This window comes from Oryctolagus cuniculus, chromosome 5, assembly GCF_051225735.1.
Source record: "Oryctolagus cuniculus isolate XC-2025 breed Fujian yellow rabbit chromosome 5, ASM5122573v1, whole genome shotgun sequence".
NCBI lineage: Eukaryota > Metazoa > Chordata > Mammalia > Lagomorpha > Leporidae > Oryctolagus > Oryctolagus cuniculus.
Genome location: NC_142871.1, coordinates 158,468,936 through 158,540,546, shown reverse-complemented (window position 1 = coordinate 158,540,546; position 71,611 = coordinate 158,468,936). Strand labels below are relative to the sequence as shown.

Genomic DNA, 71,611 nt, shown 5'->3' with positions numbered 1-71,611 from the left:
TTTTGCTACCAGTGCGTTGATGAAGAGTACAGTGATTGTTGGCTTGATTAGTACTAAGACTCTATCCATTTTATTTATTTAATTATTTTTTAAATATTTATTTTATTTATTTGAAAGACAGAGTTAGAGAGTGAGTTAGAGACAGAGAGAGAGGTCTTCCATCCACTGGTTCACTCCCCAGATGGCTGCAACAACCGGAGCTGCGCTGATCTGAAGCCAGGAGCCAGGAGCTTCCTCCAGTTCTCCCACATGGGTGCAGGGTCCCAAGGACTTGGGCCATCTTATACTGCTTTCCCAGGCCACAGCAGAGAGCTGGATCGGAAGTGGAGCAGCCAGGACTAGAACCAGCACTCATATGGGATGCCTGCGCTTCAGGCCAGGGCTTTAACCCGCTGCACCTCAGCACTGGCCCCCACTTTATTTATTTATTAAAGAGGCAGGAAGAGCTCCTATTCAGCCACTCATCCCCTACTCAAATGTTCACAAAGACTGAGACTCGGCTGGACCAAAGTCAGGAGACAGGAAGTCAATCCAGGTGGTAGGAACCCAAACACTTGAGATATCACCACTTCCTCCCAGTCTATACTGGTAGGAAGCTGGAAACAGGAGCTGCAGCTGAGACTTGCACCCAGGCACTGTGGGATGCAGGCGTTTTACCCAATTATGGCAAATATCAACATTGTGGAAAAGGCAATTAACATCTTAGTATTATTTAAAAATAATTTGAATTGCATGGACCCATCAAAGAATCTCAGAGATGCCTGGGAGTCCACAGACCCCACTTGGAGATTCACTGCTGCAGAGCACTGTAATTTTAAACTAAAAAACTCCTTGGCCTAACATTGACAACAGTTATAAGAGGGTCTTTTAATAAGTGTCTTATTCTGGGGCCAGCACTGTAGCATAGTGGGTAAAGCTGTGGCCTGCAGTGCCGACGTCCCATACAGGCACCAGTTCGAGTCCCGCCTGCTCCACTTCCCATCCTCTGCTGTGGCCTAGGAAAGCAGTAGAAGATGGTCCAAGTCCTTGGGTCCCTGCACCCATGTGGCAGACCCAGAAAAAAGCTCCTGGCTCCTGGCTTGGATCTTGGCACAGCTCTGGCCATTGTGGCCAATTGGGGAGTAAACCAGCAGATAGAAGACCTCTATCTCTCTCTCTCTGCCTCTCCCCCTCTCTCTGTGTAACTCGGACTTCCAAATAAATAAACAAATCTTTAAAAAAAAAAACAGTCTTTTTCTACATTCCCTATCCCAACAGGAGCAAGTAAGTCAAGAGCAAAATATTAAATATTACAAGAATTTGTGAGATCTGTGAGTTTTAGATCAACATACAAGACATATCTTACCACAACTATTAAAGTAAGAAAGAAGTCTCAAATGGTTTTTTAAAAGTTCTACCATTCTAAACATTTCAGAATTTATGAAGCAGCAATAATTGTTATGAAACATTACAAAGCCTATTTTTGAGTACACTTTGAGCAGCTTTTTTCCTAAAGTTTTATCCCGTGTTTCTTTATTTGACCATAATACATCTCTGGGTTACACTTGCACAGGCCTTGATATCATCCCATTTCACAGACGGTAAAACAGGAAAATGGCTTCACCCATAATCACCTAGGACAGTGTCAGTTGCTTAAGATATGGGAGATGGAACCGGGGAAGCCCTCCTGATTAACTTTCCAACGTCTGCTCTTTTTCACCCAGCTGAATCCCTACCTTGCTTGGCTGGCCAGCCCCAGAGAACATGTCCCATTGTAACAATAACAGAAGACTTCAAAGAACGCAGTGACTTTGAAAATTCCTTAGGTGGAGTTTTCCAAATAACTGGAGGCTGACAGAGAAAGTGTGACTTCCATGAACTTTTCATTTCTGCTGATAGGTGGAAGGAAGTTGAGGCAAAGGAAGAAACTCGCTCAGCATGGATCATATCACTTGCTAAATTTAGAATTCCAGATTACAGAATCACCCTTGCGTGGCAGAGCCTTCTACCCCGATTTCCTGGAGGTACTCATTCTGAAAGTACGAATACACTGTTCCTTCCCCTTTTGGGACCAGAGGAGAGGCTTGGGAGAGAAGCCCATGGCTGTTGGCCCAGTGTAAGTTAGGGTATTATTTGGAGATTTGGGCAGCATGTCTTGGAGGGGAAGAAGATGTAGATGGGGATGGTGGATGAGCTGAAGGGAAGGGACATAGGAGCCTCTCTTCCTGTTACGGTGGAAGCAGGTTTTTTTTTTTTTTTTTTTTTTACAGGCAGAGTGGACAGTGAGAGAGAGAGAAACAGAGAGAAAGGTCTTCCTTTGGCCGTTGGTTCACCCTCCAATGGCGGCCATGGCCGGCGTGCTGCGGCCGGCGCACCGCCCTGATCCGAAGGCAGGAGCTAGGTGCTTATCCTGGTCTCCCATGGGGTGCAGGGCCCAAGCACTTGGGCCATCCTCCACTGCACTCCCTGGTGACAGCAGAGAGCTGGCCTGGAAGAGGGGCAACTGGGACAGAATCTGGTGCCCCATCCGAGGCTAGAACCCAGTGTGCCGGCGCCGCTAGGTGGAGGATTAGCCTAGTGAGCCGTGGCGCCGGCCAGAAGCAGTTTTAAAGCTTGAGTCTGTATGTAGTTTGTAGGTGATAAACTCTCCACCTATCACTGCTGTCTGATTGCCATAACAATGCTGTATTTAGGGGAGCCATATTTTTAGCACCCAAAGGTGGAGGAAAATCCTGGAATGGACATGAGTACCTCTCACCGTGTGCAGAAAAGGGCACCTGCCTTCTCCCCTCGTCCTAGGCACGTGAGCCCTCTCTCTTGAAAATGCTCTTGTCTTCTTCCTCTGTTGTTTCCATCATGCTCTCTGTTCTTCAAATCCTGGCTCAGGATTTACGTGATTGATAGGTGCTATGTTTCTGGGTGGAACCTGTCTGACCCAAGCCACCTGGTGGGCATGAGGCAGCATTGACAGGCCTCCATCTGTACCCCATGTCTCAAGGTCTAAGAGAGACCACAACAACACACGTGGTTCAGATGCATTCACTCCTTAGTACTTGAAGACACTTGCCTAGGTGGAAAATCATTTTCTCAGACAGTGATTTGCTTAGGAACGGCAATGACGTTGTCTTTCTGTGCCAAGAATAGCAATCAGTGCAAAACGTCCCTCGCCCAAGAGCCAGTGGGGAGATCCCGAGCATGCTTGTGCATGCAATTTGTAAACCTGCTGTCCGGGGCCATGGAAACGTCAAGGCTGGGGACTGGAATTCATCCTTCGTTCTGCTACTCTCTGGCTTTCCTATCTTTCCCCTCCCTTTTATGCGATCTTTTTGACTTCTGTCTTTCTCTCTTGGTCCCATTGTTTCTAGCCTTACTATTCCCTGAGTTGAAAGCACGTGGAGCAGACAGTTAAAGCAGTGGCTGAGATGCTTCTCGGGATGCACAGATCCCATGGTGGAGTGCCTGGACAAAGTGCTGGCTCCGTTCTGTATTCCAGCACCCTAATAACACACACCCTGGGAGGCAGCAGGTGATGGTCCACATAGTTGGGTCCTAGCTGCACATGTAGGAGACGCAGGTTGAGTTCCTGGCTTCCAGTTTCAGTCGGGTCCAACCCTGGCTGTTGTGAGCATTTGGGGAGTGAATCAGCAGATGGAAGGTCTCTACCTGTGTATCTCTCCTTCACTTTGCCTTTCAAATAAATAAATAAAAATTACAAAAGGTTAAAAAACATGTGAGTACTCAGAGACCAAAAGGACCCTCAACTCTGGAGCAGGAAAGAGCCCTGGATCGAGGGTCCAATGACCAACGCCTCAGTTTGCATTGTCACTGATGATCCTACACCACAACACTCTTTTCTCTGCCTCAGTTTCCATTTCAAGCTGAAGATAATAATATATATTCTGATTGCTTTACAAGATCCTTGTAAGAGTCAATTATTATGTAACACTGTTTGACGTTGTATTTACTTTCATTCCAGTAGCCAGCACAGCTACTGGTGCATAATATGTACTCAATAAACATTTGTTGAATGAGTGGTTGTAATAGGAAATGTTTCCTAAGATGTGAAACTATTGCTCAAATACTTTTATTATAGTTTTCATGATGACTCTAGAAGCCAGCAATGCTCTTGGTACTTCCTTCTGCTCTGGGTGGTATAGGAGCAGGCTGACTTCTACCATGCCGGCATTGCCATCATCTTTTTCCAGGATGTAGCATCTGCTTGGTTTCTGGGATTCTGCCTCCTTGTTTGGAGCCAACCCTTGCCCAGCAGACAGCACTAAATGAATATTGGTGTGTAAATGTGGTAGCTGGAGGGAGAATGTGGGTCCCCAGCATGGCTGGTCTTACCAGTGCATAATGTGCCTTCGTGATGTGGAATGGTACAGAAGCTAGCATTAAGTCTTACAGTCCAGAGAATTCCAAGGAAATTCTACATCGAATAAGACAACAAGGTACCAGGATTACGGCAAGGAGAAGACATTTAGAAACGTTCTCACAGAGGATTCCTATTTGCACTCTTGCTATAGAATCAACTGTGTCCCCCTAAAATTCTTAACTCTACACTGTCTTTGGAGACAGGGACTAAAAGGAGGCAATAAAGGTTAAGTGAGATCATCAGGGTGGGTCTTCAATCCAGTGGGGCTGGTGTTCTTACAATACAAGGACAGGACACCAAAGCTGCTCCTCTGTGTTCAACAAAGGACAAGCCATGTGAGGATGAGCAAGGCGGCTGTCTGCAGGCAGGAAGAGAGCCCTCCCCAGTAACTCCATGGGCCATCGCCTTGCTCTGGGACTTCCAACCACCCAGCCATGTGTGAGCATGAATTGACGCTGTTTACACCACTCTATCTGTGCTATTTTGTTATTGCAGCCCAAGTTCACTCGAGTATATGCACATCCTCATTGCTTTACCAGGGCTGTTATGGCCCAATAAACCCATTCTAAGTTGAAAATACCCTAAATTGAAAATGCACGAATGCACTAACCTACTGTGTGTCCTAGCTCAGCAACCCAGGGCACTGCAGAGCTGCTTTCCCACTGTGCCCACAAGGCTGACTGGGACATTTCCAGAGAACACAGAACTGCACACAGCTAGCCCAGCCCAGGAGAAGATCCAAATGCAAAATCTGAAGCATGATTTCTACAGGATGTTTTTGCGCCATTGTAAAAAACCTTATATGGCAAACAGTCATCAAATCTGGGAATGTCTGTACAACTCTGGTGCCCATGGGCTCCGCCAGCTCACTTCTGGGTAGCTCTCCTGACATCCATAGCTCTGTCCTCATCCTGTGTGCAAAGGACACTAGGGCAAAGAGCAGACTGAATATATATTTATGAATTCCTTGTGATCCAAGCCTGATGGAAGAGAGGACTAAGAACAGCGACAACCCACTGAACAACAAGTCAAAAAATAACTGCAGGAGGCCACTAACTCTTGTACCCGCCTGGCCTGAGATAATATTGGAATACTGCATGAAACTCCAAGTGGGGGGAAAAGGGTGTCGGTCATTTCAGTGGAGCTGGTGAATGTGCAAATCACATGATTGGACCCATGACATTCTCTAGCATCAGGTTTCATCGTAACGATATTTCCTAAGTTAGTTTTGACAAATCGCCTCTGCTCACTCCAATGCTTTTCCCTCTTGGGTGTATTAAGCTGTATTGTCACCCACAGTGGAAGAGAAATGATCATTTGGGAGGGTGAGGAACTGTGTATCAACGCAATGAAACAGCAAGTGTGGAGGCAGAGTATGGGAATTTCAGATGCACTCCCCAGGTTCTAATATTTTGGAAGATTTGTGCTGATAGCTCATTATTTAGCACAAAATTTAAAGTATGTAAACATATGTGAATTGAAGCTAAACTCTTATAATCATTTTTTTAAAAAAATTAATGATTTATTTTATTTATTTGAAAGACAGAGTTACAGAGAGAGGTAGAGCCAGAGAGACAGAGAGAAGTCTCCCATCTGGTGGTTCACTCCCCAAATGACCGCAACAGCCAGAGCTGAGCTGATCCGAAGCCAGAAGCCAGGAGCTTCCTCCAGGTCTCCTATATGGGTGCAGGGGCCCAAGCACCTGGGCCGTCTTCTACTGCTTTCCCAGGCCACAGCAGAGAGATGGATTGGAAGTGGAGCATCTGGGACTCGAACTGGCGCCCATATGGGATGCCGGCACTGCAGGCCAGGGCTTTAGCCCACTGTGCCACAGCACTGGGCCTTATACTCATTCTTGATAATGTTTTTATGAAGCACTTGAAGAGCTTGTTAAGATACAGGTTCTGGTCTAGTTTCAGGGAGAGCCCCAGAGTTTGTATTTCTTGACAAGTTTCAGGTTATGTCAACGCTGCTGATGCATGGGGCACAGTTGGGGTAGCAAGGCTGCAGCATACAGTGAATTAGGCTGGAAGATGAAGCATTAGGTTTTCTGCACGAATGAATTACTACACAGGATCCAGTTGCCACTCTGTTTTGCGATTCACACATCTAGACGAAGTTTCAAAACCTTGCATTTGGAAGAACTCCATTATGAAGACTGTGAGATGATTTAAACAGGAAGTGCTTGACATGAGTGTGTGCTTAAGAGCTATTGATTGATCGATTTTGGAAAGCACATCTTCAGAGATGCATGACAGGATCTTTCCGTGATACAGCACCATCCAGCCCTATTTAGGATTGGATCTGTGCATTTGGAACTGAGACAGAGTTGAGTGTCAGGCCCGCAAGAAATCTTGGCTCAGCTGAGACTAGCAATGCCCTAACGTTGCAAACAGCGGCTCCTCTGGGGTGAGCAATTGCTGTAGGATGTAGTAAGGAAATTTTTTTCAGCCTGTTTATGACTGTACCGCTTGGAGTGAAGGAAGGGCATTGAGAAGTTTGGCAAGAGTTGGGAAAGTGGGAGCAAGGCTTGGTAAGTATGTGGGTGTGCTATTGTTTGTCTCACGGAGGTTTATGACATGCAAATTCCTGCTGTTGATTATACCTCCCTGGCCCACTCAAGGTTGACTTCAGGGTTGCTTAGATCCCACCTCTCTCTCCCAGACAACAGAGACTGCCAGAGCCAGGCTCACCTGTGGGGGAAATAAGGAAATTCTCTGGGGTCAAGAGGAGGGTAAAACTCCTACCTGGGGCAAACTTTTGTCCATTCTTGGTGTATGTGTGAATTCACTTACACATATATGATGGGAATTAGGTAAGACATCGTAATTAATAAAGTAAAACTGAAATTAATTAGAGCTTTTGGCTTGTAAAAAAATCAGCTTTATCCACTCTCACCTAAGCAGCTTTCCCAGCAGCATATCAAAGACATAAGATTCATAAAGTTAAGTAAGAATGCTCGTAGCAGACAGTGTTGTGGTACAGCACTGCCTACAATGCCAGTGTCACTTATGGGCACCAGTTTGAGTTAATGCTGCTCCACTTCTGATACAACTCCCTGCTGGTGCACCTGGGAAAGTAGTGGAAGCTGGCCCACATGGACCTGGATGGAGTTCCAGGCTCCCGGCTTCAATCCTCATATGGCCGCTGTATCCATTTGGGGATTGAACCAGTGGGTGAGAAATTCTCTTTTTCTCTACCCCACCCCATCACTTTGCCTTTCAGATAAATAAATCTTATAAAAGGGAGTGTTTGTGGAATGTTGGAAATATTGTGTCATATTCGTTGTTAATGGCTTCAGTGAGCACATACTCATGTCAAGAACTTCTTGCTGAAATAATTTTACAATCTTTATAATAATGGAGTTCTTCAAAGTGCAGGGTGTGTTTGTTCTTTCCTTTTTTTTTTTCTTTTTCAAAGTTAGATTTGACCTTGGAATTGATGCTCTGTCAGCAAGGTAGCTACCTCTAGCCCTGTTGCCAGTGGTAAAAATAGCTAAAAGTTTTACCGGATAATTGAATGGGAGTAGGAATCTCCAGGATCTACTGGTTAACACTTTTCCACATGTAATTAAAATTTCCTGGTCCTCTTGCCATTATCAAAGAGTATAAATTTTCAGATGCTAAAATTTGTGATGTTCCATGTGAGAAATTTTGGGTAAGGTTGAGCTTTGAAAATATTTTGCTTCATAACCTGGGTAAGGGCCTGTTTTGCCCATATCTAAGCCAACTTTGTTGTTGTTTATAAAGACAAAAAGATGCCAAGTTCCAAAATGTGGAAATTAGGATCACCCCTAATGACTTCTATATCCAGCTCTCCCCTTATCATAAAAGCATTTCTTTAATCTCATCATAAATGTGCTCCTTTAAGGAAAAGAGAAATATTCCTATAAAAGGTTTCTTTCAGCAGATATGAAAGAATGAAGTCAATTTCACTCTTGGGGGGAGAAGTTAGGAGTTCCCTCTACACACATTTTAGTGCCTCTTGGCACGTTTGTATCTAACAACTGGAGGTCACCAGCATGTTCATTCCTATAGCACTATTCAAGTGTATAATAAAACCCCATAAGTCATTTCTGCTTGGCTTAAGTAATAGATTACGCCATACAATCTGAGCCTGGAAAGTTTGCATGAATCTCTGAGTCTGTTTTGTGCTGCTACGACAGAATATCTGAGATTGGCTAATGTATAAAAGAAAAAAACATTTCCTCGGGATTCTAGAGGCAGAGAAGTCCAAGGTCAAAGTGCTGGCATCTGCGAGGGACATTGTGCTCTATGATCCCATGGTGGAAGGGCAGAGAGAGGGTGGGAGGGTGGAGAGTGAATCATCGGAACTATCCTCTCGTAAGGAGTCCACTCCCACGAGAATGGCGTTAATCCATTTGTGAGCACAGACCCTCTTGACCTAAGCACCTCCTACAGGTCTTGTCTCTTAATACAGGTACCATGGTGGTAAAGCTCCCACCATGTGCACTTTGGAGGACACATTCCAATCATAGGAACCTGGCTATGGAAAATGCCTCTAAAACTGCTGTGCCATTCCTCAGAGAAGACATAGAAATGGCCAACGGGAACATGAAACCATGCTTAGCATCACTAACCATGAGGGAGATGTAAGTCAAAATTTCAATGAGATACGGCCCCACTCCAGTTAGATTGGCTATCATCAAAAAGACCAAAGATGACAAATGGTAGCAAAGATACTGAGAAAAGAGAACAATTGTACATAGTTGATTGGAATGTAAATTAGGACAGCCATTGTGGAAAACAGGTTAGAGTCTCCTCAAAAATTAAAACTAGAACTTCCTTGTGATCCAGCAGTCCCTCTATTGGGTATATGCACAAAAGAAATGAAAGCAGTCTGTCCCAGAGATGTCTGTATTTCCATGTTTATTGCAGCACTATTCACAATAGCCAAGACCACCTAAATGCCCCCTGATGAGTGGGTATGTGATGGAACACTCAGCCACAGAAAGGATGCAGTCTTGCCATTTGCAACCACACAGATAGAGGTGAGATCATTATGTTAAGTGAAATAAGCCAAGCACAGAAAGACACATAGCACACAGTCTCACTCATATAAGGAAGCTGAAAAAAAAAAGGTGACCTCACAGAGTTTACTACCATAATGGTTGTTACTAAAGGTTGGGGGAAAAGGGGGCAGGGGTGATGTGGAAGCACTTACTACTGCTACTAGGTAATAGCTAAATGGGAGTAAGAAGTTCTGGGGTTCTATTCCATAGTAGAGTGACTGTAGATAACGCTAATGTGCTTTATATTTCACCATGAAAAAGCTAGAAGATAGCATTTAGGATGCTTGGTTATAAAGAAATATTAAAATTTGAAGAGATAAATAGATCCGCTTTGATTGGACATTACACAATGCATACATGTATCTCACAATGACACCCCACAAATATGGGCAATTTTTATTCCCCGTGAAAAGTTTTTAAAAATAGAAAAATGCAAACATAGAAAGGAAAAAAATCAAATGAAAAATCAAGCCAGATGTTGGAAGGAAATATCTGCAAAAGATTTTGAAAATAAAGGACTTACATCAAGAAAAATAAATTTCAAAAATTACTGCACTATAAAAGATACTGAGCAGATGAAAGCCACAGACTAGCAAAATACTGTAAATGCAGGAGACGCTATAGCCGTCTTGCCTCAAAATTGAAGTTAGGTGTTCACTGACCAGGGCTGCATCACAACTCTCATATGTAACATATATTAAAATCCAAACACAACCAAAGACCAGTAAAATATGAATTGGGCCACAGCCAACAAAACCTGGCAAGCTTATTGGCAATTTTACCATATGATAAAATGCACACATCATTGGTATATTTCTCCTTCATAAAAATATTGCAAAGTCTTGTACAATGAAAGCAAGAAATGACCTAGACTTTGCTGAAAAGTCAATCAGACAAACAAAGCGATGATCATACTGTCTTCTGTGGATCGCATGCCTTTGATGGACAGCTCACCAAACTTGAGATGTCACTCAAATAGAAATAGTTACCATTTCTGTTTCCTGAATTTCAAAGACGTCATTGCTAAAATGTGTCTAGAATGAGCACATTCGTAGGGGGCTCTGATAGCTGTCTGCTTTATGCTTACTGAGTGTAAATGTGCATGGATAAGAACCCAGTAGCAGACTCGTTTTAAGTTTCTGCATTCATATTAAGTCAAATTGACATACTTCCTTGGTATAGTTTGACTTGGAGTCAGTTTGTTTTGTCCTCCATTTTATTTGCTTTGAAAATCTACTTGTAATAAAACAGTTATTGGTGTCCTTTTTTAAAAAAGATTTATTTATTTATTTGAAAGGTAGAGTTACAGAGAGGCAGAGGCAAAGAGAGGGAGGGGGAGGGAGGGAGAGAGGGAGAGGGAGAGGTCTTCCATTTGCTGGTTAACTTCCCAAAAGGCTGCAATGGCTGGAGCTGGGCCCATCTGAACCAAGGCGTAAAGTTCCTCCGGGTCTCCTACGTGGGTGCAGGGGTCCAAGGACTTGGGCCGTCTTCAGCTTCTTTCCCAGACACACTGGCAGGGAGCTGGATCAGAAGTGGAGCAGCCGGGACTCGAACCGGTGCCCATATAGGTTGCCGGTGCTGCAGACCCTTTACCCACGACACCACAGCCCCACTGGAGTCTTTTGTAAGCATAAATGATTGCTGCTGGAGTTCTGTCTTCATACCGACAGCGGTAGCAAAAGGAAGAATTTAAAAAGAACAAAACAGAGTTTTAATTTCACTCATGATTTGTTTTGTGCCTTTGAGGCTGCTTTTTTTTCATACTAGCCACAAAAGAAACAGAAAATTGGTTCTGTTTTTGTCCTTTACCACGTCACACGACTCCGGTGTAAAAAATTGTGTATTTTGAAGTAGGACGCTGACGTTTACTAGCCAACAGAGGCACCAAAAGAGGGAGCTCGTTGGGTTGGATCCTAACAGTCGCGAAGCTTCTTGCGTGGTCATAACGGCCTTCCAGAGCGTCAGGGATGCTAACTGCAGGAATGTGATGTGGCCAGCCTGACTTCTCTAACGTTACACAAATGTCAGTTAAACCCGGGACTCACTCATGGTGAGCTGGAAAAGCGGTGTTGCTGTGTTATGTTTGCCAATAGGTCCTTTACGTCTTTATTTGTGGATGCCTTCACTCAGTATTTACTCTATACATAGTGTAAACCATATGGTTTGCAAGCCACCAAGGATGCAAGAATAAAGGTGTCCTCAAGAAACACATAATTTCAAAGTTAAAGGATAAAGAAAAAGTGTTTGATCTGCCTCTACAAAGAAGAGGAGGTTACCTGTTAAGGAACTGAAATCCAGTGAACCTCAGAATAGCCTTTCACAGCTCCAAATACCAAAAATAATGGAACAACTTTCTGAACTGTAGGGGGCATGTTTGTGACCAAAACATACTCTGAGTGGTGAAAAATCAAAAAATATGCTCCCACACACTCTTTCATGGGAACAAAGAGATTGAACACATACAACAGCCCACCAGGAACTGAATACAATTAGAAGCTAAAATTGTGCTAGAAACAGATTGCCAATGAGTAATGACGTTAGTGGATTTTTTAAAAAAGGTGCATTTATTTGCTTGAAAAACAAGAGTTACAGAGATGGTGGGAGAGAGAGAGAGGGAGAGAGGGAGAGAGGAAGAGAGAGAGAGAGATTTCCCATCTGCTGGTTCCCTCCCCAAATGGCCACTATGACCAGGGCCAGGCCTGGCCAAAGCTACAAGCCAGGAGCTTCTTCCAGGTCTCTTCAGAGGTCCAAGCACTTGCTCCATCTTCCACTGTTTTCCCAAGCCATTAGCAGGGACCTGGATCAGAAGTGAAGCAGACAGAACCGAACCGGTGCCCATGTGGGATGCCGTCCTCACAGTGGGTGACTTAACCTGCTGTGCCACAATGTTGGCCCTGACATTAGTGATTTTAAAACCATGCAACTGTGAAAAGAGAGAGAGAGAGAGAGGGAGACTTAATGAGAAAAAAATAATTTTCTCAGCAAAATTTATCAGGTCTCATCTACAAGCCAGATTATAAAGTCAGTGAACGGCCGGCGCTGCGGCTCACTAGGCTAATCCTCCGCCTAGCGGCGCCGGCACACCGGGTTCTAGTCCCGGTCGGGGCGCCGGATTCTGTCCCGGTTGCCCCTCTTCCAGGCCAGCCCTCTGCTGTGGCCAGGGAGTGCAGTGGAGGATGGCCCAGGTGCTTGGGCCCTGCACCCCATGGGAGACCAGGAAAAGCACCTGGCTCCTGGCTCCTGCCATCGGATCAGCGCGGTGCGCCGGCCGCAGCGCGCCGGCCGCGGCGGCCATTGGAGGGTGAACCAACAGCAAAGGAAGACCTTTCTCTCTGTCTCTCTCTCTCACTGTCCACTCTGCCTGTCAAAAAAAAAAAAAAAAAATAAAGTCAGTGAACTACAACAGTAAATTAAACAGCAAAATTCAATCAAGTATAAACTGCCATTATGGAGTTTGTATTCTCCAGGCAAATCAGAAAACAAACAGGATAAATGTAATACATAATATGAAATCACATAAGAGCAATAATTTGGGCACAATGCATCAGATCTCAACAGCAAAAGGGAATGTGGATATAAAAGGATAGAAGTGAGTGAAACAGAAATAAATTCCTTATCTCATGTAGAAGGAAGAAAAAAGGGTTTGATAATTTCCAAACATTTGCACACATGTACACGCAGAACAAAAGATAGGAAGATAATTTCTTAGACACAGAAGTCAAAGTAAGCAGCTGTAAATAAGAGAAAAGAACAGCTCATAACAATAACAATAAAAATAGTATAGTCCAACTACATCTTATTCTTCCTGTAAATTTCTGCATTTGACTTCCTAATTTAAGGTTTTAAATTTGAATTTTTTTTCCTAATTTAAGATACTTCCCTGGATCCCAAAGATATTAAAACCTGGGCCTCATCTTTGCTCAGACACAACCAATCCATCACCTGCCACATTTCATTTTTCTGTCTCCCAAGGACATCTCAAGCCATCTCTTTCCTGCCACCCTGACTCATTCAGATACCACTGCCTCTTACCTGGGTTTCTACCATAACCTCCCAACTGGTTTCCTTGTCTCCTGTCTTCTTTCCATAAAAGGTATTTTCCACAAAGAGACCAAACTGAGTATGCCATTCTTTGAATAAATTGTCTTTGGCTTCTCATTGTAATGTCACTTTTGTGGTTTGTTGATGATTTTTCTAGCCTGTTATTTCTCTCATTTTTTAATTTTTTATTTATTTATTTTTGGTCATCTGAGAGGCAGAGAGACAGAGGCAGACAAACACACACCCACAGAGGAGGGGCTGGGGAGAAACAGAGAGATAAAGCTCCCGTCCACTGGTTACCTCTCCAAATGCGGGCAATGCTCAGTGCCGGGCTCAGGGAATTCAATGCCTCCCACACGCATGGCAGGAAGCCAGGTACGTGAGTCATCCCGGTGCCTCCCAGGGTGTGCATTGGCAAGAAGTTGGAATCAGGAGCCAGAACCAGGCCTCCAACTCAGATACTCCAATATGGGATGCAGGAGTCCAACTGGCATCTTACCACGAGGCCAAATACCTGCTCCTCCTGTTGCTTTTTCTACCCAGTAACAGAGTTGTTCCCCTGTCCTAGGTCAGGCTTTCTCACTCGGGGGCCGCAGCATGAGCTGTTTATCTCTACCTGTGCTTTCTTTTGCCTCCTGTCTCCCACACCATGCCAGTTCCTACTCTGACTTACACATTACCTCTACTTCTAAATGTTTCCCGACTTCCCCATCCACCTGATCTGGTTGAGTTCTTATTCTAAGCGTTTCAGTAGGGCCTTGAACTTCTCCTATCATAGCACTTTTCCTACTTTATTACAATAGCCTGTTGATATGTCTGCAATCCAAACTAGATTATAAACCCCATAAAGCTATGGACCATATCCCCAGGGCAAAGATCAACCCAGAAGGGCTTTATTATTAAATAAGAAATATTTTTTTCAAAAGAAGTAGGAATTTAACCTAAGCAGTTATAAAAGAGAAAAATAAAACAAGCCAAAGAAATCAACAGAAGAATCCAACAAAGAAAGAAAATAATAAATCAGAAAACAGAAACATACTAATTTTTGAAAGAATACATACACATAATAAAGTATATAAATCTGTGGAAAACAGGAGAAAAAGCACACATGTGACTAAATTTTGTTTGAGAACAGACAAGAGCTATCTAGCATATTTAAAACTGTGCTTATAATTTCGAATAACGTTTAAAATGACAATTTTCTTGGATAAGTGCAAATGATTAAAATTGTAATTAAGAAGTCTGAAAATCCCAAGAATTCTAGAAGAACCTGAAGAATTTCCCAAATAATTACCTCTTAAAAAGGACATTAAGCTATAAAGATTTATAGCTTTCATATTTTTATGAAAGGAGCATATTTTTATGAAGGAGCACATCATTTTTTTTCAATATAATTGTCCTATGGATCAGAACAAGACAAAAAAACTATTGAATGCATTCTATGAAGTTGAAATGATCCTACTTCAAAAGCTGAATAAATAACAGAAAACTCCTTAGTTGAATAGCAATCTTATCTTTCACTCTAACTATAGAAATCCTTAAAATTATTACAATATTATTTTAATAAATCATCAACCACATTCGGGCAGGGCTGTTCCTGGAATTCAAGACTGGCTTAATGCAAGAGGTTAGCATACTACGTCAATGGGTTGAATGAGAGAAAACTTAGAAATCTCATATAGCTGTTTCAATTCCATGCTAGATAACAATTTTTGGAAGACTCAAACACAAAGGACATTTGCTGAAATTGTTATTGAATGTCTGATGGCTAAATAGTAGAGGTTGCTCTCTCGTTAAACTAGGAATAAGATTGAGAGATCCAGTATTGCCATTGTACTTATAGGTATGGCCTGAATATCAGTTTTGGGTTATAATTAGCCAAAATCTGCTCATAGGTTTTTGCTTTGATTTTTGGCTATGGGAGACTGAGTAGACAAATGCCTGTTTCAGCTAGATTTCTGGCACCCTGAGATTGTGTCTGGTCCAAGATTGTATGATTATGTAGATTGCCAAAACATCTAATCAACCATGATTGACAGTGTCCCCATCTTCCTGAATTCCATTTTGTTGTGATTAAATCTGCTATTCTTATATATCTTGTGCATGAGGCTTTGAGATAAAGAGAACCAACTATAAGTCCCTTTAAGTTTGACAGCATGGTGGGCTGTGCTAATTTTCTCTTTCATATGCTCAAAGAGAAATTTGGGAGCATAAACTAACCAAGATAATAACTGGGGATGCATTTATAGAAAGGAAAATCAGCAAAGATCATTCTAAACAATAGGCGGTGATGATGAGGGCTTCAGATGATGTAGGAATAATAAATACAGAGTATTTTCTTCATGCTTTCAGCCTTGCTCAGAAAGTACTAATAGCATAGTGTATTTAACAGATTTACATATCTCTGGAAGAAAGAAGGCAGCACTTTGCAATTGTTGTTTCTTGACAAAAGATAAACTACATGGTGAAGTCATGTTGCATACAGATGGGAAACAGCTATTACCTGTAAAAAAGTTACTTGAACAAAATGAAGACTTCACATTCCATGCTGCAGATAATGGTCCCATCCTAGCAGGCTATACTACCCACCAACTTTTATTTTCAGAGAAAGTATGTTCCTTGGAAACTACTCAAGAAATAATCAATCTGCTGATTCTTAACAGTGCAAATATTTCTTATGTGATTCCTACTGTAAAAATACTCTTATCACTCTGTTTCAGGAAAAAAATGGTGCAATTAGAGTACAGGCAGTGGAAGCTGAGATAAGAGAGGGAAAACCAGCGATAACTCTGTCATCCTGCAGCCAATACATTCCACTGTGACATTTCTCAATCCGAGGTTTGAAGATGCGTGTTTTTTCAATCAAATGAATTATTTCATTGTGAAATGTATTAGAAATTACAGTATAACTGAAGGCAAAAATCTTAAGTGTGATTCTGAAGTTTTTAGACAGCATCTTATTCTAGCAGTGCACAAACCTTTGGCTGACGAGATTATCTTAGTGAAACTGTGCATTACATTGGCCAAATGTCCAAGGCCAGGAATTTCAGTGAAAGCATTTTTTTCGCTGCTTTGGTACTGCTAAAAAGGAAGGAAATCTTTTGGGCGACCTTTCCATCAGCAGTCCTATCTTGGTAGAGCTGGCCAAAAACACTTCCTTTCTATCAACTTTGATAAAACGGAGTGTTTATTTAATGTCATCGATGGACAGTGTGGTACCCCTGGGAGGAGTCTAGTGGCCAACAGGATAGAGGAATCACCTGTCCTCAACCATAAGGTCACATTTGAAAAATCAGACTGTAAAATTTTAATAATAAAATTGTACGGGCATCCCTCAACTTATAATGGGGTCACAGCCCAATAAACGCATCATCGGTTGAAAATATCATAAATTGGACAGCATAGCTCAGCACCACAGTGAACTGCAGAGTGGGAGGATTCCCTCATGACTGTGGGGCTGACTGGGAGCTGTGCTCAGTGCCACTGCTCTGCATTGCTGGAGACACAGCTAGCCCAGGAAAGGTTCAATGGTCCAGGTATGGCTTCTACTGAGTGCCTATTGCTTTATAAAAAACATTGAAAAATCATAAGCCAAGATACCATAAGCCAGGTGTGACTATAATTAATTTCAGATTAATTTTGTGAGCCTGGTGTTTATTCTATATTGATGATACATGACTTTGTCTTGCTTTGGGCTAAATTAATTTTTAACATTTGGTCTTTCCATAGTCCTTCCAAATGTAGGATTGCTGTCCATCTACTTAACAGTGTTCTAATGCATGAAATCATAAAACAAGGAAAAGCATAATTTCTGAGAGGAAAGTATCATTATATCAAGATGGCATGAATATGCTAGAATAATGCTAGACAACCAATGAGCATCAACTGACTAGTCAGACTTAATGAGAGTTCATTAGCAACGCAACAGTTAGCAGCTGAGAGGTGCAAATTAATATTTAAATCATTAGAAAGATACAACTTTTACAAGTGACACAGCTTATTGTGAAGAAACAAGCACTTCTTAATCAATTTGTAGGCTGCACAAACTTCTGGTCACAATTCCAGTGGAATTTATTTTAGGATTTACTGAAAGATTTCCAAAGGCCATCTAATAAGTGGGTAAAATGGTTTATTATGAGGATGGGAAGGGGCTGGCATTGTGGTGTAGCAGGTTAAGTCATCCATATGGGTATCAGTGTGCAGCCCAGCTGCTCCACTTCTCATCCAGCTCCCTGCTAATGGGCCTAAGAAAGCAGCAGAAGATGGTCCAGGTGCTTGGGCTCCTACCACCCACGTGAGAAACCCTGAAGAAGCTCCTGGTTCCTCGCTTCCATCTGGGCTAGCCCTAGCTGTTGTGGCCACTGAGGAGTCAACCAGTGGATGGAAGATCTCTTTTTCTCTCTTTCTCTAACTCTGAATTTTGAATAAACCAATCAATCTGTTTTTAAAAACAAAATGATAAGAGTGAACTACTCTTTCAGATATAAGCTATATTATAAAGTAGCATTAAGTAAAATAATTAGACTGTACTGACAAAGTAGAAAAGTAGACATGAAACAAAAAAGATATTAACACACCCTAAAGCTGTGGGGGAAGAGATGGAATTTGTTGTAAATATCCTAAGGAAAATTAACTCTTTGGGGGAAAATATACAACAACCTCCCCTTATGCACCATTGAGCAGATTAATTATTGAAGAAGAGCTTAAATAGTGCCTGGAACAGTATGCTCTATATAAGTGTTTGTTAAATAAAATTAAGATATCAAGACAAATTTGAAAATAAATTTAAAAAATAAATCTTTAGAAATAAAACTTCTATCAAAAAGGTAAACCTGCTCCGTTTTGTTACTTTTTGTCCCACAACAGAAAAAATATGAAGCAATACCTGCTGGCTAAAATATTTCTTAGCAAACATGGTGGACTAATGTACAAAAAGCTCTTACAAATCAATAAGAAAATCAGTAACATAGTTTGATAAAATACATGAACAGGTAAGAGACACAAGAAATATGATACTCCAAGATATTTTTGAAAATAGTACTTATTCAAGAAAATATATTTGTAAAAATTGATTGATTTCAAATAATCTCTATATTTTAGAATATTCTTAATATTTATTTGTTTATTTATTTGAGAGGTAGAGTTATAGACAGAGAGGAAGTGACAGAGAGTCAGGTCTTCCATTGGCTGGTTCACTCCCCAAATGGCTGCAACGGCCAGAGCTGTGCTGATCTGAAGCCAGGAGCCAGGAGCTTCTTCTGGATCTCCCACGGGAGTGCAGGGACCCAAGCACTTGAGCCATCTTCCAGTGCTTTCCTAGGCGATAGTAGAGGGCTGGGTTGGAAGAGGTGCAGCCGAGACACAAACCAGTGCCCATATGAGATGCCGGCACTTCAGGTGGAGGCTTTACCCCCTACACCACAGTGCTAGCTAGTTTAAATGCCCATGGTTAAATCATCGTATAATAAAAATCAGTAAACTTCTTGCCTTCTTTATACCATGAGTTCATTCTCTGAAAGCAACCTCTTAGCTCTTGTTGCTTCTTATGTGTGAATAAGAAGCTTACGTTGCTTTCCCTATTGCACCAGTTTTATTCCTTAGGTATGGATATCTCCAATGACAAATGAAATGTCGGCTCTCATGGCACAATCTCCTCCCCATCCTATCCTGCCTGTGGAATTATATCACTTTTAAATCGTTACACTAGCATGGGCATGTAAACATTGTTCCCTGCAAGACCCAGGAATGTTTTATGATTAAATATCTTTTATAGTCTTTTGCCCCATGTCCCTCTGGAGTTTCTGATTATCTTTATTTTTTTATAGCACTAATTGCCTTTATCATATTAAAAAAAAAAACAAAACTCTTTAATCATATCAGGTGTGCTAAGCAAATTCTCTTCTGGACTTAGGTCACTGTCCCATAATCCTAGATTTTTCTGCTCTGATCCAGATTGCTTACTCCGCAGAGCTGTGTGGAAATGATTCTATAAAGGAGAAAGGGTGTGGTGAGGCATTCCAACAGGGCTGCGGGATGGCAAATGGTTCCAACCGCCCCACAAAGCCAGCTGTCGACCTATGGCAGAAGCTATAAACGTTCAAAGACTTTGTACATTTCGCCTCCAGAAATTTCTTCTAAACAAATCATCAGAGGCTGCCAGGCAGTTCTATGTAGAAAGCTAACCACTGTAGTGATATTTGTGTGAGGAAGTGGAAGTGGGATTGACACAGGTGTTCGCTTACAAGATGGTAAGAGATTATGAGTACGGACGATCCCTGGTTTACGATGGTTCAATTTAAGATTTTTCAACTTTGTGATGGTGCGAAAGTCATATATGTATTCTGTAGGGATTGGACTTTGAATTTTAACTTTTGATCTTTTCCCAGGCTAGTGATATGCATGGGATACTCTCTCGGGCTGATGGGCAGTAAGCAGCCAGTCCTTGAAATCATGAGGGGAAAACCACCGGTAGTACTTTGTACAGTGTACTGCATGCAGTCAATTCATAAGCTGCTCAAGACTGTATTATAAAACGGGCTTTGTGTTAGATGATTTTGCCTAGCTGTAATGTAATATAATTGTTAGGAGTTTGTGTAAGGCAGGTTAGGCTAAGCAAGGATGTTTGTAGGTTGGGTGAATTAAATGCATTTCTAAATTACAGTAGTTTAAGTTTCTGAAGGGCTTACTAGGATGTAACCCCCTTGTAAGTCAAAGGGCATCTGTATTCTGGCTTCATTGAAATTCATCTATGGAGCACTTCTTCAGATTTGCTTTGGGGAAATCCTTGGAAGAGAGTAATAGCTGAGAAAGTTCTTAAAGATGTTCATGGAAAATAGAATTACGCTTAGTTTAGTGCTAAAAGTAAATTGAAACCTGTGCAAAAATTTATGAAAATGCATGTTATGAAAAGACTATGCATGGATTTCAGTTTTTTTGCACTAAAATAAAAATCTTTTAATTTCATGTCTATGAACTTTTTCAAGCTCCTTTGTGTCTTCAAGCAGCTCGAACTGAGGTATAACAAGAGGATGACATGAAAGCCAAGCCCTTGAATCATGTTCCACACCTAAGTGGAGCAAACAGCCCACTTTCAAAGTGATCTGCAGATCTGCAAAGGTACAAATGGGCACTCTGCAAACTCAAATACTGAATGGCTTATCATCCCGAAGCTGCCCACATCCGCCCGCTGTGTAACACGTGTGTCTCGGGAGGGTTGCAGGGGCTTTATTTTAGCTGGGATGCTGTCAGGCAGTGAGAGAAGGGACACCCGTAGATGAAGGGCTAGTGGGAGGTAGGCAGTTACAAGTGCTGTTGGAGAAAGGCTGACAGCTCAGACAGAGGCCCGGGACACTGCCCCAGTGCTGAGGCAGGCAGGAAAACACTCACCTTGAGACTTACAGGGAGCACCTGGGATGAGGCAGAGGAGGGTGCATTGGAGGACGAGTTTCCGAGCTTCCGCAAGGCTTTTGTAGGGGAACATGGTCTTGGCTGGGGTCAAGGAGGAGTCAAATGGAGAAAGATGTGCCACAGTGTGGTCAGGTTGCTCTGAGTGGGACGGAGAGGTACAGACAAGGGTGGGCCACCATATCACGTCCCGGAAGGATTCCGTGGATGAGAAATTTGGAAGAGTTGAGGAGAAGAAAAGGAATTCGCAGAAGCAATGGGATGGAACTGGCAGCCCCACCAATTTCAATGGAAACTTTGGAAGGAACTTGGGACAATGCCTCTCCAAACTATTGTCTCAGCCGCCTCCGGGTCCACCTAATTGCCTTAGGCCTCTGGGGATTTTTGAGGTTGATTTCTTGCACAAGGATGTCAGGAAAAACCCATGACTAAATAATTGGAATTAAAGCTTTGTAAGAGAACCAAGCGGTAGGGAGGATGCATTTAGGATTATTTGTTCATTATAGCACCAATGAGAGAGAGTCCCAGGGTATTCAATAAAAGACTGAAAAATCTGGTATTAATGGAGGATATTTGGGACAAGCTGAATGCCCAGAGAGAACAAGAAGTCACACGGGATTACTGAAATTCTGGCTGAGTTCTGAGTCAGGTGGACCAATGCGTAGATCTGGCTTCCAAGCAGAAGGGGGCTCACCAGTGGCCCAAATCTGCCAGAGATGGCTCTGGCCTGGGACTAAAGGAAAGAGAAAGAGCGAATCAGTGAAGGAAGAACAAAGAACATTGGAAGCACATATGCTTTAGAAGGAGACACGCAGGGTTTCCATGGACCACCTGATGCTTATTGTCATTCTTGGGCAGGATTCAAAGTGAGTGGCGTAGTGGGAGGTGACAGTATTTGCCTGCACCTTTTATTTCTGGGTAACTGTAGGGAATCAATATGCACAACCCATTTTTAGAGAAGAGCATACAACTGTGAAGGAGACAGTCCTATCAACTCATCCTCATTGGCGTGTGTAATGTTTCCTTGGCCCAAACTTTGAGGAATGGCTCCTGTAGATAATAGAGAATGTAGTACATGTTCTGACAGACCAAGAAGAGCCCCAAATACTCAAATTCAGGTACTCCTCATGCTACAGTGTGATCACATCTGCATAAAGCCATCTTACATTGAGATTATTATAAGTGGACAATGCATTGAAGGCACCTGACCTTCCCTACACCCAGGGTCAGCAGCACATGCATTGCAGAATGGGGCTGGCTGGGAGCTGTGCTCACTGCTGCTGGCTAGCATCATGGGAAGGGATAGGACCAGGGAGTAACGAGCCCAGGAAGGGTCTGAGTTCAACATGCCAAGCAGGGTTTCCACTGAATGTGTGTCATGTTTGCACTATGCTCAAAAACTGTTAAGTTGAACCATTGTAAGTTGGAGACTATCTGTGCCCTTAAGCCAGCTGATAAGTTAATTCCAGATTTCTAAGCAGCTCTACTTATTTCACCTATTAAATACAAAATTTTTGGCACATCTATGGAATATGCTTTGTCCAATCTTCAAAAAAAAACTTATTCTTTAATGTACATCACAACCACATCTCCCAAAACAAATGGAAGCAATTTCTTTGAGGAATTAGCACAAAAAAGAATACGTTGAAAAGCGTGAACAGATTCAAGTAATGGATGGAGAACAGAAACGCACCCAAGACCTGGTCCTCACCTCTGCCTTCATCCAGGGTTCGGGGCATTCAGAGAGCAGCCTCTTTTCCACTGCTTCCCCACTGTCTACCCCCAGTCCCTGGGGTTGCGAGATATTTCTCTCATCCCGATACTTTTTTCTTGACATCCATCATCAGAATTCTCAGGGAAAAACCTTTCATCACCGTAAGTCAACTTGGACATAATTGAAACAGCACAAACACCACGAGATCTTGGAGGACAGGGTGAAATGGATTCTTCTGGACATCTTTCCTGGCAGGGACAGGCTCCTCTTACTCTTGGCCATGTCTTTAATTTCATTTTCTCTATCCTTTCCAGGTCCTTGTTAAAAAGAGAAATGAATGTATTTCTTAGACGTTATCATGTGAACTTACCTTTTCATTTTAAACAACTTTGTTGTCTGGGTTCCCAAGGGAAATGGAAAGAACAGTAATCATGTAGCTCTGACTTTCCTTAAACTTGGGTTTGGACTCATGAATTGTTTTTCTTATGAAACTCATTGAATGCTTAATTTTATTCCCATTAAGAAGCAAAATGTCATGCTACCAACAGAGCCTACATAATTATTTTTACGAGTAGTAGAAAATGAAGAGTAATTTCTCACGTAAAGTTAATACACAGTTAAGTTCTGATAACAGCACTCACCTTCCTGTCTTTCCCACGGCCAGGCCTTTGATATCAAGATTCCAATGGTTGTATTGACAGAAAAAAATCCAGGACCACGTACAGTACAGTTAGGAACTTGGGGTTTATAGCAAGGGCAAGTTGGGGCCGGTGCCGTGGCTCACTAGGCTAATCCTCCACCTTGCGGTGTCGGCACCCCAGGTTCTAGTCCCGGTCGTGGCGCCGGATTCTGTCCCGGTTGCCCCTCTTCCAGGCCAGCTCTCTGCTGTGGCCAAGGAGTGCAGTGGAGGATGGCCCAAGTGCTTGGGCCCTCCACCCGCATGGGAGACCAGGAGAAGCACCTGGCTCCTGCAAAAGTATCTGGCTGAAGTTGAAGTTGGGGGCTGGGAACTCAATCCAAGTCTCTCATATGGGCAATGGGGAACCACCTGCTTGAGTCATAACCACTGCCTCCCAGGGTCTGCATTATCAGGAAGCTGGAATGGGGAGTGGAGCTGGGACTCAAACTCAGGTCACTCTGATAGGGGCATGAGTGTCTTCACCAGTATCTTAATCGCTAGGTCAAATACCTCTCCCATGAAAAGTGTCTTATCTTCTATAAGCCTCCATGTGAGTAGGTGAATTTTGGAAGGGTGATAAATGAGTTTTGGGTAATGGTCTTGAAGGGCAGGATAACCATTTGCCCCTAAAATGATGGAATCATATTTAATAGGGGTTATTACTTGAACTTCTTGTGTAGCTTTAAGGAGTGGGCTGGAAGGGAAGGAATGGCAGAGAGGGTGTTCTGGACAGAAGGCGTGGCATGAGAGTGTCCTCGGAGGTGGACAAGGGGGGAACCAGAGAAGATGAGCTGGGGTGTGGGAGGAGATGGAGAAACTCAGTGATGACTAAGACAGTCCTCTCTGCCTACATGTTCATCAATATTAATAAAAGCAGAACTTTACTAGATTTTGATATCAGAGGGCTCTTGGTTTCTTGACTGGGGATTTCCTTTCTAAACCATATTCTCAACTTTGCTGCATTAACTCTATTTATTAAACAAGGTAAGTCCAACACGTAGAGAGAATCCAGGGTGACACACAAGCCTGATTGTAAGTAAAGAAGGATGGCAGAGTCCGAGGTGAACGTGGCTGGAGTGTGCAGCAGGCTCCAAGGAGGGAGTCGTGTCTGTTAGAAGCTGCTCAGACAACATCGCCGATGGGAGTTCCTGATGCCAGCTCTGACCAAGTTGCAGGGACTTTTCTCACTACACCTGTTCAATGCCGTGCAGAGTGCTTAATGTGTACTAATTCCAGAATTTGTCGAGCAAATAATAATAAGTATGTTATTGGCTGAACTGTGTCTCCCCCGTCCCTATTCATATGTTGAAGCTGTACCCCTCTAGTATCTCAAAATATATATTGTATTTGGGATAGGGTCTTTATAAAAGTAATTAAGCTAGAATGGGGTCATTTAGGTGGGGACTAACTTTAGGACCAGTGCCCTTAGAAGGAGAAGTCATTAGGACACTGACACTAGACAGGTGCATACACAGACAGATGCCCATGCAAAGACTAAGGGAGATGGGTGCCAAGGAAAGTGGCCTCTGAAAAATAACCTTGTTGGCATCTTGATCTTGAACTTTTAGCTTTCAGGCTTCTGATCAAATATATTTCTGTTGTTTATGACACAAAGTCTGTGGCACTTTGTTATGCCATCCCTAGAAATGAATACATCCCTTTCCTTATACTGCTACCTCTTCAGACAACAATGTTGCCTTCCTTATGGTTTTTCTCTATTCCCATGATGACATCTCATTCTTTGAAAGTTCTACGTGACTAAGCTAGGGGAAGAGAGGGAAATAAAGTTGAATAAATGCAGGGCATGAGAGGATGGGGAACAGAAACAAAAGTCTACATGAGAAAATACAGTTGAGATGGTGCAAAGCCGATAACATGCAACGTTTGTGAGACTCATCCCCCTCTTTTCCAGTGACTCAGAAACCAGTCACTACTTACAGAATTTTTCCCTAGTGAATCCACTAATATTCGAGGAGGTGGCAGGACCCAGGGCACTTCGTTAGCTCATTGTTTCGGAGACAGGGCAGAGGAGAACGCGATGAAGCAGAGATGCTGGGATTTGGATCCCAGTTAGGGGAATAAAGAGATGAAACAAAGATTTCATGGAGTCATGGAGTCATCATGTGCTTACCTCTCCCATTTTTGTACATGCCAAATGACTTCAGAACCAACACCAAAGAAGAAAAGGCAGCGGGTTAATTATTCAGTGTGTGGAATGTGAGTCCAAGATAGCCTTGAAAGGGAAAAGAAGTGGAGAAGATATCCCAAAAGCTCTGAACAGAACATCAGGTGTGGCTGGAGAGAGTTTTGGGGGACAGGGAGGAGGTAGAGAGCAGAGAAGAATGCAGTGGGAGTGCTGTGGGGTCAGCTTTTGGCCATGACCTCAAAGTGGTCTCACCAGTCTAATGGAGACCAAGGCATGGAAGGCACAGCATGACCCCCCCCCCCCCCCAAGGATCCCCTATCCAGTGACGCACACTGACAAGCACATTTCAGACATGCATTAGTGCTTAAGGACCAAGATAGACTCACATGATACTCAGCGGGATCCCGGACAAGAGATTCCTTGTTTGGTGCTGGAAAGAGGGAGGAGGCAGTGGAGACCTCATCAAAGAAGGTGATGTCCGAACTGCGTCCTAAGAGAAAGCAAGGGCTAAGCAAATAAAGAGGCAGGTGGAAATGAATTTCAGGAATGTTCAAGGTCTGTGAGGTTGGAGAGTGTGACTCATCCACGGAACTGCAGGAAAGCTATTGTAGTTAAGGTATTGGATACCGTTAAGGCACCTTAAGAAGTTAAAGGAAAATAGGAATAAAGATGAATTTATAGGGCTGGTGTTGTGGCATAGTAGGTAAAATCACAGTGTTGGTTTGAGGCTTGGCTGCTCCACTTCTGATGCAGCTCCCTGCTAATGTGCCTGGGATGCTTTCCCAGAGGATGGCTCAAGTGCATGGGCCCCTGCATGCATGTAGGAGACCTGGAAGAAACTGCTGGCTCCTAGCTTCGATCTGGCCCAACTCTGATTGTTGTGGATATTTGGGGAGTGAACCAGTATATGGAAGATATTCTCTCTCTCTCTCTCTCTCTCTCTCTCTCTCTCTCTTTCTCTTTCTCCCCCTTTCAAATAAATAAATAAATTTAAAATAAAAGAATGGGGCTAGCACTGTGGCATGGTGGGTAAACCACCGCCTGCAGTGTTGACATCCCATGTGAGCACTGGTTCAAGTCCCAGCTGCTCCACTTCTGATCCAGCTCTCTGCTATGGCCTGGGAAGGCAGTAGAAGAAGGCCCAGGTCCTTGGGTCCCTGCACCTGCATAGGAAAGCTGCAAGAAGTTCCTGGACCCTGGCTTTGTGTCATCCCAGCTGTGGCCATTGCAGCCATTTATGGAGTGAATTAGTGGATGGAAGACCTCTCCCTCTCTCTCTCTCTCTCTGTAGCCCTGCCTTTCAAATGAAACAAATCTTTATAAAAAAGGAAAAAGAAAAAGATGCATTTGAAATCTACGCAGACAAGTCATCTTCCAATTTTTAATGACAAATGAGTATTATGAATAAACTGCATACATTTCAAATTTTTCTCACTAAAGTAAGGTTTTATTTTTAAAATATTTTATTTATTTATTTGATAGATAGAGTTACAGACAGAGAGAGGAAAAAGCAGAGAAAAAAGTCTTCCATCAGCTGGTTCATTCCCCAAATGGCTGCAATGGCAGGAACAGGGTAAATCTGAAGCCAGAGCCAGGGACTTCTGGGTCTCCCACGTGAGTGCAGGGGTCCCAGGACTTGGGCCATCTTCTATTGCTTTCCCAGGCCATAGCAGAGAGCTGGATCAGAAATGGAGCAGCCGGGACTCGTAGTGGCGTCCATTTGGGATGCTGGCATTGCAAGCGGCAGCCTTACCAGCTACACCACAGCACTGGCTCCAACTGGTTGAATATTGACACAGAACCCTGGGAAGTAATCAAAATAGGCGTTGTGAATATAGCAGGCTTAGTTAGCACATCATAGCATATGCTTACTAAATGAAGACAGCTCCCTGGGGGAAAAAGTTGTAATGTGTCTTTAAAGTTTTTATGTCATCACAGCCCAGATTCTCACTGATGCTTCTCTCCCAGCTAGGTATAAGAATACAGAGCAGACACGGGTGTTTCCAGCAGTATTGTCAGCATCCGGAATACTGTCTGGTTCCCACTGGGCTCCCTATAACTGTATCCAGGGCAAACTGGAATCATCTGCACACTTCCTTTGGGCCAGGCACTGTGTCAGGTGCCTTCAGATACCTGTCTCACCTGGTCAGGTGTCCCCTTTGCCCCTGTGGGCAAACAGAAGTTTGCAGAGGTTATCCGCCCTAAGGAAAACAGCTAGTAAGGGCCAGATCTGGGAGCCAGCCCAGTCCTTCCAACTTCACTCTCAAGATGATTTTCTTCTTTGCCTTGGATTTAGGCAATAATTCCAATTCTCCAGTGGGAGCACTGGGCCTTGGCTGCTGGGAAATGTGTTGAAATCTTCCATTCTTCTGCTGGTACCTAGCCCCAAAGACTGTGCTGTGAAATGGCCAAGCAACTGGCGGACTGGTTCCAGATCTCAGCGTTTGCTGATGCTTCGGCACATCAGGCAACCTCAGGAGCTTCTAAGCAGAGAACAGCTCCCGTGGTATCCATGGGTCCCTGCTGACAACACCGCACACACTCCCTCCTGCGTGTGCCTGCTTCCTGGTGTCGTCCGGACAGACAGGAATACTGTCCTGATGAGTCACGTTTGACTTTGAAGCCACTTCTTGCTCAGGCAGCAGGAGAGGGATGGGAAAGAGCCTGGGTGTGCATTCCTGGAGGAAGAGCCATGGTTTACACATATTTCTTTTGCTAAAATTCCTTTCCAAAATAGACATCTTTCACCTGACACAGCAGATTGCAGTATGTTTTTTTTTTTACTGTAACCAAAATTTGCATTTCTTCCAAACTTTGGACTTGACCATGGAGATAAAACTGATGTTTTACATATTTTTATGTTGATAATATATCCAGGTTTCCCACGTGGGTATCAGGGACTCAGCTGCTGGACCGTCACAGCTGTCCCCCAGGAACCACGTTGGCAAGAAGCTGGAATCAGGAGCCGGAGCTGAGAGTCAAGCTCAGGCATTCCAGTGTGGGATGTGGGAGATGAGGATGTCCTAACAAACACTTTAACAGCTAGGAAATGGGCCGGCGCCGTGGCTCAATAGGCTAATCCTCCACCTAGCGGCGCTGGCACACCGGGTTCTAGTCCCGGTCGGGGTGCCGGATTCTGTCCCGGGTGCCCCTCTTCCAGGCCAGCTCTCTGCTGTGGCCAGGGAGTGCAGTGGAGGATGGCCCAAGTGCTTGGGCCCTGCACCCCATGGGAGACCAAGAGAAGCACCTGGCTCCTGGCTTCGGATCAGCGCAGCGCGCCGGCCCGGCCACGGCGGCCATTAGAAGGTGAACCAACGGCAAAGGAAGACCTTTCTCTCTGTCTGTCTCTCACTGTCCACTCTGCCTGAAAAAAAAAAAAAAAAAAAAAAAAGCTAGGAAATGCCCACCCCAAGTCTCTCTTCTTAATTAGCTGGCTAGATGGCAAAGCGAGGACCTTGAAGAAAAGGTGGATGGCTTGTGTATTAAGGGTTTGTGTGTGTATGCCTGTGCATCCGTGTATACAAGTGAAAAATAAGAATCCGAACACACAAGGAGTTTTGTTATTTAAACAAAGATGCTGATACACCAGGGCAGTTTCTGGAAAGGAGAATTTTCATTCAGCCAGCATTTTCTAATAGTGGGAAGGGAAAGAAACTCCGAGATTGTTAGTGCAGGCATTGTCCGAGCACTCCGCGTATGTTAGAAATTCAATTTGTGCTTACACATATGAGCCCACTTTCCTAACACCTTCTATAAGTATGTTACCATGCAAAAGTTGGGAAAACAAAAGTGAATAATGTGCAGTGCATTCCTTTACACCAAGGAATTTATGGTCTGCAAGGCAAGGCAGGTGAACAACGGGTGATCATAATCGGGTGTAATAAGCGTTATGCAAGAAGTCTGCACCAGGGTTATCACACAAGAGGACTGAGGAGGGGCACCTGCATCTTATCTTAGCCAAAGGGTAGCAGGGCTCAGTCCAGGCAACAAGACCAGGCTAGGTCAGTACTTACATGGAGGGGATGAGGGAAGACCTCCCCCAGGGAGATCACATCCACCTTGGCTCTTCACAGCTTTCCTGCAAGCAGAGGGAAAAACACACAGGACCTCCGAAAGGCGAGAGAGAACTGGACAAGTCCAAGGACTTTGGCAAATCCATATGGCTGGGAGGCAAGGCCATGTTAAAGAACTCAGGTTCATTCTGATGATTGTGGGATGGGGGTTAAGGACTTAAAGTGGGAGAGGAGAAGAATTAATTTTGGAATTAATTGTGCAAATGTAAATCTGCCAGCATTATTTTTTGTTTGAATTTTTGTTGATTTGGAATTGATCAGGAATGAAGGTCAGGGATTTGGCTATAGAAGGACATCCACAGCATCTTCTGATTGATCTTGTTGGTCTCATTTTCTCTCCATGAAATCCTTTATTGGAGCATCAGCAAGTTATAAAATGAACTGATCTAAGTTAGTTGTCTTGAATGTGGAGAATGGAGTTTGGAGGCAGGAAACCAGTTATGAGGTTGTTTGAGTCATTCAAGGAGTGGAAATGCTACACGGAGACAGAACTGGTCGGAAGGACGGGAGGAAGAGAAACAGGAATCTAGGATGATTTGAGGATATCTGGCTTTGGAAATTTGGAGGATGGTGATAAAACAACAGCACCCACTTATTGAGCACCCATTACAGGAGGGATCGCTCTACAAGCCTTACATTCGTGAACTCGTTTGGTTCTCACAACAATGCAGTGATGTAAATACTATTTTCACATTTTGTTGATGAGGACTTTTTTTTTTTTTTTTGACAGGCAGAGTAGACAGTGAGAGAGAGAGACAGAGACAAAGGTCTTCCTTTTGCCGTTGGTTCACCCTCCAATGGCCGCTTTGGCTGGCACACCATGCTGATCCAAAGGCAGGAGCCAGGTGCTTCTCCTGGTCTCCCATGGGGTGCAGGGCCCAAGCACCTGGGCCATCCTCCACTGCACTCCCTGGCCACAGCAGAGGGCTGGCCTGGAAGAGGGGCAACCGGGACAGAATCCGGCGCCCCGACCGGGACTAGAACCCAGTGTGCTGGCGTCTCAAGGCGAAGGATTAGCCTAGTGAGCCGTGGCGCCGGCCTGATGAGGACATTTCAACAAACAAAGATACTTTGCTTGACAAAGGTCACACAACTAGTGAGAAACAGACTCAGGAGTGCTCAGTTCATAAAGGTCTTAGAGACCAAAAAAAAAAAATGGAAACCTGGGGAGCATCTGTTGGCAAAGGAAAGGGAAGAGCCAGAGGCAGAAGGTGGGGGGATTTCCAGTATGTCAGGAGTCAGGACAGGAAGCACCCAACATTGGAATATTTCAGGAGCCAGTTTAGGAAGAAATGGAGCTGGTTCAGCCCAAGAGGCTGGAGACCTCGGAAGACAATGGCGTGGCAGACACCCAGGGCCACTGCAATGGGCTTGCCACCTGCCTTCCAGGTGAGGAAAAGTCAGAGCTGGGATTGGCAGCAGTGTTTCTGGACGGAGCGCTCTTCCCACGGCCCTGGGGCTGGGCTCCTGTGGCTAAGGCAGCCTCGGCAGGATGAACCCTTGGGTGTGATGCTGAGTTTTGGGACTCCTGATAATCTGAAATGGTGAGGAATGAGAGACTGGGATTTGGTTACGACTTAAAATTCAGATCGTCTCCTGAGTATAATGTTGGTTACAAGTCTAATGTCTTCTCTATGAAATCTTTTATTGCAACACTTAATGAGTCATAAAATTACTTGTTTTAAATTACAGCTCCTCTTTTCTTTCCACTAAAAACCACCTAGAAAGCATCTAGGAGGTGAGGCAGAAGACCTCAATTATAGCCAGAAGATCCACTGTGAAAACGAACCTGGATGGCCTATGACTCACACAGGTTGCTGGTTACCCTTGTTATTTGCAGTCATTGCTAAGGAAACCTCATTCAATATTTTCCCTGGAGGAAAGGTCGGCAAACCACCCTGGTCTTCGGGGGTCTCTGCCTTTCTCAAGTCGTTATGCAGCTGTCCGCTTTCTCTCCTTGTGTTCAAATATGTGGGCTGCATGAGACCCTGCTGCTCTTGCTGGTCTTTGTCCTGACAACCTTGGTGGGGGACCCTCAGGGTCTTTAATGGCAAAGCCTGCCTATTCTCCCTCCTTGCACTACTCCCAGCCCTCTATATCATCTTTAGACCTGCACTGTATCTCACGTTTCTCCTCCTACTTTAATTTCTATATGCAAAACACAGCTTGAATATTTGAGTTCTTTACAATGTTTAGCATTAGCTTACTTGTTTGGGAAGAATGCCCCCAAAGAGACTGCCTGAATATTTAGATTTTTCTTTTTCTCCATTCTCTGGCAGTGTTTGTGCTGAGCTCCCAATTTAGACATCATAAAACCATTGTAGTTATAAAGCCTGCTTATATAGCCCTCTGTATAACTTGTCAATTTTATTTGTCTGTTTACTTGTTCAGCTATCTCTCCTACTACCTTGTAGAGCTTAAGAGACAGAAATTATGTCTTTTTAAATCCACCAATGAAAATTCTATTTGTATTTCAGGTTCAGTTCTCTTTTTGCTACAAATTGCTGGGTCCTAAAGGCGGGGGGGGGGGGATGTTGTACATGCATGGCCCCCAGACAAGAGGCTAGGAAGGTCATAAGGTTTGTCCTTTCCTGAAGCTAACCAGCAAATGAGTGTTAGGTGGCTAAACTAGTCTGGGGGATGACCATCGACTTGTAAACAGGGGATGAGCTGGGAGCTAAGAGATGAAGCTTGGGCATGGAGAGTAGGGAGCCTATAAGCTAACAGCAGCCCTGACACAAATGGAAAACTGAAGGGATCAGGCCGGGAGTCAGAGGGAGACAGGGTAGGTCGTGTTAAGGAGACACTTTGCTGAGTCAGGGTGTGCGGGGGTACATTTCCTGTGTCAACCATCTTGAGCATGGGCTTCTGTGCACTTTCATTTATGAGTTGCTATCAGGAAAATTCCAATGGAACAGAATAAAAACATCTGCTGAAAGAAAAATGATCAGAGCCTTAAGTGAAACTCTGGTTTCTGATTCCTTTCAACAGCCAGTGAAAGAAAATCTAGAATGAAAGCAGACAGATACCACGGATTCCTAGAAAGCAGGTTTCAAAGCTTACAGTAAAAGGTATAAATTCCTGGAGACTGCCAAAAGGGAAAGTACTCATGAATAACGAGAAATTAAAAATGTGAAATAACCAGGAGCACTCTAAGCAGTTCCATCAAAAGCAGTTTTGAACATGAAGAAAAAAAGATAGAAATTTGTGTAACTAGCATAACTATTCAGGGAGAAGTTCAATTAGAGTTGTTTGTAAAAATCTACATAAATAATGTAAGGAGGGGAATCTAATTAAGTCCAGATGTAAAGATGGCTTTAATTTATTCATAAAAATACTTCTGCAATAAAATCGGGGGAAAGAAAAGCAAATGTGTGGAGAGAGCCGAGGCCGGCAAAAAATAGCTGTTGAAGCTACATTCTCAATGAAGAGAAGCAGCACCAGTCCTACTTTTTTCAGCACTGATGTAGCTTTTAATAACAGAAAAATATAAGGCCAGGAGAAAAAAAAAACAGTCTTCCTTTTAAACTATAATTCCTTGTTCTTCTAAATAGCGCGCTCTTTTATGAGTAATAATATCACCCCCACAATAAGCTTTTCCTTACACTCTTGTTTAACATTTTGATTATTTTTCCTTCACACTTTATCATAAGCAGAAACTCAAAATTCTTCCTTTTCTACCTTCATCCTTAAGGTGTTCTTTTTTTTTTTTAAGACTCATTTTTTCCATTCATTTGAAAGGCAGGTGACAGACACAAATGAGAGAGACAGAGATCTTGCATTCACTGGTTCACTCCTCAGACAGCTGCAATAGCCAGGGCTGGGCCAGGCCAAAGCTCAGAGTCAAGAATTCCATCCGATGTCCCACATGTGTGTCAGTGGCCCATGTACTTGGGCCATCCTCTGCTGTCTTCTCAGGCAACTTAACAGGAAGCCAGCTTAAAAGCAGAGCAGCCATGCTGGGCAAGCAGTGGCTTAACCCGCTGTGCTACAACGCCAGCCCCTCTTAAGATGTTCTAGTACTTTCTTGGCTTTGTATGTGACTGTTTTGACATCTCTACAGCCCAAGTGGAAATTTCTATAACACACTTACCATAGTTCAAATGGAAGGGACTTTTACCCTCTGATAATTATCTTCTTGCAAAGTGTGTGTTCCCCACTGCTGATTTATTTCATAGCATTTTCAGCTAGAATCAGGAAGATCTTCAGTGCTTAGCTTCAGAACCACATCTGCCTTCGGATGGGCTAACCCTTCCTCTGTCAGCCATCTCTGTGCAGTGTCTGCTGTGTTTCTATGTTTCTGACTCTTCAAGTTACCCACCTCTGGCATGGTTTTGATTTCGACAATGGGTGTTTCCCTCCAGTCAACACCCAGTAATTAGAACTTGTATAAAACTGTTCTTTCTCCGACCTTCGTTATACTTCTCTCTCCATTCCGCATTTGACCATGCCTGGGTCTTTTTTCTGTATCTTTGACTCTCAAAGACATGCATTTAGACCTCAGTTTATCTCGCTAAACTTCTCCCATTGCTCGCTCTCCAGCCTTTGGTGGAGTGCGCAGCTTCAACTGAACACTTCTGCAGAGATTTGAAAATAGATTTTGTAATGGAAAAAGGGCAGATGGCAGGTTCATTACGTTGTCTGCATGAGGATTGATTTCCAAGCCATATGATGAATAGATGTTAGTTCCTTCTGAGTTGCTCATTTATGTTTGGATCACATCATGATTAAGAGTTTTACTTTCCTAAGAATTGAGTGTTCACCCAATTTGGTATTCAAGTTAAATTATACATTGGTCACTTTCCTTAGTTAAGACCTTAAGCAAGTTAAGTCCTTAATGAACATATTCAACTCATATGCTAATTTGCTCCTGTTTCTAAGTGATTGAAGGGTAGATTCTCCAAAGGTGGTTTCCCCATGAATTCAGAGTCTGCTCTTGGAAAATCATTAAGAATTTATTACTTATTGAAGCAATATCATATTGTATTTCATTTAAAGGAATAAAGTGAGTGTAGATTTGATTGAAAGGAGATAAAAAGCATAATTAGAATATCCTAGGTGTTTTCTGTCCACCTTTGGGAGGTCGGGGAAAAAGTTCCTATCTAGATCTGCACATAATATAGGAGAAAAGACCAACCAGTCAGAGAAGAAAAGTTAGAGTTTGGCTAGAAATTTCTCTGTGTGTTGGGATCCTGTGCTCTTTGCCCTACTTTCTTTTGTCCAGCTCATCATAAAGTGACAAAGTGTCCCTTGAAACAAGGAGGAGTTTGGGAGAGAATTGGGAGCAATACAGCAATGCAGCCGCTGGTGCGGAGACCTGGTCAGTAGTCCCGAAAGATAGCTTCTTCCAGATAATGGACAAAAATAGAATGGACGTTGGGGGAGAAAGAACAGTCAGAAAGAAACAAGACTGTAAAAATGCTTTATCTAGAAAATGTCAGCCCTCCCTGACTAATCTTGAAACAACTTTGGAAAAAAGAAGTTTAAACAAGCTATTTTGCAGTTGACCAGCCCTTTTCCATTTTGTAGCAAGATTCTGGGCTTTGGGGGAACATTTTCAGTTTCAGAGTTCTCTAACTCATGTTTCCTGCTTCCGAATTCTCCAAGCAGCCCAGGAAAGAGGGAGGGCGGAGGGCCAGGCCAGGGCCCCTGGCCTGATCCTTTTTCTCAGCTCCTTCTCCTCCACCACCTCTTGTTCCTTCTCTGAAAGTCAGTCTTCAGTACCGCTTTCTTGATGGTCTGCAGTGGCCTGTCCCAGGCGCCCATTTTATTCTCTCATGCTATTCCATTTTTTTTTCCCCACAATTCTCCCAAAATAAATCAACATGTAAGGTTGCAACATATACAATATCGCTACTCTTCATTGTTGCCTCTTGTTGAGTCAGAAGGAGGACAAAAATGTGCCTACCCCAAGTGAGAATGGCACTTAGGCAAATACCGGGGGTCAGTGAGTGTTAAGTACATTAACACCAAGGATGCAAGGATTTCTAAACTTCACAGCAAAATAAATATTAAAGACATCAATTGCCAGGAAATTTATTCTCATAACCACCCCAAGTTTCTTTTTTTTCTTTTTCATCAAAAGAACAAATGGAAAAAAAGCGCGAATGCCAAATCAAACAAAACCCTTTGTGTTAAACTTATTTTGGAGCTTGTGGAATTAAATTTGCATTTTTAAATGGATCCAAATGCGCCTTTAAAAAAGTAACCCATTTTTTTTCCCCCAATGTTTTTCCCTGTGATGACAACCAGTAATAAATATTCTTTTCTTTGCCCCAGCATACTCTTATTTGGGATTAAAACAATTATTTGAAGAGAAATTTACTTCGTATTTACTTTGACTACAGTTTAGGGAGGGAAACTTGAGTTCCTTGTAGGTGGACTTCAGGTAGGGAGAATAAAATAACCCTTTTATCAAATGTCTTCTCAAAGAAGAAAGAGATGAGAAGCAATGTTGAAAACTAGAGAACTTTTCTAAAACTCTCTAATGATCTTTTTCTCCCTGCAAATAGCTGAGTCCAGAAAGGAGTTTTACGAAATGTGGTAATGATTTGAGCTCATTTACAATTTTCTAACGCAAATAAAATCCAGACCTTTTAATGGCGACATAGTCCACACAGTGGTTTCTCATAGAGCCATGGCTGAGTTACCTTCCTCTTTTGCTTTGGTCCCTCCACACTCACCCTAAACACACAAGACTCACAGGGTGAAAACTATGTAGCCTTTGTACATTCTACTAGTACATTACCTAGAAATGCTGGAAATATATATATATGTTTATGTATAATATATATTTATTATATATATGTTTGAAGATTTATTTATTTAGTTGAAAATCAGAGTCACAGAGAGAGGAGGGACAGAGAGAGAGAGAGACAGATATCTTCCATCTGTAGGTTCACTCCCCAGATAGGCACAACGGAGCCAGGAGCTTCATTTGGGTCTCCCACATGGGTGGCAGGGGCCCACGCACTTGGGCCATCTTCCACTGCTTTCCCCAGGCACGTTAGCAGGGAGCTGGATTGGAAGTGGAGCAGCCAGGACGCTAACTGATGTCCATATGGGATGCTGGCAATGTGGGTGGTGGCTTTACTGGCTACACCACCATGCTGGCCCCCAAGATATTGGAAATATTGAACATGTATACCACCTATATAATCTTCCATCATCAGTAGTCAGCTCTTCTCACTGAAACTGTAAGCACAGTAACCAAACCATCCTGGTAAAATTTCTGGCCCTTCTTATCCATTCTCTGTCCTTTGCCCAGCTCCTAAATCTTCTATTTTTGAAGTTCTTCCCTTCTAGCCTTTAACGTCTTCATTCAACCTGTTTCTCAAATCATTTTGCAACCTGTGCTTTACTAACTGGACACAGTCCCCTTTCTGCTGCTGTAACAGAATGCCTCAGACTGAGTAGTACCTAAAAGAAACACATTCATTTGGGCTCATGATTTGAAAGGCTGGCAAGGTCAAGATCAGGTAGCTGCATCAGGCAAGGGCTTTGTGCTTCTTTAAGCAGAGGAGCAAGTAGGCACATGTGGAAGACACAAAACCCAAGGGCCAGACCTGCCTGGCCTCCTGGGAGAGACCCACTCCCCTCTTAAAGTCACTGCCACAACAGGAATCAAATTTCAAAAGAGTATCAGAGGGGGTGACTCTATTGGAACCACAGATAGACAGCCAGAAGGCTTGTTTTGAATGACTCCATGAAGTAGATTGGATGAGGCAACTCCACTCCACTCACCCTCAGGTGGTCTTATTTTTCTCTCCTGCCTGCATCAGAGTCCCTTTAGTTCCAGGTGTCGTAAATGACATAGACTCAAATTAAGAAGGGTGGTGGGCATTTGATCTAGGGGTTGGGACATGTGTGGGGATGTCCACCATTCCTTCCTGGACTGGGTCCTATATGCTCTGCTCTGGCTCCTGTCACCAGCTTCCTGCTAGTGTCTATCCTGGGAGGCAGCAGGTGAGTGTTTAAGCTCCTGCTACTCACAGGGAAGACCTGGATTGAGGTCTGACTCTTGGTTTTGCCCCAGCCAGTTGTGTGCTCTCTCTCTCTCTCTCTCCCTCCCTCCCTCTCTCTCTCTCTCTCTCTTAAATTTGGATAGGGGAAGGAAAGTCAGATAAAAGACCGAGGTCAGACAAGGAAGCAATAACCACGGGGGAAGGTCCTCTGGGAAAGTCTTTGGTTGTGAACCTTCTGTGTGCTTTGATTCTGGATGCAAGAGGATCTGTTTCTTCGAGGGGCATTCATAGGAGTTTTAATGTGGGATATTTGGAAGTTGTCTTGAAAGTAGAGATCAGAGAGGGAAAGTATATCAGGTTTATTAGTACAACAAGGCACAGCATGGTGCAGTGGATGTGACCATGCTGGTGTTGGTATAAGTGGCTAGAACATGTATGCACCTTTTTATTCTTAATAGCTTAGTGAATATATAATAATTAAATGCTTGGCATGTATTAAACCATGATTTCATGTACATTATCTAACCACACAAACCATTATTTCATGTGCCTTATCCCTTAGGATTGCAGTGATATAAAATTTCCTTAAAGTTATTCAAATAAAGGAATAAATTAAGTAAAATGTACAGGTGCCACAAAAATGTGGCAACAGTTACAAAGTTACGAATGACTGAGCTTTGAGGAATGCTAGGTTAAAGAACTGGATATATTCTTTTAAACCAAACACTCCCTGTCTGATTTCATCCTATGGGTACGTGTCAAGGAAATAGGGTTGCATAGATTAGGTTTCTGAAACGCAGGCAATGCTTTTACTGTCACTGTCATTGTATTTCCTGCCCTGAATCAACCATTTCTTTGTGAACCCCAGGGAAAAGCTATGTTTGTTCAGCACTCTTGGAGGTGTGCAACGTGTCACAGGCATCACGACAGTACTGCACGATTTTTCAGAAGAGCATGACACAAGGGGGATGGAAGACAGTCACCAGCAGGGCTGGGACCAGGCCTTACCCTTGCCTACAGCAACCAAGTGCCCCTTTCTGTGCTATTGCCGGGCAATCTAATGCCTACGGTCCTCACTGAGCTAAATGCAACATCTCTTACCAAATCCCTCAGCTTGGCAAAGCTGCAAGTTTTCTTACGCACAAGTTGAGAGAGAGCAAAGGAAAGAGTGCTAAAGGCAGTACACTCTGCTACTGTGTAGCATCTGTATTTGGGACTCAGGCTGCTTTATTTATAGATATCTATTAATACATAGAGATACAGGAAGAAATACATAAAAAGCAGCTTTATCAACCCGTTTCCAGCATGCAAGTGTAACATAAAAGCAAGAGTTACAGAGAACCGTTCTGCTACAGGAAAGACACCATCTCCACTCCTTCCAGTCCCGCTTCCCCTGGGGGTGACCTCTCTGCCGCTTTGAGGGCTGGGGCTGGGGGCTGTGCAGGCACCTCCTTGGCCATCAAACCAGAGCACCTGGTCCTCTGTCCGGCTCATTTCACCTCCCCTTCTCCTACCTCCTCCGTCTCCAGCAAGGCCTGAAGCTCAGGGAAGAATGGGAGCCCCCAACTGGTAAAACGGGTTTGCTGGGGTTCTACCCCCTGTCCCTTGATTCTTGGGGAACTTGCTGGCTGGGAGGCCAGAGCCGCCTTCCCTGGGCTTGCGCGGGGTTTCTTCTTCCTCTCCGAGGAGGAGAAGGAGGCTGAAACCCGAGAGCAACACTGACGCTCCTCTCCCCAACGCGCGCGCCCAGAGACATGAAATCCACGCACGCAGGAGCACTCGCGCCCGCGTCTAGGGCGCTCGGGGATTCAAGCGAGGCAGGCGAGGTTCTCCTGGGAGCCAGGTGGCCCTCCCGAATCTGAGGTCCTGCCTAATTTCACCTAGCTGCGGGAGGCCTGGCTGGTGGCGGATCGCGGCCCGCATTTTGTGATTTCAAATCCAATAGAGTCAAGGGATGACACGGACAGCCCGAGAGGGGAGCGCGCGGGCAGGTTTCCTCCCACTCTTCTCTACTTGGGCGCCGGTGCCGCCGCTGGCACCTGCAGGGGCGGCCTCGGCCAGGTGGGGGCGAGGCGGGCGCCCCAGCAGGAGGGCAGCCTAGGCAGGACCCGGGTCCCCGGGATCCTGGGGACGGCGGGTGGCCGTTTCCGGGGAGGAGCCCCCCGGCCAGGTGGGTCTTCAGGGTGGGCAGTGGAGGGAGGCCTGGGTCTCGTGCACATGACATCAGGTCCCCTCGTGTCTCCTTCCCCAGGTACTGCGTCCAGTCGAAGCCGGCAGTGGGCTGGGCTGAGGCCGAGCGCCCCAGGTCCGGGTCCCCGGGGATTGGGTGGCAGCACCGGAGCGCATTAGGAGCCTGAGCCCGCTGCTGTGGCTTGGCGGCCTGCGTCTGACTCCAGGGAGGGCCTGGGTGCGGGGAGGAAACCTGGACTTTTAGGTGGTGAGGCGGTGGCCCCGGGGGACCCTCCTGGGTAGAGAGACCCCTGGAAACGGGCCCGCGCGGGCTGCCGCGCCAGGGAGAAGAGGAGTGGAACGAGATGAGGACACGGAGGAAGTGTGTCCCGCGGGGCCCCGGGTGCTGGGGAGGCGCTGGAGAAGAAGACTACCTGGACCCACGCAGGTCTCCCTGGGGGCGCCCTCTGAGAAGCCTGGTGGCGCGCTGGCTTCTGTTGGGTGCCTCCGTTTTCTCACCTGGAAAATGGAGCCCCTTGAAAGGGGCGGCGTCCGACGTGGGCGCTTCGCCTTCTTCAGCAAGGCGTGCTGTTACCTGCGCGGCGGCTGCCCCGTGGGCACCGCCAGGGCTCTGTCAAGGTGAGACAGACAGACAGCTGCTTTGAACATGTCAACAGGAGAGGCAGGATCCGATCCCGTCCCCGGCCCAACGCCACCTTCCCTGCGGATCACCGGACCCCTTGGGGTGGGGGCACCCTGGTGGTGGTCCCATGGGAAAGCCGAGGGGAAACTGAGAAGCAGGAACGAGGTCCTGGGCGAGGAAGCCGGGGAGTGGGAGTGGGGGGGTGGGGAGGGGGCTGGAGCGCGCGCTCCTTTCCCGCGCCCCCCCGCCCCCCCGCGCTCCCTCGGTCCCTGTCGCCGGCCGCAGCCGCGGGTTTCACTTTTTTGTCCTAAAACACAACTGCAGCCCCTGTGGCTCTTGATCGCCCCCTGGCGTCCCTGTCGCCCCATTTTTCTAAGAGCGGTACTGTGGATCCGGTCCGGGGCGCAGAAAAGAGAGTTTGGGGGGAGGGGTCTTCAAATAGGTGGACAATAAAACAAAAAAGGGGGCATGTGTCTGAGTAGCTCTGATGTTTTTATTACGCCCCTCCTTTGCCAGTCCCTCCCTGATCTTCCTCTCCGTCGCCGCGCAAGAACTTTAATCCCAAAAGGACTTGGGGGTAGGGGCTGGCAGGGAGAGAAATGCACCTTGCTCGGCCCAGATCGTTGGACCCCCGGGGCGGGGGAGGCGGGGAGGCAAGCAGGAGAGCGTCCCCTTGTTTGCCCGAGACATAAAAGGAAAATGAAGTGAACAACAATGAAGAAAAAAAATCCCCCTGCACACAACAATACAATCTATTTAAACGTGGCTCATACTTTTCATACCAATGGTATGACTTCTGCTGTAGTCCCTCTTCTGATTCTTGGACTCCCGGGCTGGCAGCTCGCACAAGGGGAAGCAGACTGCAGCGCCGCACGGGCAGGTTTACCAAAGGTCTCTAATGGGTATTTTGTTTCTGTGAGCCCGCCCCTGAATTGTCAGACGGCGGGCGTCCGCCTCTGAAGTTGCAGCGATTTCCTCTCGGGCCCGGCCTTATCTCCGGCTGCACGTTGCCTGGCGGTGACTAATAACACAATAACATTGTCTGGGGCTGGAATAAAGTTGGAGCTGTTTACCCCCACGCTATAGGGGTTCAATATAAAAAGCCGGCCGAGAGCTGTCCAAGCCAGACGCGCCTCTGCAGCTGCGCCGAGGCGAGTGTCCCGGGTCCTCGCTGCGTCCCCGCGCTGCTCCGCCGCCGCCTTCCGCGCCGCGTGCGCCCCGCGCCCGCCGCCTGCGCTCCAAGCACCGGTGGCCTCTTCTCCCCGGGACCGGAGCCCGGGCCGAGGATCCGAGCCACGAGAAGCGCTGAGGCTGTTTTTCATCGTCTGCTTTTGGGTTCAGTTTGCCGGAGATTTTTTTTTAGACCTTTTTCAGAATGGATTACTTCTCCATGATGGTCTCTCTGCTGTTGGTGGCTTTCCATGGAGCTCCCGAGACAGGTAGGCACGCACGCGGACTTGCAACCCCCTGTGCAGGTTAATGTCTCTAGTCCACTGAATGCATTTCTTGCTTCTGTTTTCTTTTTATTACTAACGCTTAGATAGCAAGTGCCTGACGAGCACTGCTCGGAGCTGCCCAAGTGTTCCAGGGAAAGTAAGAAAATTCCTCCACCGAGTATAGCGGAGCATGAAAATGACTTCTGATTTTTTAAGTTGTTCTTGCATAATGCATTGGCTTGGCTGTAAAATTAAATAATGCAGAGCGGGTATGGAGAAGCTAGGACGCAGTCGAGGGTGTATTTTGCCATATAGGTGTTCGTGCAGGTACTTAGAACAAACACGCGCTGTTTCAGCTGTGTGAAAGTGTGCAATATTTCAACATTCCAGCTTGCAGCCAAGAACTTTTATTCAAGTCATTCAAGCAATATGTGAGCAGTAAAATACTACTTGCCGAACAAAGTCTGTTGATTAAGCACTCCCTCCCCCCGCCTCCGCGGGGAGTTTCGGGGTGAAGCAGATTTTTTTTTTATTATTTGTCATTATTGACTTTAGATTTCCTTTTGGCAGATTTTTGGCACTCCCAACAGTGTGAGCTCTATTTTCGGTTGTGTTCACCTGTCCTGGGTTGGGAGCAGGGATCATTCTTGGTTACTTAAGGATTTAGGCAGTACCGCGGTGCGTCTCCCCGCCGCTGCCCCCTTACTCCTAATTTTTTAGGGTCAGCGCACTTTTTTGGGGACTTTTCATAACCCTGACAAAAGAGAAAGGGTGTCAAGGGGATGAAAATCCAGGAATGTGTCTGATCATTTGAAATGTACCGAATCGGGCAGATAAGCGGCATGGCTGTTGGATGGTTGGTGGGATGCGCAGGGCTGCGCCCCCGAGGGGGAGGCGGTAGATCCCACACAAGCCTGGCGCCGCGGCTCCGTGGATTCTGAATTCCAGAGGCGCAGCGCTCTCTCCAGGTGCACCAGCTGCTTCTCGGAGGAGCTCGCTGGCTTCTGCAGTGAAGGGGATATTGTGTTCGCTTCCCTTCTTCTCCCTCTCCCCATCACTTCCCCAGGGCTCTTTGCCCCCTGCCTAATTTCCAGAGGTGTGGATACCGACCCCAGACCCTTACACAAGGTGTGAAGTGGCTCATCTGCAATGAGGGAGCGGCTCCTGTACCAGGAATAGAGCAGCGATGTACTGGTTTTCAGTCAGCAGCCAGTGCAGAAGCCCACCCAAGCCCCCAGCTGGCAGCATTGCCTTGACGGCTGCTGCAGACGGGCTGGCGAAGTCCCTTTTATAGGAGTTTGTCTCTTCTGCTTCCCTGTCATTCGTGGGAAGGTGGATAAGCCAGCAGTGGGTAGAGCGAAGCGGTGTCAAGGCAGGTGCTATGCCGCCCCCGCGCGTGTCTGCCCCGCCAGATCTGGACTGATGTGCGCCTTCTCTCCACAGCGGCCTCGGGCACGGAGCTCAGCACAGGAGCGGAAAACCCAGGGGAGAAGCCCCCGGCCAGCGCACCTTGGCGGCCGCGCCGCTCCAAGCGGTGCTCCTGCTCCTCGCTGATGGACAAGGAGTGTGTCTACTTCTGCCACCTGGACATCATCTGGGTCAACACCCCCGGGTGAGTCCCTAGGGGGCGTCGTGGCTCCAGTCATTCCTGAGCTCTGGCTCAGCGGAAGCTGAAGCGCGGGTCCCGGGTGTGCCCTTTTCTGGGGGGAGCTCCCGGCTTGGCTTCTGAGAGTGGCCTTCTGTGTCCTGCAATTCGCAGGGTCTTCTGAGGCCTCTGTGGCTGAGACGGGGTGGAAGGTGCTGAGGCCAAGCAGGGAGCCGCTATGCGGAACTGCAGAGGAGAACCCTCCCAGAAGGGAGCTGTCTGAGCAGGCTGTCACAGGGCTTGGGGGAAGAGTCTCCGGATCCTAGCTGCCTTAGTCCAGCCTGTGCTTCTCACAGCTGGGCAGAGACACAGGCAGAAGGGCGCCTGGGGAGCAGAATCCAAACCCTTCATCTTACTTCTAGGAAAAGACCTTCGTGTCGGAGGCCACCTGTGCCGGCATGAGGCAGAGCTAGGACTGGATCCTGGGTCCTGTCCCCTTTCTATCCATAGAAAAGCTCATTTCCAGGCGAAGACAGGCATGCAGCCCGCGGTTTCCTCTCCCCCCTGCAGAGTGAAGACCAGTTATAAGCAGGGACCCTTTCACTTGTCTATCACGTCCATGTCCCATTATGGAAAAGAACAGCCAAAACCCAAATCCAATCCGATCCAACCACAAAGAGCCTAATACTTAGTGAGGTGAAACTGTCAAGGCGTTGGGGGTGGGGGCACTTTTTACTCCTCAGGGGACAATTCAAGGAGTCCCCTTAGAAAGTACCAGAGGGTCTCCTGCAGTCATGTGATGTGTGGAAACATACATTATATCATACCTGATTCACAGGACAGTAGGTTTTACAAATCTTATGAGTTATGGTTTTGCATTATGCTTTCTGCCATCTGTCCCCCCAATATACAAGGGACACCAAAGCAAAGATCCCATAATTTTAGACCAAAACCAGCTGCTGGTCTGGAGAAGTAACTGAACTTTGTTAAGAGTTGAAAAGGAGCCTCATTGAATCAGCAGCTGGGGTTTTCTCCCGGCTGGGTACACACACTCAGGGCCATGGAAGGGCGTGCGGCCACCCTTGAGTCTCCTAAGTTACTGCTCCCAAGTGCTGTAGCTCTGTGTGTGCGCAATGGAATGAACTCACTCCAAAGAATGTGGCTGTTTTAAAGACTATTGATGATGCTGACGTGTTTTGCTCTTTTCTCTCCATCACAGGCACATCGTCCCGTATGGACTTGGAAGCCCGTCCAGGTCCAAGCGATCCTTGAAGGATTTATTTCCTACCAGGGCAGCGTACCACAAGAACAGGTGCCAGTGCACGAGCCCACACGACAAGAAGTGCTGGAATTTTTGCCAAGCAGGAACGGAACTCAGGTGAGTAGGAGCAGCTTTGCTGTTCAATCAGGGTTAAGTCTCCCGACCTCTTTCCTAGGATAAGGACACCTCCTTGCTTGAGAGAGAGTAACTGATGTTGAGAGGCAGGGTGAAACTGAAGATGTTTTTCCTGTGTGTTTTCACAGAGCCCAAGAGACTATGGAGAAAGGCAGGAACAACCTTAAGAAAGGCAAAGACTGCTCCAAGCTTGGAAAGAAGTGTATTCTTCAAAAGCTGATGCAAGGGAGAAAAATAAGAAGGTAAGAGACTCTGCACAAAATTTATTTTTGGGCACCGATGCTGGCATCCTTTCTGCCCTTGAACCATTTACCTAGCTGGGCAGAAAACCTCCAAGACAGCAAGAAAAGGGATCTTGGAATTCACGAGATGAAACAGAGTAGAAAATTCCCTCTCGAATATTTTCACAAAGCCTTGATTGCTGCTCCCTGTGCTTGGGGCACAGCCCCTTCAGTCAACATGTGGATTTTCCAAACAAAGCATGTCAGAGATGTGTCTGTCATTTGGTCACAGTCAGATGTTGCCTCTCGGAGTCCGTGCATTTACTTCTTTCCTTGACAAGTTAAAAATCATGTCAGGGAAAGGACATAAAAGAAAAAAACAGAAAAACTCAAAGTGTCTTGTATCATCAAGGTCTTCAAAAATCAGCAGTTATTCAAATGGCCAAAGGGAAAGTGAAGTCATTAGGCAGGGTTGGTGAGATTTAGAACATGCTGTCTTTTGGGTTTGCTTATTTATTTATTTTAAATTAGGGAAATGCATTTGGTGGCCAGCCCATGTCATTCCAGAGACTCTCTGGGTTTGTAGTCAGTCTCAGGTGGGGGTTGTTGATACCTGTGCTGCCTGTCTGTGTACAGGGTCCCACAGTGGTTGAGACTGGGATGGGGCTGCAGAGGAATTGAGAGCATCTATTTTAAAATCACACTTGGCGCTCAGTTCCCCTTGGCCATGACCTTAAGACCCTCACCTCCATTCAAAGCCTAGAGGGCGGGCTTTATTTTCACAATGGTAATAGATACCTCTTGAGGTTTTATCACTGCTAGCATGCTGTGGAGGTCAGTGGTAAACACAGGAATAGAGGAACAGATTCCTATTCTTGTGTCAGATGCTAATGTTAGCTGCTTCTTTAGTCCAGGAGTGAGTCGTAGCTAACAGTTCTCTTCCCTTGTCTTGGGTGGACAGGTTGGAGGCCATCAGCAACAGCATCAAGACATCCTTTCATGCCGCCCAGCTGAGAGCCCAGCTCCACCGAGAGCAGAAAGTGACCCACAACCGGACACATTGATGACCGATCTCCTGGGCCTGTCGGAGCCGTGTGGCTGACTCTGCTCACTCTCTCACTCGCTCTTTCTCTTCCCTCACTGCCTGGGACCAGAGCTGGAGCTGTCTCCCTGCCAGACTGTATCTTCTTCCAGCCGGGTGGAGAACCAGCGTCCTTATTCTGAACATCCCAGGAGAGACCAAGGAGTGCTCGCACCTGTCTTCCTTGGCTTCCTACGGCAGGAACTGCTCGGGTCTTCTCTGTGGCTCGGGGATGGTAGTAGACCTCTCAGAAGGCAGAGACACACAGTGCCTTTGGAGCCTCCAGCAGGATCAGGGTGGAGTTGCTGAAGAAGGTCCTGTGGAAGTGTTTGTGCCTGACTCAGGCACCCGGCACATTTCAGGGAGGCACTGCAGAGTCCACGCAACGATTTTGCTAAGGAATGCACAAATTGAAAACACACTCAAAGGACAAGCACTCAAGTTAAAAAGAAAGACTCTGTATTTTTTTTTTTGATTCATAAAATGCAAAACTGAAACTGTTACTACTGCAAATCAGGATGTGTTTCATGAATGAGTCTACCTCACCTCTATTGCACTCATGACTGCCTCCCCAAACTCTCTCCCTCCTGAGCCCCCATACTGAACTCAAGGAAGTCTGGTCCCACATGTCAGTCAATGGTGGATTTCATGTTCTCATGGTAATCTGCTAGCTCCCATACATCAGGAAAAAAAGATCCTTGATTCAGGAGATTCCCTGACCTTGATTTCTGGAAAAAAAAAAATGGTTGTAGGGTTGTTTATGAAAGATATTGGAAAGTCACTGCTGGTTATTCTTTAAAGCAGGAAAATTGTTGTCCTTTATGTAACCGGGTAATGGAAGAGGTTGGATTGAATTTTGATGTACTTATTTTTTTATAGATATTTATATTCGAGCAATTCATTCCTTATATTTACCATGTTAAATATATGTTTGGGCAGGCCATATTGGTCCATGTATTTTTTTAAAAAATGTATTTCTGAATGAAATTAAGAAAATGCTTTGTTTTGCCTATCAAGGTAATGACTTTAGAAAATAAATATTTTTGTCCCTATCAAACTGATTTTTGAATTGTTTCTGAAATTTGTTAAGGAGTGGGACCAAGTGGTAAGAAATGTAAAAAGGGCTGCTTATAAATGTGGCAGAAGGAAAATAGTTTAGCCTAATCAAAAAAAAAGGAGTTGATGTAGATCTTAAAAGTTGCTTGTAGATTGCATTAAAGTGAAACCAATGGAAAACAAGAAGCCAGCTCTAACACCTCTGTCGTCCCTCGCATAGCAGCCCTCTCTTTCCCCTTTGCCTGAATCTCCCCAGGGACTTCATCCATTAACTCTGCTCGCTCTATTAGGCCAGATCAGATGGCTGAAGCGGATGGCGTGGTGAGTGCATGCAGGAAGCAAATGCAAGCTGACTCCCGCCCCCCCCCCCCGACCCTCATTATACACCACTCCGCACCAGGGTTGTTGTTAGAAGGTGGCCTGCCTGCTTCGTGCAAGTAGTAGCTCTCTGTGGCTTTTTATTTGCTCAGTTTAAGAAATTTTTTCTTTCAAAGGGCAATGAACAGCCCGGTGCCTTTGTGGTAGCCCGGGACTGGCCACTCGCCCATGGAGCTAGATGCACCAGGTGCTAATTTCAGGTCACCTGCTGCCCAGCAGCCCCGTTCTCTCCACTATGCCAAAAGATTGGGTAGAACATTATTGTGAAGGGGCCTTCCTGGCAGAGAGAAGCCCTTGCGAGCTTGGTCAGCCTGTAAGAATCCCTACTGCCCATCCCCGGCAGTAGGCGAAAGAATGCCTGGCATTCTGCAAATATTAGCCCAGGGTGACCACTGGTGATCACTGCAGTGCCAGCAGTGCCACATCAGAAGGAAGTCAAACCACAGCCTCTGGGTGTGCAGGGCCCAGGCCAGGGCCGAGCGTCCACCCTTCCTGGCACTCTTTTCCGTCTTTTACATCATCTTTTTTTTTTTTTTTAATGGTACAGCCTAATCTCTTTGGGGATTAGCTTATAAATCTTACTTGATCTAGCAATCGGTTTCTCAAGGTATGCTCCTCAAGGGAATTTTCACAGTTCGTCCGCGTCGACAACGTGCTTGGCCTGAACTTGGCCACCGCTTTATCTTGAGCAAATTCGTTGTTCCCCTTGCCTTGCGAGCTTCCTCGTGTGTTCTGTGAAAAGAGTGAGGGAGTTTCTCAGACAGCTCCGTGGGGAGAGTGAGATTCCAGGAAGGTGTTGAGGTGGCACAAAAAACCATGGAGATCAGAGCTTAGAGGACGTGGGACGGATGTGTGGAAGGGGAAGCTGCGATGGGAGAAGCCACCGAGTCTCATGGTTTGGAGAACATCCCAGCAAGGCAGACTGACAGGAGGCTTAGTTGCTGTTTCCCACATCCGTTGCCCCCATGCTTCCTGCCACAGTAACCCTCCCAAGAAGTGAAGCAGCTACTCCAGGGCATGAGCACTAGCAGGGTCCTAAGTCAGCAGTCCATAGGAAATGCGTATTTTGCAGATGCATGGGGAAATGCTTCAATGACATCCAAGGCGTGCAAGCATGAGGGGTGAGCCGGCGGGGCAGCCTCTCACACATCCTGCTGTGTCTCTGGGAAGAGCCGAGTTCTGCAGGCCCACGAGGGACAGATTTCTCTCTTCACACTAACAGCCAACAGGGCTTTCATCCTGCCGCTCCAAGGGCCGGTGGACCTTGGGCGGGCAGTGGTGACCTCTGACGGGAACTGAGGACGCCTCCAATGCGTGCTTCATTTGTCTTCTGTGACTTGGCTGTTTTTTGCAGTATGAACCATTGCCTCTGACCATGCCTGTGCCTCCCCAAAACACAGCTCGGGCTGTCATACTCAGCTGCAGTTTCCCAGAAAGACGATTGCTAACACTGGGAAAGGGCAATCTTTGCAGGTGAAAAGACCAGGGTTCAGGGAGGAAGCTGACTGCCCTAAGATCACACAGCACGCTGGGCCATCCTGGAGCCTGATCACTGGCATTCCAGAGAGCTGGCTGCTTCCCCAGAGGCATCCTGAGGTCAGCAGAAGCAGATGCCCCAGCACTCTTAATGCAGGGTTCTGAGTGGAACAGGCACAACCATTTCCATGGAAGCTTTGCTTCATAGCCTCACTGAGTAGCGTTGAAAGCCCCATTGCCTTAGGATGAAAGGGAAGAAATCTAGGGAAGGAAAAAGGAGATAATTTATTATCATTATTTTAGTTTTCTTCTACTTGAAAGGTGTGTGTGTGTGTGTGTATGGGAGAGAGAGAGAGAGAGAGAGAGAGAGAGAGAGAGGTGTTCCAATCTGCTGTCTTTACCCCGCCACACACACCAAATGCCCACAACAGCCGAGGCTGGGCTAGGCAGAAGGCAAGAGTTTCTAACATCCTGGTACCCATGTAGGTAGCAGGGGCTCAAGCAGGTGAGCTATCATCTGCTGCCTCCCAGTACGCCTTAATAGGAAGCTGGGATCTGAACCAGCACCCTGATATGGGCTGCAGGCCTTGCAATTGGTGGCTTAACAATTCCCTTCTAGGGGCCGGCGCTGTGGCGCAGCAGGTTAAAGCCCTGGCCTGAAGTGCCGGCATCCCATATGGGCGCTGGTTCTAATCCTGGCTGCTCCTCTCCTGATCCAGCTCTCTGCTATGGCCTGGGAAAGAAGTGGAAGATGGCCCAAGTCCTTGAGCCCCTGCACCCATGTGGGAGACTAGGAGGAAGCTCCTGACTCCTGGCTTCAGCTCAGCAATTCTCTGGCCATTGTGGCCAGTTGGGGAGTGAACCATCGGTTGGAAGACCTCTCTCTCTCTGCCTCTCCTCTCTCTCTGTGTAACTCTGACTTTCAAATAAATAAGTAAATCTTAAAAAAAATGCCCCTCTTTATATAAAGAGAATATGGAGTTCTGTTTTTCTCAAACTGGAACACTTTTCATACTGCTTGGTGTTTCTCTTGACAATTCCCTTGGAACCACAGAGTGCATGGTCATGCTCACACGGGACATCTGATCACCCTGAATCAGGAGGAGACCTGATGCAGGTCAGAATTTGCAGAAGCGCCTTGGTCTGTTGGAGGTGTCTTGGAGCTTAGCGGCAGTGAAGCCGACTCCGTGCCCACATACTTCTATCTGCAGACCAGGCAGGTGCGCAGGGCCTTTACCCTCACTGGTGCCTGCAGCCTTGGGGCATGATATGCTGTTCACTAAATGTTTGCTCAGTGAGTTAATCAATTTGCAAATGGGCCACAGGTTTGGCTATAGGAATGTGAAGATGATGCTCCCTTGACCAGAAGGCAAACAGGCTCCCAGAAGATTCATAAAACCCATGGATAGGGCTATTTCTGGGAGTCTGCGTACTGAAATATTCTCTTACCCCAGGTTCAGCCCTTGTGGTAAATGATTTGACGTAACGGGATAGTTCTTTCCACTTTCTCAACTCTAAGACATCATGCACGTCATCATCATCATCTTCATCTTTCCCAAATGCTTCAGTCATAATTTCAATGACCATAGAATGTTAAAGACTTAAAAAATAATTTGTGTATTCTTCTCATCTCAAAAGTCTTCCATGGAGATTTTCTGCTTTTAGAATAAAGTAGGCCATCTACCAAGTCAGGGAACATTTGGGAAGAAGGAGCCTTAGGAGAAATGCTAGGAGATACCACAACTTTAGTAACGGACACACTACATTTCAGATTTTTTTTAATATGAGTATCTTCAAACATATCCAACTGAAAGAATAATGTAACAAAACCAATACACCTTCATCTCTTTTAACAGTCGTCAGGCTGCGACTGCTATTTCAGCTCCACCCACATCCTGTGCTCCCTGAGTGGATTACTTTAAAGCCAGTCCCAGATACCATTATCATCTCATCTGTAAATATTTCAGTATAGGTATAATGAATTTGACACGCTGTGCTCAATGGTACAAAATGTGAATTAATCAATTGGCTATGTAGGTCTAGAGCTTAGTAGAAGAACAATTAATGTTTGATAACAACAGAGATCAGTGTTAGGCATGTGCTGGCTAACACTTACAGAGTATTTGCTATATACTAGACACTCTCTTGAGAACTTTGCATGTACCAATTCATTGCATCCTTGCTATTAGCCTCCGTAACATCCGCACTTTTATTTACCCTATTTTATAGATGAAGAAACTCAAAGACAGATACTAATAATAATTTACTCAAGGCCAGATGGCTATTTAAGAAGTATAAACCAGGTAATAATGTCATTAAGCAAGCTTTTTGATTAAGAACACGAAGTGAGGGGTTGGCATTGTGCACAGTGGATGAACCTGCTGCTTGCGTCTCTGGTATCCCATATAGGTGTTGATTCGAGTCCCAGCTGCTGCACTTCTGATGCAGCTCTCTGCTAATGCGCCTTAGAAAGCAGCAGAAGATGGCTCAAGTGCTTGGGCCCCTGAATCCCCTTGGGAGACCCAGATGAAGCTCCTGGTTCCTGGCTTCCTTCTGGCACAGCCCTGGCCGTTGCAGCCATTGTGGAGTGCATCAGTGAATGTAAGATTCTCTCTCTCTCTCTCTCTCTCTCTCTGCAACTCTGCCTCTCAAATAAATAATAAATCTAAGGAAAAAAAAAAAGAAAGGGCACGAAGTGATAAAGGCTGCACTATGCGGTAATCAAGTCTGATGAGGGTGGAAAAGTGGCAGTGATTGGTTCTGCCGGGGGGCAGGCAGAAGAAGAGTGTTGATTTCATGGGAAGAAACAGTGAGTAATGAGCACTGAGCCCCTAACTAAACAAGATACCACTCAAAAGATTCAAAGCTTAATCAAACCACTTTGATTAAGGAGTTTCCCAGTAAAATGTTTTGTCTACAGATGAGTCGATAAGGAGAACATAGCCTAACATGCTTGCCTGATTGACTCATAAGAAAGGTAAACAGGTAACTGGATCATTAAGGGGTGATTTATTGCTTCTCGGCCTTTTGGATAAGATCAAGGGGTGATGTATTCTGCAAAAATTAGGAACGTATAATTAGTTCAATGATACTGACAATTTCTTTTTTTTTTAAGATGTATTTTATTTATTTGAAAAGCAGACGCAAAGTGAGAGAAGGAAACACACACACACAGAGAGAGAGAGAGAGAGAGAGAGAAAGAGAGAGAGAGATCCTCCACCTGCTGCTTCACTCCCCAGATGACTACAACAGGCAGGACTGGACCAGGATGAAGTCAGGAGCTGGGAGCTCTACCCAGGTCTCCCATATGGGTATAGGACCTCAAGTACTTGGAGCACCCCCATTGCCTTCCCAGGAGCACTAGCAGAGAGCTGGATTGGAAGTGGAGCAGCAGAGACTGGAGCCAATGCCCACATGGGATGCCAGAATTGCAAGTAGTGGTGGCCAATCCTACTATACCACAACAATGGTCCTGATACTGACGATCTTAAAGCAACACAACCAAGAACTTGTTACCAGATTTCACCTATAGTACTTATGAATTTGGACAAACCCTCTCTTCTCTAGGTCCCCAAAATATCCTTATTTGTCCGTAAGACTGAGGATCTCTAAGGTAGGCATCAGAGCTTTTGCCCACAAGGCATCACCTATTTGTATGTGTGTTAGTCAGCTTTTCATTACTCTAACTAAAATACCCAGGAAGAGCTTCTTGGGAAGAGCAAGGTTTGTACTGGAGGCTCACAGCTCAGGATGTGTGACCCCATCAGCCTGGCATCTGGGGGAGGCTGGCCATGGAGGAGTGGGTATGGAGGAACCAACACCTTGCGACCCCGGAGACAAACAGAGAAGCTAAGCTGAACCCAGCTTAAATATCCCAGCTACTCATGAGAACTACCTTCTGAGGGCAAATCATTAATGACCTCAAGATCTCCCACCAGATCCACCCCTTAGACGCCACAATTAGCTCAGGTCTCTACCCTTGATTTAGCAACCCTTTACACAAGAATTCAGAGTTTAACTTCTGCATGAGTCTGGGGAGCCAAGACCTGCTCAGTCCATAACATTTTACCCTTGGCTCCCTAAAGTTCACAGACAGCATACAATCATTCCATCCCCAGAAGTTTTAAAGTCTTTACTCAGTTCAACATACATACCCATAGTCTGAAGTTTCACCTGAGACTCAAGACGATCTCTCTCAATTAAAATCAGCTACAGACATCCAAGATACAATGGTGAGGCAGGCATAGGATGGACATTTCCATTCCAGCCAGTGGAGAGGAGAAAATGGAAAGGATTAGTTAGGCCAATGCAGGATCCAAATTCACTTTAAGCCCTGTAGCTCCAAGTCTAGCATGTTGGGCCCTGCTGGGCACTGGGTTCCCAAGGATTGGACAGCCTCTTCCTATGGCTTTGCTGGTGACAGCCCCTGCTTCAGTCCTCACAGGTGGGAATCTCATCTCTGCAGCTCCATCAGTCATTGCCCTGGTGGGACTCTGCAAACAGCCCCCACACCACTTGGCATTGCCTCTGCTCAGGGAACCGATATCCACCTGCGCCCCCAGTTTGTTGGTGCTATCCTTTGAACTCTAGATGAAGGCTTTCATGCTTCCGTATCTCTGTTGGTCTTTGCCAACAGGGCTGCTCTTTGAGGCTACACACTGATGTCTGTGGCTCTCTCAGGCTTGCCTGGCACACTGTCTGCAACTTCCCATGGCAGCTGTCTCACGTTACTGGTACCTCTACTTTTCTGGGGTATCCTCTGCAACCCTCACAGCTTTACTACACATTGCTCCATTCAGGGACTCTAATCCCACAGCACAACTCTGCCTGGCCTCCTAGGATTCTCTTCGGAATCAGCGGAAGCTGCCATGAGCGCATAATGCTTGCATTATACACACCTACAATGCTAGCACCGTGTGGACAACAGCAAGGCCTGCTACCAATAGGAATCATGCTTGGATGAAGCAAGCCAGAATCCAGAAACAATTATGGGTGAGCAGGTTGCCCTGGAGTTCTTTGTTTTCTGTTTGTCTGTTTGTTTTTAGATTTATTTATTTATTTGAGAGGCAGAGTTAGAGAAGGAGAGATAGCGGGTGAGATCTACCATCTGCTGGTTCAAGTGGCTGCAATGGCTGGAACTGGGCCAGGAGCCAGGAGCTTTTTCCAGGTCTCCCACATGGGTGCAGGGGCCCAAGCACTTTGGCCATCTTCTACTGCTTTTCCAGGCCATAGCAGGGAGCTCGGTTGGAAGTGGAGGAGCCAGGACTCAAACAGGTGCCCATAAGGAAGGCTGGTGCTGCAGGCTGAGGCTTAACCTACCATGCCACAGCACTGGACCCTGGGCTTTTTGAAACCTATGTGTACTTCTAGGCCTCTGATGGGACAGTAGTGGGAGGGTCTGTCCCCCAAATCTCTGCGATGCCTTCAGGATCTTTCTTTCACAGTCTTGCCCATTAACACACCTGGCTTCCTTTTACTTGCAGTATAATACCAAGTAGTTTCCCACTTCACAGTTCTGTCCTCAGTGAACTTTTCCTTTGTTCCTTCCCTAGCCAGGCTGCAGATTTTCCACATCTCTCTGTTCTGCTCTATTTTGCCTCTGAATCTCACTGTGAAGCTTACTAACAGCAGCCCATAGCAGCCAGGCTGCAGCCTGAACGCCCTGCTGCACTGAAACCTCCACCAAACAAACCAGTCACCATCTGTAAGTTCAGCCTCCCAAGGGCCTCACGACAGGGACACAGTACAATCCGGGTCTTTGTCTCAGGGCAGCAAGGGTAGCCTCTAGTCCAATTCCCACAGGATCCTCATTTCTACTGGAGACATCACCAGCGTGGCTCTTAGTGTCCACACCTCCACCAGCCTTCTGTTCTAATCCCTCATCAGAATCACGCATAATTCTGTGATTACAGAATCTGGGCTTTCTCTAGTCTGCTCCTCCATACTCTTCCAACCTTTCCCAGAAAGACAAGTTCAAGGGTTCCTCTGCATCTTCAGGTATAGGTAATAATAATGACCCTACCTATTGGTGCAAGTTTTCTGTATGTGTTAGATTTTATTAAAATAGCTGAGAGGAGCTTCTTGGCTTATAGTCTGGAGGCCTACAGTTTAGGATCAGGTGGCCCCATTGATAAATGGTGGAGGTTGACCATGGCAAAAGGGGTGTGGAGGAACCAGCACACTATGAGCCAGGGAGTAGGGAGAGAAGCTAGACTGAACTTGGCTTAAATAACCAATCCTCCTGAGGGCAAGTCTCAATTACCCAACGAACTCCCAGGAAATCCACAGCTCAGACACCATAATTAGACCGCATCTCCATCATTAATCCATCAGCCCTCAATGTGATGCTTCAGATTTTAAGCATTTGCATGAGTTTGGGGAGCCAAGTCCCGCTTGATCTATAATAGCATGCATCACCTCCAGAAAACCAAAACCAGTCTTCGTTCCATGAAAGTGTCCAGTCATTTCTGATTCAATGAGTGTAATTCTCAAACATGACATTCTAGCCAAGACCTTACTTGTATGATCAATATTTTCTTTTCTTTTCTTTTCTTTTCTTTTCTTTTCTTTTCTTTTCTTTTCTTTTCTTTTCTTTTCTTTTCCTTTCCTTTCCTTTCCTTTCCTTTCCTTTCCTTTCCTTTCCTTTCCTTTCCTTTCTTTTTTTCTTTTTTCTTCTTTTTTCTTTTTCTTTTTTTCTTTTTTCTTTTCTTTTTTTTGACAGGTAGAGTGGACAGTGAGAGAGACAGAGAAAAAGGTCTTCCTTTGCCATTGGTTCACCCTCCAATGGTCGCCACGGTCGGTGCGCTGTGCTGATCTGATGGCAGGAGCCAGGTGCTTCTCCTGGTCTCCCATGGGGTGCAGGGCCCAAGCACTTGGGCCATCCTCCACTGCACTCCCTGGCCACAGCAGAGAGCTGGCCTGGAAGAGGGGCAACCAGGACAGAATCCGGCGCCCCAACCGGGACTAGAACCTGGTGTGCTGGCGCCGCAAGGGGGAGGATTAACCTAGTGAGCCGCGGTGCCGGCTACGATCAATATTTTCAATTATGTCATGGTAACAAGAAGGACAGATTGTCATTGAATTTATGCAAATAATTATTTCGCTGTGAACATAAAGATACTCAATAAGTAGTCAGGCAGAGAAAATAGGACATCAATTATACAATTTTCATTTCAGTTGAAAGAAGTGGAGTCTAAATTGACGTGAGTTATACACATAGCTTAAGAGGACTTCCTATGTATCCAGCAAATAGAATATGAGAACAGCATATTTCAAACAGGAAATATAGTTACTCCTTATCTGCTCATTCAGTTCTACGTTGTTAATTCTTATTCCAGTCAGTCTTGAGTTAGTGGTCTCATGGACCCATTTGTTTTTCTACTAGAGTTCTGCAAATGTTGAATCAGTCTACTTGTGTGTTCTCAACATAGCTTGATACCAGCAGCCACCTGTACCACAAAGTACCTGCTATCATCCTTTTCTATGAAGCTCCAAGACAATCCATGTTGAAAGTAAAGCACTCTGATGTGTAGGAGCTTTCTGTGATACACCAGAGGAAAACAAAAGATCTACTGTGGATGACAAAAGATGTAAGAGTCTTAACTTATTACTTGTAATTTTCAAAGGTGAAAAATCTGATGACAGTTCACTACAAGAATAATACAACTATGAGGCCGGTGCTGTGGCATAGCAGGTAAAGCCCCTGCCTGCAGTGCCGGCATCCCATATAGGTGCTGGTTTGAGGCCCGGCTGCTCTACTTCTGATCCAGCTCTCTGCTATGGCCTGGGAAAGCAGTAGAAGATGGCCCAAATCCTTGGGCCCCCGCACCCATGTGGGAGACCCGGAAGAAGATCCTGGCTTTGGATTGGCACAGCTCCGGCCATTGTGGCCAACTGGGGAGTGAACCAGTGGATGGAAGATCTCTCTCTCTCTCTCTGCCTCTCCTTCTTTCTTTGTGTAATTTTGACTTTCCAAAAAATAAATAAAGCCTTTTTTTAAAAAAAGAATAATACAACTAATGAGAAAAGATCATTATTTATGTGTTATTCAAAACTTGATAATGGTTAGTCTAGAAAATTTTAGACAAAGTAATTCTAAATATAAATGATTTCTTCTATTTTCAAAGAAAAGTGGATATTGCATTTAATTTACAAAAAAAGGTAAATATTTTGAAAAAATATTTATTTATTGGAAAGAGCAACAGAGAAGAGAGGTAATGACACAGAGAGGCAGAGAGATCTTCCATCTGCTAGTTTACTCCCCATCAATGACCACAACAGCCAGGTCTGGGCCAGGCAGAACCCAGGAGTCAGGAACTTCATCCTGGTCTCCCATATGAGTAGCAAGGGCTCAAGCATTTAGTCCATCATCTGCTGTCTTTCTAGGCTCATTTGTAAGAATCTGAATTGGAAGCAGAGCAGTCAGAGCTCAAACTGGCACTCCAACATGAGATGTTGGCATTGCAAGCAATGGCTTAACTCACTGCACCACAGCACTGGCCCCGTGAACATTAACACTATTTTTACTGAGAAAAAAAATATGTTCAATATGTGCAATAATCCTGACACAATATACCATAAGGGTACCAAGCATATAATTGGAATATTGGCATAATATATCAAGAATATCAAGTAAAAGATCTGTAATGATAGGTTCTAAATATCTAAAATGTTAATAAAACTGCATAGTTAAGTGAAATAAATTCTCTGTTGAAAATCAATGGCCCAGAAGATACTGGTGTCAAATTAAAGAAGTAAAATTGTGACCAAGTTTATCTGAAGTTTGACAGACAGCACTACAGTAGCCTTCCTGTATTCACAGTGTCACTTTCTGCCCTTTCAGGAAGTCAGTTACAGTCAACAAATACCAAATAGAAAATTCCAGAAACAGGTCATTCCCGTGTTGTAAGTTGTGTGCCATCCTGAGTAGCATCGGGAAATCTCCCACTGTCCTGCTCAGCCCCATCTAAGACCTGAATCATTCCTGCGTCCAGTGCATCCGCATTGTGTTCCAACATCTCACCTGCCCATTGGTCTTCATCTATAGTACTCTTGCTCACTTAGTAGCCAACTCTATGATCAGATCATTGGTCATGGTACTGCAGTGCTCAAGTTCAAGTAACTCATATATTACTGAACAATGGCCTTAAAGGCAAGTGTTCTGATGCTAACATCTTAGATATGAGAATATAAAGCAATGAATTCCTTCCAATACACAGAGAGGTGAAAGTTCTCAACTTCACAAGGAAAGAGAGAAGAGCCTATGCTGAGGGTGCTAAGATTTATGGTAACATCAGATCTTCTACCTATGCATTTGGGAAAAAGAAGTTCATGCTACTTTTCCTGCTATTCCTTACATTGCAAAGGTTCTGACCGCAGTGCATGATATGTGCTTAGTTAAGATGCAAAAAGCTTTCAATTATGGGGTCTGATGCTAACTATGATTTCAGACATTCAGTGAGGACTTGAAAGGTATTGTCCATGGATAAGGGAGGAATTATAGAGTCATTGGCTAACACCAAGCAAAGCAGAACTGGGGCTATGAGAAATGGAAATACCACGGGCGGTGATGACGTTGACTCTTCTGCAGAAACTTCTCATCTAACACACAATTTCTGAGGTACTTATGGTATTTTATATATACACATTTTGCCTAGGGAAAAATGAAGCAAACCTTCTGATTTGTCAGCTCATCAATTGTAACCTATCAAATAAACTCAATGATTTCATCTATTTACAAAGATGAAAGGACAAATCTTGATGATTTTCCAGAGTCCATGGGAAAAATCTCAGAGGAAGCTTTAGATACAAAAGATATCCTTGAGATCCAAATTTGGGAAAGCAAAACTCATTAAGTTGTTGGGAGATTTGAACATCTAAGATAAGATGGTGAATTACTGAGAAACAATAGTTGGTAACTTTTTAAGCAAAATAATAATAAAAGGTATAATATTGTAAAGAATCTCAGCTTTTTCTACAGTGGGAGACTTCTGTTTTCTTAAAAAATCAGACATTGCTATTATCTGAAAGTTTGTGTCCCCTAAAGATATATTCGTTGTTTTTTTAAAGCCTAGTCATCAGTTTGAGGTTATTATCAGGGCCTTTGGGAAGTGATTAGACCATGAGGGTGGGGACCCCCACGAATGGCATTGACATGCTTATAACAGAGGCCCAAGAGAGTTTTCTTACCTCTGTCACCATGTGAGGGCACAGCAAGAAGATGCCCTCACCAAACATTGATCTAGGACGTTGCAGGCCCCAGAACTGTGAGAAATAAGTTTGTCTTGTTTGTAAGATACTCAAATGGATTAAGACACAGCGAAGTCTACATAAGTCATAGAAAGTTATTCCAGTGAGACACAGATGTTATCTAAGCAGTTTACTCAGAAGATAAAGAATACCTTTTTACAATCTCTTATTAAGAGCAAATCAATAGTCCAAGGAAAGATTTTCATTCAGCATGGAGAAAACTGTTTTACTTTGTAACACTCTCTTTGAAAATCTTACAAGTAAATCTAGCTTTGATCACAAGTAATAAATTCTTTCTTTGAGAGGAGGCTTCTACAGCATTCTATGTCCACATGCATTCCTTACTATTAAGTCAGTGTGATTTCTTTATGAGTATAATTTCTCAGAGTGCCAGAAATTCATTGACAGGTATATACATATTTCTGCAACACAAGATAAGAAGCTAAGTTATATAAACTTAACATTATGCATAGCAATTGCTTTAGTTAGCTTTTCACTATCACAACTAAAATATCTGAAAAGATATCTTAGGAAGGAAGAACGTTTATGTTGGCACACAGTTTTGGAGGTTCACAGTCTAAGATCAAGTGGGCCTGTGAGTTTGGTATTGATGAGGGTAGACTGTGGAAGGATCACAGGGTTAGCCAGGAAGTATAGAGATACAAGAAACATGCTCTGTTTAAACAAATAACATTTCTTGAGAACTACTTTATAGAAGGCAAGTCCCAATGATCTATAAATCTACCTACCAGAAGGCCAACCTCCAAGACCCATAATCAGATCATCTCCACCCTTAATTCTTCAACTATTAACACTCATCCATTAACCATTAACATAAGACCTTGAGGCTTAAAGGTCGGCCTGGGTGGGGGAGCCAAATCCTGTTTGAAGCCCAACAACAATTAATGTTTCCATTTGTTTCCTTTCTCAGAAATGATCTAGGCATTACATGAATATCCACTCATTAACTCAATCTATTATCTTCCAAGGTTTTAAGTTTCCTAAAGCTCTTAAAATTATCTTCAAGCTGTCACACTGCAAGACACAATTACTACTGAAATAAATATGCCAGAAAAAGAATTCAAATTGGCTAAATGCAAATTTGCTTTTCATTATCTTAAATATTTAGTAAAAGTGATGCTAACATAGTCAATCAGTAAAACTATGTAAGTTTACAAAGAAAACTCATGGAGCTAGTGTTGTGGCAAAGCTGGTTAAGCCATCATCTGTGATGCCAGCATTCCACATAGGTACCTGTTTGAGCCCTGGATGCTCCACCTCCAATCCAGCTCCCTGCTAATGCTCTGAAAAGCAGCAAAAGATGATCCAAGCACTTGGGCCCCTGCACCCATATGGGAGACCTGGAAGAAGCTCCTGACTCCTGGCTTTGGCCTAGCCCAGCCCTGGGCCTTGAGGCCATGTGGAAGTGACCCCAGTGGATGGAAGATCTCTTTCTGTCTCTCCCTCTTTCTCTGAGTAAACTCTGCCTTTCAAATAAGTAAATAAATAAATAAATAAATACAATGACTCTCCTAGTCTTAGGAAGGAAATCAGGAATTCACTTATTAAAAAAAAAAAGAAAATTCCCAAGCAGAATAAAAATCAGTGGTTATACTACATTTGACTTGATTAATCAGAGAAAATGTAGCTGTTTTTATTAAAGCAAAATTATTAAGCTAGTCTTGTTTGCATAATTATATCTAGATTATGTGAACATGAATTCTTAAGCTGTTTTGAGTTGGTTTCTACAAGAGTGTCTCTTTTTTTTCCTCCACACTGAAGGTATTAATTTTGGGGTATTTAGCGGATATCCAGTCTATCTAAGGACCTACTTATCTCTAAGCCAGAGTAGAGATTTTTGACAATATCTTATAATCTAGTTTATTAGTATCATCAGGAAATTGAAGAATTATTGCACAATCAAACAATGAAAGGCAAAGCCCTTCCTACAATACAGATACATAAATATACAGACACACTCAGAGAAAGCTTACATGTCAATAAAATTTCAGTCATATGTCAAGCATAAACCCAAAGATACAAAATGTGCTCAACCAAATGTTAACTTTCTGGCTGAGACGAACGACATTGTTAATTAATTTGAGCTGAAAATAGACATGTGGACAGTGAAAAGAGATGGAAGTGAAATTCTCTGCCACCTTTCACCCAACGAAAACAAACTCTCTACAAACCATCAGCTGTTTACAGGGCCCATCAAATGCCCAGACTATGAAAACAAAAGAAGAGGGGCTGTAGAGTTAGGCCTGCCGCCTGCAATGCCAGCATCCCATACGGGTGCTGGTTCAAGTCCTGGCTGCTCCACTTCTGATCCAAATGGGAGACTTGGATGAAGCTCCTGGCTCCTGGTTTCAGTGTGGCCCAGTCCCTGATGCCTGCTGTTGTGGCCATTTGAGTAGTGAGCCAGCAGATGGAAGATCTCTCTCTCTCTCTGTGTCTTTCAAATAAATAAAATAGATCCTAAAAATTAAAATTACAAAAAGAAAACAAAAGAAGTTGTCACCGTGAATCAAGTGAGTTCTAAAAATGATTAAAAATAAAATCTGTACTGTGTTCTTAATGGTCAGAAATGCAGAGCACAGGAGTAGGACTCAACATTGGGTCTCACAATCTCCAGTCAGGAGCACAAAGGGCTGCCTGTGGGGTTACGTGGGTCTGGAGGGGAGGTCCTTCCAGCCACGTCATCGCACCCCACTGAGTCCTTTCTACAAGGAGAAGTGGAGAAAAGGCAGCCGGCTCAGCTCAAACGTATTAAGAAAAGTCACTCAAGTTAAATGGCTGAAAGAATGGTCAGTGCACCCAGGCACGCCTGGATTCCAGCCAAGGGTCCATCACCTTGTGACCGTTGGGCAGCTGTGTCATCTCCCTGGACCGCTGCCTTGTCATCTGTGATCTGGAGACAATACTAATAGAACTATTGCAAAAGTTAACACTTCACACAAGTCTAGAAAGCAGCCTTCTCTATCTTGCCAATCCCTTGTGGTGACGCCTCCTGCTTGCCTCACCCTCCTCCTCCACCCCTCTCTGCACTGTGCAGAGCAATGGTTTTCAAATTCTGAATTACCAAAATGAAGATTCCTAGGCCACAGACCCTCCCCCCCCACCCCCGGAACTAGGATCTGGTACATGATACGACCTGGCGTGTTCAGTGAGCGTCCAGCTGACTCAAAATAATCGCCTCTAGATTGTTCTGAAAAATACGATGTCAGAAAGTTCCTCACCTGGCTGTGAACATTCTTTCCACCGTGGCTTTTCTTAGGCAACTGTGTCTGAAAAGAAAGCCTTGTCTCCACGGGTCTGCTGGGGACTTTTGATTTATTCTTTGACTCTGCAAATGTTTCTCCTTGTGTGAGGCCTTCTTGGACTTCTCCAGGCCAAAGGGGCTTTGTCATCTGGCTCTGCCGTTTGCTTACTTGTCTGACTCCCTGTTTGACAGTGAACTCTTGTAGGGGAGAGGGTGGGTCTTAGTCATCTCCATGACCACAGCACACTGTGAATTTCGGCTTGGTGGAATGACAACCCCAGCCCAGTCCTGCAAGCAGAATGACTGGAATCTTTCCCGTAGTTGGCTCTAAGCTCATCTACAAGCCTGAACTGAGAGTCTTGCAAGGGTTCAGGCCAGAAGATAGAAAAGTCTGTCAAGATCTGAGCTGGAAAAAAAAATTATAATGCATACATCTGATAAAAGACTGGGCATCTCTCTGAGATACCGGCTTCGACAGTGCTAGTGCATTGCTGTAATAAATCAGAAAAATGATGACTGCAAGCTCAGGTTTCCACATGCAGCTCCTCTCACTACTGGGAAAAGAGAGCTTTGTTCGACTTCTGCCGAAGTAGGTGGTGCCCTTGAGTAGACCAGAAAGCACTTCTGCCCAGCAACACCCTGTCTCTGCTATATTTGTGCATGAGCACGATGGTCCCCACTCGTTCCCCCATCCTCTTGTTCATCCACAGTTTCGCTCTCTGTGATTTCTGTTAATCATGGCAGTTGCAGTCTGAAAATTTCTGGAAAGTTCCGGAAATGAACAATTCTGAAGTTTTAACCTGGACACCGTTCTAAGCAGTGTGATGAAATCTCTCCCCAACCAATTCCGTTCCATCCGGGAGGTGAATCGCCCCATTTCTCCAACATAGCCATGCTGTATACGTTACCTGCTGCTAGTCACTTGGTAACCCCATCTCAAGCTCATGGCATCACAGTACTTGTATCCAAATAGCTCTTATTTTACTTATAAGTGGCCCCAGAGCACAGGAGCTGTGGTACTAGTAACTCAGATTTGCCGAAGAGAGACCACACAGTGCTTCCTGTAAGCAAAAAGGGTGGAATCTCTCAACTTAGGAGAGAATGGAGCGCACACGCTGGTGTTGCTGAGATCTACGGTCAGGAGAAACCTTTTGTCTGAAATTGTGAAGAAAGAAAAGGAGAATTCTGCGAGTTTTACTGTCATACCTCAGGCTGCATCTCCACAGCCACAGTGTGGGATGAGTGCTTAGATATGATGGAAAAGCGATTGCATTATAGCGTATGATGCTATCTGCGATGGCAGACATGCACTGTGGATTTTGGAACATATCCCACACGGAAAAGGGGGAATGCTGTGTGTTACTAGGGGCAATGAAGGTTGCCAGCACCTGCATCCATGCAAGTAACAGTCACTCAGTGTCAGCAGTGACGGGCAGTCAACATTATTCTGAAACCAAGTAAGTCGTGATGATGCGGTGCCATATCTTGGCAACAGTGCTTTGCCATGGTTCTGTGTCCTTGACCTTGACTTCAGATTTTGAGCACAAATTGCTCTGTGAGTATGAGTACAAAGCAAGCCATAGAAGGAAAGTTCCCAATAAATCTAATAAGGTGTGAAAGTAGAGAATTTTATAACTTCACGAATTAAGAAGCTGCTTCGGTGGTGGTATTGTTGAGGAGAGCCCGAAGGACCCCTGGCCTATTTCTTGTCTGGGTGCTGCAAACGGGGTGTGTTCACGTTGTGAGGATTTTTCAAGCTGTACGCTGTGATATACGCTCTTTCTTGCATGTGGGTTATATTTCAAGAAAGCCTAGTTCTCCCCTAGGAACAAAGCTGCTTTCTTTTCCTCATTAAATAAACGCTGAACAAATATGAAAAGAATAAAAGCTTGAAAGGGGTGCCAGAATTAAAGCATGCCTCCAAGAACATAGACACATACATAGGGGCCTCTAAGAATTCATGGAAAACTGAAAAAATGGAATCAACAGATAAGTGTACTTAAATGCAAGACATTCAAGTCTATGCATAGTTTTTTAATGCAAATTTTCCATGAACTTTTGAATAACCTCTTCTATTCAAGGATTTCAATTTTTTTTTTTTCTGCAGCCAAATAAACCTATATTTAAATCTCACTTTTCTGCAAACGTTTTCAAGTGCCCAGGTATGGCGTGGGCATCAGATGTGCATTTTCACCGCATGAAGCTGATTTCATTGTCCTCCCTTTTCTTGAACAAGGTCTCCACCTTGCCCTCTCCAGGAAGACTTCTCCAGTGCCATGGCCTTGCCTCGGAGGAGTTTCCTTGTACGTGTTGCCCGGCTTTGTCAGGTCTTGACGCCATCCTGAAGCTGGTAAGATGAGCCAAGTGACTTCATCTCTCAGGGCACACCTTGAGGACATTACCTGGGCAGGAGCCAATTTACTGCTCACAACCTGGGAGACATTTTTCCCACGAGCTGGCTTACCTCCCCCTCTCTCACAGAGAACATCATCTATGGGAAAGGACACATCAAAGAATCAGGGGTGTTGTAATGAGTGGGAAAGATGCATGACACGGGGCGCGAGAGGCCGTCCCCACCTCCGCCTTCCCCACCCACTCCACAGCGCTGTGTCAACTCTAATTTCTCACTCATGCTTGGTTTTCCCTCTGGGCCCTGTTTGCTTGCTTAGGCCTCTCAACAGAATAGCCGGGAAAAGAAAGAACATCAAGGAGAGACTGGCCAGGGTGTGGGCAATTCTCTGTGGCTGTCGACTTTCTGAGCGGCTCATGGAATTTGATTCTTGGAACTCATGGACCCGAGTCATCTTTTCCGGAGACACATTTCTCTCCATCTGAAGCCTGAATCTCACAGTTTGAGGACAACGAGCCTCAAATGTTCGTGCTCGTTGGTGGACACTTACTTCAAGGCTGGACTGAGCGTGGGCTTTCATTTGGTCCAATTCCACTGGCCCTTCTGCTCCATCAAGTCCATGATTCTCTGATGCAGGGCCAGAGAAATGGAGCAGATCTGCTAATTGAGACAAAATTGCTGCACCAAATAGGCTTTTACTGATGTACATGGGAAGCAGATGCACAGAATTATGCTTTTGTCGTATTTCAATGCTGTTGCCGTCAACTGGTTTCAGGACTTTCAAAAACTGAATAATTTTATTTATTTGAAAGGCATAGAGACAGAGAGAGACAGACAGATCTCCCACCCACTGGGTCACTTTCCACATACCCGCGACATCCAGGGCCGGGCCCGATTGAAGTCAGGAGCTGAGAATTCAATCCAGGTTTCCAATGTGGGTGGCAGGCACTCAGCTATGTGAGCCCCACCACTGCCTATGGAGAATAGGGAGCAGAGCCAGGACTCGAACCAGGCATTCCAGTCGGGAGGTGAGCGGCCCCAGCCATGTCTTAACCCCTGTGCCAAGTGCCCTCCCTGCTGCTTTCGCTTTGTTTACATCCTGTAAATATTTTACCTTTGGTTTTTTAAGCTATTTTGTAAATTATGGCTCTTTATTCTTTAGAATAATTATAATGAGCTATAATTGATACACAATAAAATTCCTAGGGCTTAATCATTCAGTTTGGTAAGAGTCGACCATGACATACACTCATCTAAACCAAGATACAAGTATAAATCATCACCATCACCTAGAAAGATCTCTCATCTCCTTTCTGATTCCTTTACACAGACACACGCTTCTATCCAGATTCCATGGAGTTTCTGTCACATTTTCTTTGAATAACAAGTTTGATTTCTCCCTTTAGCATTTTATGCTTTCTTATTGCATCCTTTCAAAATTAAGAGATATTCTTGAATGGTGCTGAATAAAAATGTTAAGGGTGGATGTTCTTAGGGCCGGCGTTGTGGTGTAGTGGGTAAAGCCACTGCATGTGGCGCCAGCATCCCATATAGGCACTGGTTCAAATCCCAGCTGCTCGGCTTCTGATCCAACTTTCTACTGATGGCCCAAGTGCTTGGGCCCCTGAGCCCAAGTGGGAGACCCAGGGAAAGCTCCTGGCTCCTGGCTTCAGCCTAGCCTGACTCTGGATGTTGTGGTCATGTGGGGAGTGAACCAGGGGATGGAAAATTCCCTCTCCTTTTCTCTCTCTGTCTCTCTCTCTCTCCTTCTCTGTTTCTGTAACTCTGCCTTTCAAACAAATAAGTCTTAAAAATAAAACAGTGGATGTTCTTGCTTTTCTCCCAGTCTAAAAGGAAAACATTCAATAGTATTAGTTCAAGGAATAATCTATTAGACTGAGAACATTTTCTTCCTTTTCTAGTTTTCCAATAGGTTTTTTTTTTTATTAGAAATTCATGTTGAATTTCATCCAGTTTGTCTTCAACATCTAATGAGATGATAGTTCTCTCCTTTATTCTCTTAGTAAAGTGACACTGACTTTTTTTACATTTCTGGCAGTAACCTAATTGGTCATGATTTATTGTTAATTATGATTCTTTGTGTGCTGCTGGATTTTGTTTGTTAATGCTTCATTAAGATATATTTTTAAAGTCCCTTTTCTGAAACTACCAACATTTGGACCATCTTGGAATCTATTAATATCAACTACATTTTTTTGGTTGTTTATATTTTCTGACTTTTTCATGTGTTTCTGAATTTCAGATTCAATGCCAGACACTGTGTATTAAAAAGACACGATTCTGAGACTGCTCTTACACTCAGAAAGTGCCAGGCCTTATCTTTGGTCATGTTATTAGTATGAGGGTTTGATCAATAAAATCCGCAGTCTAGTTGAGTCAGGAACCCCTAGTTTCAGGTTTCCCTGGAATACACTTCCTTTTAGTTTAAGTGCTGGGGTGCTGGGGGAATTCTTGGTCTCTTGCTCATGTGCAGATGGCAGGTCCTTCACTGTCTCCCAGGTGTATCAGCAGGAAGTGGGGTGAGAAGTGGAGGAGCTGGCACTGGAACTGGCACTTGGCACTTGGATGTGCCATGTGAGTGCCCCAAGAGGCAGGTGAACTTCCTGTGCCAAAATGCCTACTCCTGGCTGCTGGCTTTTTATATCAGACATTTCTCTCTGCTCAGTCTTTAGATTCCTGCACCTTAGAAGGTCTTTCTCCTCCCATTTGACCTGTACCTAGCAGTTAGTGGCTGCCCTTGGTGGAAGCCCAGTGTATCTAAAAGGATCTCTCTTCATTCTCCGACCCTGGTCTCAGCCTTCAGCAGGTCCTGTATTGTCCTTGGCAAGGACCTGGAGTATTTCTGGGGCCCATCCCAACTTCTGCTCTGCTTCCAAGGGAGGCCCTGAGGGCTTTGTTGGGATTCTATCAGTGCTCCTGCCCTGTCTCCAGCCCTTGGTAACCCCAGCCTTGCACTTGTGGAAGGCCCCATGTCTCTCATGGTAGACATTCCTGCCCCCAGCTGACTGTGAACTACCTCTGTGTTCTCAGCAAGTCCCCCTAAGGCAGTAGGAGAATGGTGCTGACTGCATTTGCAACTGTAGCCCTTGGAGACTTCCATCTCATCTCAGTGGATGTCAAAAGCTCATTGAAAGTTCAGCTGAACACTCACTCACCCACAGCCTTCTCCTTCATCCACCCTCAGATCAAGTTCAAAGCAGCTGTGGTCTTCTGTCTCCTGAAATTATTTCATTCAGGTGTCTTACATCCTCAGTTCTCGGATGGGGCTCTGTAAACTACTCTCATGTAGCCTGTGTCTTGCTGTAAATGTAGGATAGTTGTTTGCTTGCTACTTTTTATATCCAAACAAATAGAAAATATTTTAAAATAGTGTTAAAAAATCACTGAGCAGCTGAAATTCCACACCACCCATTAAAACATGTGCATACCCACCCCATTTCCAAAACTCTCTAATTCCCTCCCTACCCAGTGGTCCATCACACCTCCGTGGCTCACCTCTTCTATGTCAGTTGTTTCTCAACCAAGGATGATTGCTTTCTCTCCAAGGGGCAGTTGACATTTTTGATGGTCACACCTGGGGCGATGGTGGTATTGGCATCGAATGGTAGGGATGAAGGTCATTGCCAGCCATCTTGTAGTGAGTGGGCCAGGCAATAGCAAAGAACTAGCTGGTCTAAAATAGGGACGGTGCTGAGAGGGAAAAGCACTGTTCCGCGGGAATATGAATAAATCCCCACAGCAAACTCAGTCATTGCTTCCCCTGAATCAGGTGGCTGCTGCATGCGTCAAAAAGGGAGCGGAAGAGAACAGCAGCATGTGTGCGCTCTTTTCCTGATGCCACGGAGGTGAGCGAGAGGATCCTCCACCTCTCCTGTCACAGAGCCTTGTGGTGGGGACGGTGGTAAACATTTGCTGGAGGAATGCACGCAGGGAGGAGCGGGTGAATGATGTGGCGAGTTAGCTCAAGGTGCCACCTGCTCCCTACAGGCTTCTCCCATGAGGCCCTTCCCGGAGCACTTCAGTGTCAGTCACAGGCCCAGAGTCTTTGAAATACGCGCCCCATGAGTTGAGACAGTTGCGTTCTGCTTCTTGAAATTAATGAATTCAAGTGTCTTCACCTGGTCTGGATGGCCTTTCAGAATCACCCACTCATTTCTGCATTCATTCCTGGCCTCTTAGGGGAGGCCCTTCCTAGGCCTTGAGGAAATGTATTGCTCACTGCATGGACTTAGCTTCCAAATGGCTTGCTGGGTCATGGTCAACAGAAAGATCACGTATCCTTTGAGTCACTAAACATGGATCAATATTTATGATCCTGGCTGTTCTGAAAGCAATAGCCTACAACAGTCTTAAATCCAAAAAGGAAAAAGAGAGACAACCAAGTCCGCTATTGTGTTGATGAATGAATACATTTCACTCACCTGCTGAAACTTGGTATTTTTACTTTGCCAGTTACATGAAGAAAAGGTACAGCTCATGGACTCACGGTGGACAGGATGCAAGTCTCACCACCAACTAACCCAGACAGAGCCGCCCTGTAGGCAAAGCTGACATGTGTTGCTGGTTTTTGTTTTTGTTCTAGTTATCTGATGCACATATGCAAATGAAAGATTTATGATTGTGCTTCAGTCCCCAGGCCTTCTCACTGAGGCTTGAGTAGTTAGTGAGGAAATGTTTGTCAAATATATTCTAATTCAAACAATTTACATAAATTATGTGTGTAGGTACAGATTTGTGCCCTAGGTTGTATGAGAAAGTGCCAACCACTTTTTCCTTTTCTTTTAAAAGGCTTTTCAGAGCAATAAATCATGAAAAACACGCGAATGGGTGAAATGTGTTTTCTTCGTCCTTTTGATAACTTCCTTTTTTTCTCTCTTAATTTCTCTGTAATTTTTTTCCCGTTGAGTCTGTGAGATTTAGACTTTCTTAAAATTATTGTAGTTTTAAGAGTCCTGGTATTGAGCTAAGGATACATTACCAGGTCTCAGGAAAAGGTATTTGGAGCACCTGCTGGTTCCCGTCCAACATACCCTGAAGGAAGATCCCACCTCACTCCACCTGTCTCCAGCTGGGCTCTGTGCCTTGGCCTCCTAGATAGGTTTCTGTAAATGATCCTCCCAGTGACCATAGGAGTGAGAGAAGGGAAACCCAATCTCTAGTGAAGTCAGCCTACGGAAGAAGCACACGGATGAAGGCACGCAGCGGGGAGTGACTTGTTTCTATGGGGCCTGGGTGTGTCCCGGGTGTGATTCAGGAGCATGGCATTCGTTATGTGAACTTAAGGAGGCTACATTCCGTATTTGCTATCCTTGTAGCACCTTCAATCAGCAGAGAGCCTAGCTTACCAAATAGGAGTGTGTGATTCTGATTTTGAAAGAAATGATCTCTAAGTCAAGAGGTCAGAATCTTCGTCTTGGTGCACCTGCTCTGTCACAGACCATGGAGGGTGTAATTGTCTTGTCATTGCTCATAGAATCTGGATTTAGAAATGCTGAGCAGTAGAGAATGGAGCCTAAATCAATGCTTCCTCTGGCCAACTGCATTTCTTCCATACTGGTCTATTTTCTCCTTTACTCTGGTCTAGGAAACAGGGGGTATCTGCCCTTTGAGTTATTACTATGCAATTATCAAGAACATAAAGTCAGCAGGCTTCAGGTGACTAATTGGGGCTTGAGCTTTCTCCTCTGCCACTCCAGTGAGCTGTGGTTAGGAAACACAGGGAGAGGAGCCCTCCCCACAGGCTAGCAGGTTATCTCACTACTCTGGAGGTGGCCCTGCCTTCCTGGTTTGTATTCCCCCTACGGGCAAGGCATCTTCAAGTAGCTTTGTCTATCACTTTCTGGGTGGTAGGAGCCCTGCCAGCTCCTGGTGGGAGACTCACAGCAGAGGAGGGACCTTGTCAACATCCCGAGGGTGGTAACAAGAGCTCACTCATTAAGGCTTTGTTTCAGGATCCAAGCATCTCATTAGGATTTTTCTGGGGGAATTAGAAGTTTAAGAAAAAGAAACGGGGATGAGGTGACAATATGATCATTTTTAAACCTACAGTAGCTGCTGAGGCCTCAAAAATATTGATAAAGACTTCCAGCAAGAATTGCTACGCAGTTGATGCTAAGACTAAACAATAGAACGAGATTTCATTCCCTGGCTATCTTAAAGAACACAGTGAGACATAATTTCTTTACAATTAGCATGAAAAGCCAGCCTGGAGGAAACACACAGGGAATGATTTGTTCAACCACTCAGAAGGTTAATTAAACACCTGCCATAAAACAGGCACTGTGCAAGATTGTTCTAGAACAATAAGGTAAATTGGTTCCAGCCTTCAGCCCTCATTTTCAGCTCTTTTTCTGCCTTCCATGGACTTCAATGACAATTTATTGAGGTCCCTCATTGCTTTTTATAGGTTTTTTTTTTTAAAAAAATGAATGGATCAATTGATTTAAGAGGCAGAGTAAAAGAGAGGGAGAGGGAGACAGTTTGAGCAAGCTCCCATCCATTGGTTAACTCCTCAAATGCCTCCAAGGGTTGGGAGGTAAAGCTTTGAGTCAGGAGTTAATTCAGGTCTCCCATGTGGTTGGCAGGGACCCACCACTTGAGTCATCAGCATTGTCTCCCAGGATGCACATCGACAGGAAGTTGGGGTCAGGAGTTGGAGCCAGGAATCGAACCCAGACTGCACTATGAGATGGGCATGTTAACTGGTGAGCCAGATCCATCTAGGGTGAGATGAGGTGGCTCACCATGCTGCTGCCTTTGTGACTGTCCTCCATGCTCAGCTCCACTCCGAGCAGATGTGGACAGGGAGACAGTAAAAGCAGACTGTTTGACAGCAATCAGCAGTAGATCACCAGCACCTTTCCTGCCAGCAGTGTGACCAGA

The 71,611-nt window shown here is 45.0% G+C and overlaps 2 protein-coding genes across 2 annotated transcripts; one reads left to right on the top strand and one right to left on the bottom strand.

Annotated features, from left to right (window-relative positions):
* Positions 1–39,151: 39,151 nt before the first annotated feature.
* Positions 39,152–41,541, bottom strand: LOC127493278 (uncharacterized). The gene is made up of 4 exons (XM_070074943.2): positions 41,231–41,541; positions 41,002–41,146; positions 40,096–40,207; positions 39,152–39,810 (listed from the first exon to the last, which is right to left on the bottom strand). The coding sequence occupies exons 1-4, from the start codon at positions 41,539–41,541 to the stop codon at positions 39,284–39,286; spliced, it is 1,095 nt and encodes a 364-aa protein (XP_069931044.2). The 3' UTR covers positions 39,152–39,283.
* EDN1 (endothelin 1) lies at positions 41,482–67,552 on the top strand (the record flags this gene model as incomplete). Its single annotated transcript, NM_001101696.1, is given in 6 exon segments — positions 41,482–41,658; positions 43,099–43,267; positions 44,460–44,618; positions 44,765–44,878; positions 45,819–46,532; positions 67,508–67,552. Coding segments are annotated over 5 exon segments (609 nt in total). The 5' UTR covers positions 41,482–41,594.
* Between the last annotated feature and the right edge of the window lie 4,059 nt (positions 67,553–71,611).

Bases quoted from the DNA above. Each gene is read 5' to 3' on its own strand.
- LOC127493278 (XM_070074943.2), bottom strand. From the start codon at position 41,541: ATGAAAAACAGCCTCAGCGCTTCTCGTGGCTCGGATCCTCGGCCCGGG. The intron at 41,147-41,230 runs GCAACGTGCAGC...CTGACAATTCAG, and splicing joins GTGTTATTAGTCACCGCCAG to GGGCGGGCTCACAGAAACAA. The intron at 40,208-41,001 runs GTATGAAAAGTA...TCACCTTGACAG, and splicing joins CAGCAGAAGTCATACCATTG to AGCCCTGGCGGTGCCCACGG.